Below are 72,089 nucleotides of genomic sequence, written 5' to 3'. Positions count from 1 at the left end.
CCCACAAATGTAGGCTAGGATGTGTTCTTAATATAAACAGGTTAAATCCCTGAAAAAGATTTAAATAGGAATCAGAATTTTATACCGAGTCTTACAATGTTGAGGATACCATATAAAATTATTAATTATAGTTAAAAAATAAATATCTCAAAATAAGAAAAAGAGAATTAAAACATATCTATGCCAAGAAGACACAGATATGGGAATTATATGTCAAGAAGTTTGAAGCAATCTGGGGGTGTAGCTCAGTTGTAGAGTGCTTGCTTAGCATATGCAAGGCCCTGGGTTCAATTCCCAGCACTGCAAAAACAAGTTTGAAACAGCTACTATAAAATGTTTCAATAAGAAATCATAAACTTCAGGATGCAGTGGTGCATGCCTATAATCCCAGCAGCTCAGGAGGCTAAGGCAGGGGGATCACAAGTTCAAAGCCACTTTGAACTTGTTATCACTTTGTCTTATTTTTTCATGAATGTATCCTTAGCAATTTAGTGTAGACCCTAAGCAATTTAGTGAGATCCTATCTCTAAATAAAATACAAAAAAGGGCTGGAGATGTGGTTCAGTGGTTAAGAGCAAAAAGAAGATGACAGAGTTAAAAATCAGGGCATTCAAAGATATATGGATATAAACTATTCAATCTGAACAATAGAAAAAATAGGTTAAAAAATGAACAGAGCACAGAGACCCACAAAACAACAACAAAAGATATAATATTTATATCATCTGAGTCCTAGAAGGAAAGAGCACAGAAGAGTGCAAGACTTTTAAAAATTGTATAAATAATAGCTAAAAGTTTCCAAATTTGTCCAAAGACACAAACCTACATATTCAAGAAACTGAGCAAAGTTCTAACACAATGAACTCAGGGAAACCCAGGTCTAAGCACATCATGCTCAAATTTTTGAAAATTAAATACGAAGAAGAAATCTTGAAGGCAGTAGAGAAAGATGATATATTGCTTATAGTCATCAATTATTGGAATGACAAAGGATTTTGCACCAGACACTATGGAGGTCAGAAGAAAGTGGCACAACATTTATTACATGAGGAAAGAAAAGAACTTTCAGTGCAGAACTCTATACCCATCAAAACTTTCTTCAGAAATGAAGATGAAGGATGTTCTCAGAAGGAATCTAAGAATTTTTCACTGGCATACCTGTTCTGAAAGAATGACTAACAAAAAAATTTTAAATAGAAAGGGAATGACAGAAGGGAAATCCAAAGCCCTTATAAGGGTATGGTCATTTGGCACCTGGTACCTCACCCTCATCTTCTTTTATCTTTTCTCAGTGCACTCAGACATGCCAGTCTCCTTGCCAGTCTTCCAACTCAACAAACATGTTCCTTCTCAGTGCCTTTCACATTTGTTTTTTTCTCCCAGAAAGCTCATACCCATCTTCTGTGAGTCTTTCTGTCTTTATTCCCTGCATAAACTTCACCTCTTTAGGTGGGACTTTTCGGAGTACTACAACTAATAGCACTTTCCATCATTCTCCATTTTCCAATTCAGCTTTATTTTTATTTATAGCACTTATTACTTGACATTATGAACCTATTTATATTTGGTCTCAATTCAATGGAATTACCACTTTGTCTTCTTTTTCCATAAATGTATCTTCAGCAACTGAAATAATACTTGACATATAGGAAGTATCAAATCTTATATCACTGGAGACGTCTGAGAAACATTTTCTTTCTTGATAAAATTTGACAAATAGGAGAATTTCTGTCTGCTACTGGTGGCATTGGGTGATAGTATAGTTTTAAATAAATATTTTTTCTGATGAATGAATTAATAAAAGTAAAATATAAATTTGATTGCCCTGCTTACACAGGGGAAAGGATATAGAGAAAAATGTGAGAAATAAAAATATAGCAGAAAAATAGAGTCCAACCTAAGAAATGTTAAGGATGAAGGAAATTGGGGCATGTTGCTCAAATTTACAAATTTTCAGTTTTAAGATGAATAAGGTTGGAAACCTACTGCACAACATGGATGTACATGAAATGTGTCAAGACTGTATCTTAAGTATTTTCACCACAAAACACACTCATCATCACTATGTCAGGAAATGAAGTTAGTCTGACTGTGGAAATCATTCTATAATGTGTATATATATTATACATGTAATATAAGATCATCTTGTACAACTTGAATGCAAATCTTTTTTTCCAATTATACCTCAATAAAATGGAAAAAAATTAAGACAATAAGAAATAGGAGAAATAAAAGATTGAAATTGAGACTAGAAAATAAGAATCCAAAGTAATAAAACTAAGTGCATCTAGGGAAGGAAATACAATATTTGAAATAGAATAAAGAACCAAAACCTGAAAAAGTTATCTGTAGGAAAACAAAATTTACTAAATTTAAAAAGAGAAGTCTGACCATGCAGATAAAATGGTTTTGTGGTATACAGAAGAAATCAATTAATACACAAGATCAGGAGAGATGTCTGAAGAAATTTGCTTAAATGGAGGCAAGGATGATGACAAATAATGGGGGGTGTGAGGGGGGCAAGAATGGAGGAAGGAAGGACTATATAGAGAAAAAAGAAGGGGTGGGAGGAGTGGGGGGAAGGTAAAAATAACAGAATGAATCAAACAACATTACCCTATGTAAATTTATGATTACACAAATGGTACGCCTTTACTCCACGTACAAACAGAGAAACAACATGTATCCCATTTGTTTACAATAAAAAAAATTCCTACAAACCTTCAGAAAGGAAAAGACTTACTTAAAAAATAATTAATTTTTCTCAGTTTTCATTGTCTATGTGTTGTATTATTCCCCATTAATTTCTAGAAGCCAGTGAAGCAACATCTATATATTTTGAGGAAAACATCTATGATCCATGAATTTTGTATTCAGTTGTATTATCTTTCATGTGTGAAACACAAAGATATTCTTACATGAGAATTTCTGTATTTCTCTAAAAATTTACCTGAAAATACTCTCTAGATGATTAAAAGTTGCATTAATAACTATATAAAACATATACAAGATATTTTTGGTTGCAAACCAACAGCCATTTTTATTTCTTGCCAACAAAAAATGTGATATAAATCAACCTAGACCATTCACCAGTTACAGGGGATTATTTATGTGGATTTGAGTCAATCATGATAATACCATCCCCATCTGCAGACATGAACTCAAATCTAGACGACGAAATACAAGGGAGGATATAGTAGGGATTTCTGAGAAATATTTTACTTTTTGATAAAATTGACCATCACTCTGTCCTTTCTTTGCTTCTATTATACAGTTAGTATATATAATTCCAATACAACCAAAATCACAAACAATGCAATATATTCTAATATCTTTTTTGATAAAAAAGTTAGCTGCTAAGTGAAAGAATCCAATCTGAAGAGGTTAGATACATTGTCATTCCATTCACAAGACATTATGGAAAAGTCAAAACTTAGAAATAATAAATAGATCAATAGTTGTCTGGAATTTGAGCCCAAAAGGGACAGGGAATTTTTTCAGGTGATGATACTATTGCAATGGTGAATTCATAATGTTACACACTTGTCAAAACCTATACAACTTTACAGAACCAAAAGTAGACATTAACATTTGCAAATTTTAAAAAATAATTTGGAAGGAATGCAGAGTGTAGCAAAATAATCTAACTCTATTACAAATGCAGGAAACAACATCACTGAAAGGGATGGGAGAAAAGGTGCTGACCTAAGTTACTTAGGAAATGAATGAAATCTATCAGAACAAAGGCCTTAAGGGATCTGCACATAAATGCTGCACTCTACTTGATGACAGATATTATACATGCATACTGGAACTGAAAAATTAAATATATAGATGGCAAATAGGAGAAGCCAGATTTCTCACTTTGGGGTAGAAGATTACAGATAAGCAAAGGGCAATGGCTAGAATGAGCTTTGTGGCAATGGATCAAAACTGAAGACATCAGTGTGACTTTCTGTTGAGCTTAATACAGATACTGATGGATACAAACAAAAATATTTATAAATATGTGTAAATACAGAGGTTAACATACACACATATACCTTACTACTTTTTTTAGTTGAGAGATCCTTAAAGCAATGAAATTCCAGTAGTGATAAGCACAAGTAGTCCCTAAATTTTGGTTTCTAATACCATCTTCCAATAAAAGGAACCTCAGCTCCTTGGAAGAATGTCTGAATCTAGAACTCAGGCAGAAAATAAGATGACCCTGAACCATCAGGCAGTGCTGAAAATAAAGACTATGTTACACACACACACACAAACACACACACACACACACACACACACACATACACACTAATGAGGTATGTCAAATGGAAACAGAAGACAAGAGTCATCTTGGCCAAAGCTGGAATGATTTGTATAAAGTACAACAAATAAATTCTATTGAATTATAAAATGTTCTATCTATTCATTTACTCAATAATTTTCAATAATTTATATGTACAGAAATATTTATATATTTGCAATATGTATATATTTATATTATGTATAAATTATTGAAATTACAGAAAAAAATGAAAAATGGGAAATATAAACAAATTTCCCATGCAAAAGAATTTCAAATTATTTATGTAGGTACTCTACCTACAAAGAGTTGGAGCACAATTTCTTACCCTCTAAGTGTGGGAGGCACATTGTCACTATCTTGTAAATGGAACAATATGGAAAGGGAGAAAAAGCTTAACTTTACAGTGAAGAAACGTGATGAACACTACTCCTGACAGGTGATCAAGGTTAAAGTCAACAAGGATAGGTCACATTGATAGTATGTATCCTTGATACAATGTGATGAGAAATGGGCACTTTGCCTTTGTGGTCTTCCTTCCCAAAAACCATAACAGCAGTCTAATGATGAGAAAAATCTCAGAACAATCCCAATTGAGCAATATGCTACAAGATACCTAATACATACTTTTCAAAACTGTCAAGGTCCTCAAACAAACAAACAAAAAAAAGAGTCTAAAAAATTGTCACAGCTAAGGAGAGTCTAAGGAAACACAATGTAATGTCATATCCTGTTTGAGATCCTGTATACATAAAGGACTTATGGTAAAAATTTAGAGAAGCTGACCACTATAGACTTTAGTTAATAATAATGTGTCAATATTTGTTTATTAATTTTGACAAATGCATCGTACTTGTAGTACTGTGTATAATATACTATAATATTCTAAAATGTTAATAATATGGGAAACTGTAGAGTATAAATGTATCATACTAATAGTACAATATATTATATACTATAATACTCTAAAATGTTAATAATATGGGAAACTATAAGGTATATGGAAACTCCATACTATTTTCACGATTTTTCTATAAATCTGTAACTATTTTAAAATCAAAGACTTATTTTTTTAAGTGATCAGTGATTTCAGTCAAATGTTATTTCCCTGAGACTGGCAGGATGGTATTGTTAGAAAACTCTGGAACTCAGAGTTAATAACAAGGTTTTCTGTCAAGAACTCTGGCATAGAGGACACTCAACCATAGATTCTGACTGAGCCACAGAGCAACAATATGGCTTTGGGACCTGGTTCAGTATCCTCAGTTTTAAAATGAGGAGTTGAATCAATGATCTATGAAGTCCAGTTCTAGCATTTTTTATTTTTTTCCTCTTATGCCAGTGCTTTATAGAATAATTTTTATTCTTCTCTTTTTTTATTTATTATAGTGTGATAATACATACTAGAGGGATAAATAATGCCATGATCATAGTGCATATAACATGATTTCATCAATTTTGTTCCCCCATATTTTCCCATTCCTTCCCTTTCTCCTCCTCCTGATCATCTGACTCTACTCTTCCTAGATGCTTTTCAACAGATGAATGGATAAAGAAACTGTGGTATGTATACACAATGGAATATCACTCAGCCATAAAGAAGAATAAAATTTTGGCATTTGCAGGTAAATGGATGGAGTTGGAGAATATCATGCCAAGTGAGATAAAGCAATCCCAAAAAATCAAAGGCCAAATGTTTACTCTGATAAGTGGATGCTGATACATAATGGTCAGGGAGGGGGTTAAGGGAAAAATTGAGGAACTTTGGATTGTGTACAAGGAAATGAGGGGAGGGGGAAGGGGGAAGGAAAGATGGTGAAATGAGACAAAAATCATTACCCTATATATGTATGATTACATGAATGGTGTGACTCTATATCATGTATAACCATAGAAATGAAAAGTTGTACTCCATTTGTGTACAATGAATCTCCTGTCATGTATAACTAAGTAGAACAAACAATATATACATGTATATTTATGATTTTGATCTAGCATTTTTCAATAAAGTTGAATTCCATTCTGTTTGAACCACTACCTACCTTCTTTCTCAAAAAGTCTTTTGACCTCCTCTGATCTCAGTTTTGTCAGTTTTAAAATAAAAAGACTAAACTGAAGCATCTTTAAAGGCATTTCCAGATCTAAAAATCCTCACCAACCATGTTTTACAAATGTGCCTTTCAACTTCAAGTTTACTCTACCAACCAGAATAATTTCCTAAAACTGCCATTTATTTCAGTCCATAATTTTGACTGAAAGCTTCAACAGGACAAGGACCAGTTATATTTTGCTTATGGAAGTCCCTAAGGCCTAGGATAGATCTCTAAAGTTAATAAGCTCTGAATAAATACTTGTGCAATGAAAACTGAATGCTTAATTTGCAAATTCATACTTGAACTAAAGAGGAAACAAGACTATAGCTCTTCAAACAGAAACACCCAGAAGGGAAGCACTAAAATTGTTTGTCCACCAAAGAAAAGAGCCCTCATAATATTGTCTGCTGAAAAATCAGTCATTCTGAAAATTAACTCTTTACAAAACAGGGCTACTAATAGAGCTATTAATTCCTTATCACTTTCTTAAATTAAGAGAGAAGACATTCACAAGAAAAACACAATCTGCAGAGCCCTAGCCTATTCACAAACACTATCAGTTATTCCTGCACACACTTTACTAGAGGAACACCAGATAATAAAGTAATATTTTCCATGATAAAAATACGACTGAAGAAAGATATCAGATATATTGCTTAATTGATTTGAGGGCAAATAGACTGGTCACGGAACTGATGCATGACATTTGGAGTAGTGAAGAGAAAGAGTAATGTAACGACAGCAGGGAAAAAGGAAAACTTTCCTATTTTTGCTACAAATATTTCATTGAATCTATTTTAGATTTTGGCCTCTAACAGTGTTCTTGAAGTATAAACCTTGGCCTAACCTCTTGCATCAGAATGTCAAGGAGTGACAGAAAAATAAAGATGCCTGAAGTCCACCCCTGACCTACTGAATCAGAATTAACAAGAAAGAGGCCCAGAATCTGAATTCTTAATAAGCTACCCTGGTTATTCTTACTCACTGTACTGGAAAACAGTTACTGCAGAGAGTTGTAATAACCTCTCTAGGAAAACAAAGTTCTTGTTACACCAGACATATATGTATCTCAGATGATGGGATGGGATTCAATGTCCCAGAAGAAATAAATAGCCAAATACCTTCTGTAATATTGTTAGCATAGAAAATAAAATAATCATAGAGAAAATTAATTTGAGGTTAATTTAAGCTCATAGAGATAAAGGAGGGCATTTTATTTCTAGCTCACAGTGAAACTTACCACCATAGCAAAGAAAAAGTAATTTTCCAAGATCCGGCATAAAAGCCTTAAAATATTTAGTCCCAGTTTCAATGGAATTAACCCACAAGCTTGACTTGAATTCATTCATTCTTTCATTGGGACTGAACAAATATTATATCTTAAGTGGTTTAATTTGAGTGGTTTAATGATTTAATTGGAGAATACAGAGTTAGAATGAGAAAGAAGTGAAATTAGGTTGTGTGTGTGTGTGTACATGTGCGCGTGTGCACCCACAATACCTATGAAGACAGACTTTCTAGAAAAAGATCAAATTGCTCTTTGACTTAGTTTCACCTTAGATATCACTTAGAAAGTAATGATATTATCACTAATGGCACTCAGGACTCATGGAAACATGTAATTCATACAAGCTTATTCACTGTAGGTTTTGTAATATAGGTGTGTAACTGAATTCAACACTTCTAAGTGAGTAGGTAAATTAAATAGAAGCTGGAATTCCTGGAAAAGGAATTCTGATCAAAGAGCAGATTTTTCACATAGTTCTTGAATGTTGAAAGGCAATATTGGCATTAATTCTAATTATAGTACTTCAAGAAGGGAGCCTGGATTGACACCTCTAAGCTTGGGTGGTGATATCATATAAAAATACTTCAGACAATGGAAACACAATAGTGGGTGCAAACAACATGCAAAGATAAGCCATAGAAAGCAAACCTCTGGAATCAAACTTGGAATTAAACTTGCTCTTTGCAGAAATTCTTCTATCATTACAAAAAACAAATTTTGAACATATGATCAAACACCAACTTGAGGTACTGAAAGACAATAATGAAGTTTTAATAAAATGGTTCAGTAGTTCTGAATTTGTTAATACAATTTTAGAGGTTCAATTTGATTTTTCTAGAAGTTGTACTTTCATATTAAGATCCTATTATTTTTCATTCCTGCTTATGCTAGTGTACCATGTTCAAGTAAGAGAACTTACATCATCTGTTATTGATGGAAGTAGAACAACAACCATTTTGGAGGGCAGTTTTGCTGGGCCCCTCAAATTTTCAAAGACACCACAATTCTACATTTAGACATTGATCTTTCATAATTACTTCGCATATATGCAAAATGTTAAATGTGTAAAAATGTGCATTACAACATTTTTAACACTGAAGAATTAGAAATAACGTATATTCCCATCAACAGGAAACTTGCTAAATATATGAGAGAGCTGGGCACTAATGGGTACAGATGTCTATTATTTTCATTAATTTATTCTCTACTTTTGTTTAGATGTCAAATATTTTGTAATGCAAATATTCTGAAAAATAAAAATAAATTATGATATAGAAGTTCTGTGTAATTCCATGCCACTCTAAGAGAATGTATAAATTCATGTGCATTTACCTGAAAATATAATAATGATAGAATGTTAAGCAAATTACAGAACATGTATGATGTGACTTATTCATGTAAACCTTGTGTTTAGGGAAGAAGAGAGGTGGGTATAAAAAATATCCACAAGATATACACCAAACCATTTATGGTGGCTGCTACTGGGTTTGGGATTGGAGAGTGTGAGAGCAGACTAGTAGGATGTCAGCTTTTTATTCTATAGAATTTTTTCCCCTAAAGTGGGTATTACTTTTGTTTGGTATCTCTTTTGACATATATATTTTTAGTTGTTAATGAACCTTTATTTTATTTATTTACTTATATGCAGCACTAAGAATCAAACCCAGTGCCTTACACATGCTAGGCAAATGCTCTACCACTGAGCCACAACTCCAGCCCTGTATCTTTTTAATAAATTAAAAGGAGGAAAAATAGTGGATTCTGATAACTTGTTAATCTACATTTATCCTAAAACAAATCAGTTTTAGAAAATTTAGAATACAATAATTTCAGTCATGTTTGGAAAATAAGATGTATGATATTGTAAACTGATAGCACATGTGAAAAAAATTTGATATGATTAAGTATTCTTAATTTATAACTTATTTTGTTATGATTACAGCATTGATATGGTAAAAATGGTATAAATTATATACATTGAATTTTTTAAGTGCTGTTAACAAAACTAATAAATCAATTATTAAAAGCACCCATTATGTCTAAATTATCATACTTAAATGTAAATTTTATTTCAATCAAACACAGTGGACACTGGACAATAAACTGCAGTCATAAGCAAGAAAATACTTAAGGGCAATTTCAAATAAAAAATATCTTTTGAAATAGGTGAACTTTTCATACATCCTCGAGGTAACAGTTTTAACTGGCATTTTCCTGTTAGAGATCTCTTCTATGACATCATCATGTAGGATAATTCATATTCCTACATCAATCTCTACCCATTGCAGAATATGATACATAGAAATTCTTAATACTTCATTAAATTGATTTCCCTGTGCTAGTGTAAGTTGAATTTTATATCTTCTTTTGATAGGAACCTTTCTTCAAGGATGTTTGATCCAAACTCCTATAATATTTCATTGTAAGTTAAGACTGATCTTGACCTAAAAGTTTTAAATTCTGAACCCCAAAATTACATTTTCATAGTCCAGTTACAAATTTGGTTAACATGGGGTGAAGGACCTCCTGCCATATTGTGCTGCTGCCTTGCTCTCTATTCTCAGTCACACTTGTCTTCCTCCTGTCTCCTGTGCATAACAAGTTCTTTTACCCCCACAGGGCCACTTCAGTTTCCCTCACCTCCACATCTCCACACTTCCTTCACAAAACCATCAATCAATTTAAAGTAGCTCCCATCTCAGCTCTGATCTTTCTCATTCCTTTTTTTGCATCACCCTTTCTTACTATCTTCAAAGCCTTTATTGATTACCTGCAATCATCTTCTTCATTTATTTGGTGCCTTTCATACTGACTATCTCTCTTTTTTCCTTGATTACATGTAAATTCTATAATATTAGGAACCTTTCCAAGTTTTGAATTCTCCATGCCTAGAATAGTGCACTACTCAGAGAAGGCATAAAAATATTTTGGGATGCATATATATCAAAAATATTTTGGGATGCATATATATCAAATAACAAGCACATGTCTGCATTAAATCCCTTCCTTGTTTCCTTCAATTATCCCTATCATAATACATTCCACAGGATACATCTGTACTCTGCTAGAAACACTGAATTAACAATTAGACCACAGCACACATTTAATCAGCTCCTAATTTGGAAAACTGGTATACCATTATGCACTTACTACAGAAGGTTATCATGATAATTAAATAAGGACAACAAATTCTCAATGATATATGGATGCAGGAGGCTCAGTTGGCTTATTCACTGAAAAACCAAATGACAAATATATACACAAAACAGGTACCAACTATGACTTCAAACTATGTGACCTGGTGGGACTTGGGGAAGGTGTCTGGTAAAATTTTTTAAATGTGTTGTGTATCAAGAAATATAAGATAAAATAAGTGATAAACTTCTCTTACTACATAACCACCTGTATATACACATGGCTTAATGAGCAGTGTAGGCTTGGAGGAAAGCTGTAGCTCTCCTCAATGGGGAAAATGAAGTCATTTGTAAATAATGGAATGAGAAGAGATTGCATACCAAAACTGCTTGGATAATTCTATTTTCAACTATGTAAACCACATCATCTACACCATTGACAAAGTATCTACCAACAGAGGAAACAATGAATTTTGAAACAAGTCAATATGATTTGCTTTTTTAAAATAACTAAATTTCCCAAAGCACAAGAAATCAAAGCAAGAACCAATAAATGGGATGGACTCAAACTAAAAAGCTTTTTCTCAGCAAAGGATACAATCAAGAATGTAAAGAGAGAGCCTACAGAGTGGGAGAAAATCTTTTCCACATGCACTTCAGATAGAACACTTATCTCCAAAATTTATAAAGAACTTACAAAACTTTACACCAGGGCTGAGGATATAGCTCAGTTGGTAGAGTGCTTGCCTTTCAAGCACAAGGCCCTGGGTTCAATCCCCAGCACCAAAAAAAAAAAAAAAATTTACACCAAAAATACAAAAAACCCAATCAATAAATGGGCCAAGGAACGGGACACTTTACAGAAGATGACACACAGGCAATTAATAAATATATGAAAAAGTGTTCAACACCTCTAGTAATTAGAGAAATACAAATTAAAACAACTCTAAGATTTCATCTTACTCCAATTAGAATGGCTATTATCAAGAACACAAACAATAATAGATGTTGGTGTGGGTGTGGGGAAAAAGGAACACTTTTACATTGCTGGTGGAGTTGCAAATTGATGCAGCCATTCTGGAAAGCAGTATGGAGATTCCTCAGAAAACTTGGAATAGACCCACCTTTTGACCCAGTTAACCCACTCTTCAGTTTATACCCAAAGGACTTAAAATTAGCATACTACAGTAACACAGCCACATCAATGTTTATAGCAGCTCAATTCACAATAGCTAGATTGTGGAACCATCCTAGATGCCCTTCAACAGATGAATGGATAAGGAAACTCTGGTATATATACACAATGGAATACTATTCAGTCATAAAGAAAAACAGTATTATGGCATTTGCAAATAAATGGATGGAATTGGAGAATATCATGTTAAGTGAAATAAGCCAATCCCAAAAAACCAAAGGCTGAATGTTTTCTCTGGTAAGTGGAGGATGATATATACTGGGGGTGAGGTGGGTGGGGAGTGATAGAAGAATGGAGGAACTTTAGATTATGTAGAAGGAAATGAGAAGGAGTGGGTATAAAAAATGGTGGAATGAGACAGACATCATTACCCTGTGTATATGTATGATTGCATGAGTGGTGTGAGTCTACATTGTGTACAACTAGAAATGAAATGATGTACGCCATTTGTGTACAATGAATCAAAATGCAGTGTGTAAAATATTAAAAACTAAATTTAAAAATTAATGAAAAAATAATAATAACTAAATTTCAAATAATTCATATAATGAATCATTCAAATGAAAGTTTTGACCAAATAAATAAGAGTTTGATATTATTTATTTGTACTACATAGGCAAATGTGTAACTTTGTAGCTTAAAAAAAGTCAGAAAAGCATTCTGATCTTGTATGTCTAATATGCCATCAAATCAAGTGGAAAATATGATGGTATTTAGAGGAAAATGGAAGACCAAGTTAGAGTTGATTTGGCATCATATGCCCTGGACAAGAAGAATGACAAAATAGCATATCCTGGCAGTGTCTAATAGAAAAAAATTAATGCCCATGCTATGAATGCTCCACAGCCAAAATGGAGTAGTCCATTTTAATTTTCAGAGGAATTTGGTGAACAAATGACTAGATATCCACCAAACCTTGGTACTAATGAAAAATACAGTGCATTCTGAGAAAATCAATATATAGTTTGCCTGAAGGTTTCCCAAAGGAAACATTCAGTTATTGAGGTTTAAAATACGTTAGCCCCATAATAATAAAATTCTTGAATTGCAGGCGTTTGCAAGAACAGCAAAGGGGTTAAAGACATTTTATATTTTATCAAAGCTCTAAAACTGCTGTGCAGAGTTTTTATGCATTTCATATTTTTCCTTGCTGCTTCTTCATGCAAAAGCCTTCACCAATTCCTCAGAGCATTGCTTTACTGTTTAGACCATCTTAATATGCTCTTCAAATAAAATATCCTCCGTCCCACTTCTACCTGTCTTTCATAAGTTCACAGGGTCACTGACAATTGGCTTGGGGGAATCAGGACCCTATCCTGAGGAACAGATAATTGTCACAATATACCAATAATGTTTTTGCTTTTACTTTTGGAAATTTAGTTCTTTTTTTGCAAAGCCTTTTTTGGTTTTAATTTTAGTTGTGAATTTCATTTTGTTTAATGATGTGAAGGAAAGTGGGGGATTTTCTATTTTTAAAAAATGCAACAAAAATGTCAAGATATAAAGGATTACGATTGTCTTTGCAGGGGGAAAAACACTGAAATATAGGTTTAAAAATCAGTAGCTCAATTTGGATTATATCATAAAATTCAGGAAATACTCTAATTTGGCCTTAGCAATCTATATTTATGAGATAATTCTTCAGTGTTTGTTAAAAAATCATGACCTGAATTCTTCTAAGGAAGGATATTTTGAAAATAAACCAGAACAGAAAGCTCAGTACATGCAACAAAGTACATGCAACATAGTACATTTTCCTTTTTTAACCAAATTGCAAAACTATCAGTAGTCCAAGGAATGACTGAAGGCAAGTAGTTGTCAAAGTAAAAAAGAAAACCTAATTTTATAGAACCAATTCTAAATTCATTACCAAAGTTTTTAAAAGTAGTGTCAATTTAATAAAAGCTTTTCTCCTAATTAAAAAAAACTCAAGGATCCTAACAAATCTATTTTTGTCTTCTGCAAATACTTGTATGGTGTTGAAATGGTCTTGAGAAATGTGTTTACAAAGTTAGTTTCATAATTATTTTTAGTACTCACTTAGAGTCTTGTAATCCATTGAATTACAAACAAAAACATTAGGATTGTCACATTCAGAACTCATCACCAAGAAACAATTCATTATCATTTTTGGAGCAGCTCTAAGCCACTTATTCTGATTTCTTATTCCTGAACTCCTCAGAATATCCAAAAGTTAGTCGGTATTATGAAAATTTCTTCCCATTCCAAAATGAAATTTTAGTTCACTCTAAGAAAAAAATCTATATATAGCATATGGCCATTTAACCACGGACTGTGACCACAAAGGCCAAGTGTTGTACATAGAAAGAAAGCAAGTAAAATTATTCCAAATGTTATTTGCAGTAGAGCAAGTGGTACAGATGATGAGTTCTGTTAATACTCTGTGCTGTTCACTTAGCTCTGACCCAAAGAATTGAAAATATAGTTGACCCTCTATGTCCATAGATTCAGTATCTGTAGATTCAAGCAATAGCAAATAAAAGATATTCAAGAAAAATATTGCATCTGTACCAAATATGTATAGACTTTCTGTTGTTAATATTCCTTAAATTATATAAAACAATACTGTTTACGTATCATTTACATTGTAGTACATATTATATTAAATCTGGAGATGAGGTAAAGTAAATGGGGAACATGTGTAAGTTATAGGCAAATAAAACACCATTTTATATAGGACATTTAAGCAACTGTGGATTTGGTGTCCATGGAGGGTCCTGGACAATCTCCTAAGGATATCAAGGAATGTTTATACACCTAGCGATCTGTTCATCAAACTTCACTGAAAATGATAATGCCTCTCTACCTTGATCCCTTCATGAAGACACAGTTTAAGTACACTAATCTATTCTCCAAGGTGTTCATTGCATAAATATATTCATTGCAGAGGTTGATTTTAGAGACATGACATTTTTAGTCAAATGTCCTACAGATAGATTAAAATAGTGAATATCAGTAAGTGCTCTAAACCTAAATAGTAAGAAAATATTTGCCATCCTCTGGTAGGTTTAATCAGTAAGTCACCTACAGATGATATGAGGAGTAAAATCCTAAGCCACATAACCCTCAAATATGTGTTGCTGAAATTGTGTTGAAATTTGTCCCTGAAATTTGTGCAGCTCTTTAGAAACTGATAGTAAAAATTAGTACAAAATATTTTCACAATCAATTTGAAAGTCTTATTTGAATTAGAGACCATCTTCCATGACATAGTTTGTTTATTTATTTATTTATTTTTTGCCGTGCTGGGGATTGAACCCAGGGCCTTGCGCATGCAAGGCAAGCACTCTACTGATTGAGCTATCTCCCCAGCCCCTTAGTTTATTATTATTAGTGAAGAAAACAATATATGACAATTTCTTCAGGATTTCAAAGAGAACTTCACTCACTACTAAAGAGATTAAAAGCAAATTAGCAAGAGACTATAATTGCCATTAACATATGTAAGTTTTAACAGACCACTGAGCTTCTGAAAGATTTCTTCATTGCATAAGAACTTCTTATTTCTTTTAGTAAATTATTTGGACTGTATTAATCCATTTTCTCCCAGAAATTAAAAGTCATCAATATTATAAAATACACAGCAAATTATAAAAAAAGAAGCAAAAAATAAACCTTAACACAAAAACATGATTTTTAATGTCTAATACTGATATATTAAGAAACACACTAAAAAATCCACTTGTTGTCATAGAACATATAAAATATAATGCTAAAGATATGTAACTGTCCATAAGTATTTAATATACTTCATGGCATTAGATAAAATACTATTTGGCTATAAAGCTGATGCTTTCCACAAAAATAGTGAATGAATATTACCTGGTATACATTTAAGAGGTAGTTCTGTGTAGTGAAAAGAACTCTAAGAAAAAACACATAGATGCCAGATATCACCACTTTCTAGCTGTGTGATACATAAATTACTTTATTACTATGAGGTTACCATAAGGATTAAATGAGATAGTATCTGTAAGAGTCAGCTTTTGTTAAACAATAGTGCCTTTCCTTTTTACAATTCTGCCTTTCTTTATACTATATAGATATTATTTCCACTTTTTAGATACTGACAACTTGCCAACACAGTTGGTCTCTGTGGCACTACATGGATTTTTAGAGCAAGGTTTTGCAGACCTCAGTAAATATCACATGCACCTGTCAATATCTTTCACACACTTTTTTCCAAAGCATAGTTGTCTGCTATTAGACAAATAAAAATAACCATGAAGACCAACCTTCTACTAGTTTTTAGAGTTAATGCTTTGATATCTGTCAATTTTATCTTTAATAAACTGTAAACTCATTTATTTTCTAAAATCACATGAACAAAATTCAGTGAGAAAAATAACAGAATATTATAATTTTAATAATTTCTAGAAAATACCTTCATATAATTTAACAATATTTTTATGTTGTTATAAAAGGATATATAAATAAAATGTATTGCACAAATCAGTTGCCTAAATTAAAGTCATTAGTACCTGATTTAAAATCAAATTTTTCTACTTTTCCATTAGAAAAAGTAGGTAAAGTTTCAAGTAAACTAATCTAAAAGAATGTCGCACTTAGATCCAAAACGACAGTGAACTCTAGGTCAGTCTTATTTATTTACTACAAAAGTCCTTGGCTAGAACACTGAATTCAGAATAACTTTGTGGATGAAGTTCTCAGTGTCTGCTGATTTAAAAAAATATATGATGATAGATTTCTTCTGATCTTCCAGAGCCCCAATCATTTTTGCTCCAGTGATGTTTTTCTAGTTTTTAAAATACTCCATAGAATATAGAATAAGGTTAAAGGCAACACTCTGTCTTTGAGGCCTTCCTTGGGCAGAAGAAGAATTATAAAAATGTTAGTTTTATATATTACGGTCTGAAGAAGTCTAACAACCCAAACATTACCTTTAACACTGTTCTATTTCTGAGTGGTTTATCAACCAATTCCTCCTTTATTCTTTGGCTTAAAATTTGGTATGGGATTCGCTCTCAGTATTGTAAATTTATTCTGACTTTTTCAGACATCATTAGAAAGTCTCTCAATATTACTAACTTGTTTTTCCTCCTCATTGTACAACAGCAAATGAAGGCTTAGTTGAGTTTCAGAATAAACAGCCCAATTGGTTATTTTATATATGTTTAAAATTTAAGTATCCTTTTTAGTGTTTGTGTGTCTTCAAACCATTAGCTTAGAATAGTCTTTCTCATTAATAAAAGACTTGATTGTAACTAAGTCAATATTCATTAATTCACATGTCCTAAACATGAAATTATTGTAAAGGAGAATGCACAAACTGCAGTTGGTTTAGAAGCAAAAACCTTAAGCTTTACGATCCCCACATTCTGCTTCCTACCAAGATAACAAAGTGAGATCTAGTATGAAGGCCAAGACTCAAAAAACAAGAAACTACAGATTATTAAGGGATTCCAAATATGTGTGCTGTCACTATCTATTCTATCCATATTACAGAATAGTTGAAAGGAATATCAATAAAATGAGCAACTGAACCTCTATAAGGTAACAAAATTTAAACAGGCCATATTTCACAGATTCCACTGTTTGGTTTTGGGGTTTGGACATTAATTTGTTTATTGGTTGTTGGTTGGTTGGTTTCATACAATGCAAATTATCTTCAATTCAGCCCAAAATACCTAAAGCTATGTATAAGAAAAACAAATCAGTAGCCATTTATTTTCAATATTTAAGTATATATTAACCCAACAAAAATTAACAACAATTCAAACCCTTAAATGTACTTAGAATCCAATATTTAACATGTAGGAGTGCTGACTGAGAAAGTCACTTATTTTCCTCTTAAAATATTTTATCATCAGGTATTGGGTAAGCAAAACTTGGTTTTTTTTTTTTGTTTTGTTTTTGTTTTTGTTTTATAACACAGGGAACATTATTACCAACATATTTGTCTTGGACACTATGCAATAGGCTGTGACTAGACAAAAATGTTAGGTAAGGTACTTTAAGAATCCAAATCACAATTCAAAAGGTAGTCAGGTTGTACCAGTTAGAGTCAGGTCAGGAAAGAGAGTCACATAAGTTATTCTGAAAAGAAAAACATAACATGAAGAACTAGCAACTATCAATAAATGACACTGAAACTATTGCATTTCCACAAACAAAAATAAATAAACCTTGGTTCATATCTCAAATCACATGAAAATTCTAAATCAAAATTAATCACAGTTAGACCTAAATGTCGAACCTAAAACTAGAGAAAAAAAAATTGTGATAATGGGTTAGGCCAAGATTTCTTAAATGCAAAAAATAAAAAAATAAAAAAAATCATGATTCGAGTCAGGTGTGTTGACACATGACTGTAATCCCAGGTACTCCAGAAACTGAGGAAGAAGGACTGCAAGTTTGAGGCCAACCTGGGAAACTTAGTGAGACCCTGTCTCAAAATTAAAAAGTAAAAAAGACTGGGTATGTAGTTTAGTGGTACAGCACCACTGGGTTCAATCCCCACTACCACAGTTTTTTTAAAGAAGTGAATGAATAAACAAATTGTGATATATCCATACACTCTAATACTACGAAGAAATAAAAGGACTGGTAAACCTAGTATCATAATTGGCAAGTTATTTCCATTGACAATGCTTCCTGATGCATTCAACGATATGAAAGAATTGCTAAGTGAAAGGAGTTAGGCCAATAAAGAGTACATACCATATGAACAAATTTATACAAAATTCTAGACAATAAAAATAAATTTATGGTAATAAAAAGCAGATCAGAAGTTATCTGGGTATGCGAGAAGGTAGAGAGATAGGGAGGGTCAAGAGATAGGAATTATAAAAGGAAATGAGGAATTTTTGTGGGGTGATGGATTATGTTCATTTTATTTATGATTATGCTGACTTTCCTAAGAAGACAAGGAGAACATGTCTAGAACTTAGAGGATTCTTTGTGCAGTTCTTAGGATTCCATATCCAATAGTATAACTTTAATGAAAAACTACCACAAGCCAGGCACTGTGGTGCATGCCTATAATCCCAGCAGCTCGGCTGAGACAGGAGGATAGTGAGTTCAAAGCCAGCCTCAGCAAAAGCGAGGCACTAAGCAATTCAGTCTGACCCTGTCTCTAAATAAAATACAAAATAGGGCTGGGGAAGTGGCTCAGTGGTCAAGTGCCCCTGAATTCAAAACAAAACAAAACAAAACAAAAAACTATCACAAGTGAAAAAGGCAGACCCTGCCAGGTAAAGGACTTTGACCAGCTAAGGTCCTGGCTTAGGGAAGGCAATGGAAATTTGGAGTGAACAGTGAAAGAAAGAAGTTATAAACATCAACAATGGTCTGTTCACACCATCTCTAATTACTTATACCTCTTAGTAATCAGGGAATTATCACTCCAGTCCATTAGTTGAGTGGATAGAGAAGCCCAAAATAGCCAGGCAGCAATCTCATCTCCTAATTCAATAGAACCATTGTGGGTCCCCAGATGGAAGGAATACTTCTTTGTTCTTTGTTGGAGTTCTGAAGCAAGAACTCCAAACCAATAGAATGTGAAGTTGTAGAAACACAAAGCAAAAATTATGGGAGTGGGCTTTTTATTTAAAAGTTAAAGGAGATACTCTGACTTCTACTTCTAGGTTCCCAGACCATATAATCTTACTATGGGAGACAAGGCATCATATTTTGATCTCTGGGTCAAAGTACATATTTCATCCTATAAGATAAAGCATCATCCTTTCAGGGTGTTGTCTCTCAACTGAGGTCTTAGCTGAGTCTGGAGAAGGTTATTCCATTCTTCTATTAGGCCAGTTGTACCTAGATGATGGGATATATGGCAAGACCACTGAATTCATGGATATAAGTCCATTTCTTCAATTCTTTTGTTATGTGATGAATTCTCAATCAGAAGAAATGTTATACAGAATACCATGACCATGAATATCATGCAGGCATTATCTAAGATCAAGGATACTGGTGTTGGCAGGAAAAGTAATTCACTACTCAGAAAGCATTTCTTATTTCAATGAGGATAATATATTTACCCCCTCCATGACAGAAGTAATCAGACAGTTACCAGTCAGAATCAAGTTGGCTGGTTCTCTTCAGGGACTTGGTGTTGTCTGTAATGTTGGCACAATGTGCAATTGGCAGGAGTGGTAACCAGATCAGTCTAAGAGAGGGGAAGTTATTAAGTCCTTGCTGAGCTAACATTCCTGCAAACATGGCCACTTCTAACTGATTAAGTACCAGGGTAACCAGGGAAAGAGGTTGTCTGACATCCAAGCAATGAATATATAAATTTGCTCACCTAATTATTGAGTGGCCTCTGCAGTGAATGGTTTTTCACGAGCATTCATATGGGACATAAATATCTTTATAACAATTCGGAAAGGCACATACCTCTTCCCCAGACTTTCTTGTCTAATTTTACAATCCTAATTCATTCCAACATTCTTATCATCTGATCAAACCATTAGCAACTTCTCATAAATCAGTGTAGATGTTGTGGTCTTAATTGTATTCCCTCAAAATTCATATGTTGAAGTCCTAGCCCCCAGTCCCTCACAGTGCAACTATATTTGAACATAGACTCTTTCATAAGATAACAAGGGTAAAATGGTGTCATATGGGTAGACTTTAATCTAGCATGACTGTTGTCCCCATAAGAAGACACACATAGAGGAAGGACCATATAAAGGCAAGAGGAGAAGATAACCTTCCACAAGTTAGAGAGACCTTAGAAGAAACCAATGCTAGTGACACCTTGATTTTGGACTTCTAGTCTCTAGAATTGTCAAGAAATAAATTTCTATTCTTTAAACTTTCCAGTCTATAATACTTTGTTGTGGCAGCCTTGATAAACTAATATAATGTACTTCTTACCTATCTCTCAACTTAGGAACAAAATGGACAACCAAATGTACAGCTTGAAATTCTGCTCACCAGAAGGGTTGCCTTTCATCAAATATTCCTATAGGTCAGAATGTTATATTTACCACTGTGTTTCTGCTGCCTATTACAATAAATAAGCCAACCTGCTTTTGGAAATTAATTCTGCCATTTGGCCTAAGAAGGACAGTCACTACAGAGCTGGTCAAGAATGCAGGTGCTCCTCTCTCTAATGTACTTTTCTAAAGCTTTATAAAGTAAGTGTCCTCTGGACTGTCTCAGGAGATGTAGTTAGGCAATGGCTATGAATGACATGCATGACAAATATACGCAATATTCTTGTATCCATAAGTCTTTGGTTTCTAGTGTTCCGAAGAAGTTCTGGTGTATTTCCCTTGTTATATATAAAGCACCACTGAGTCTAACTCTCAGGTAACCAATCAAGAAAATTGTTACAGTCACTTCCAGTTAATGCACTAAGTTAATGCGCTTCATTCAGAATCTTTACTAAGTGTACTCTTATCAATAAATGTGGCCCAAGTAAGTGTTATATTACATCCTTTTTGGCTCAATGTCCTTATAATCCATTCTGTTATATATTCCCTAGATTTCTGCTATATAAGTTAGCAAAATTTTCAGATCTCTTGACATATAAACTGTTTTCTACTGAGTGAAACTTTGTACTCATACCTGTGAAGCACACTGAGCTAGTAATAGGTCTTGTGACCACAAACAATGGTTGGGCTAGGTCTTGAAGAGAATGGACATCGCTTGCAAGGTAATGACCCTGGGTAATGTTATTGTAAGTTTTCAAGCAGGGGAAGGTTAGTCTTCTCAGACATGAAAAGGCAAGCTAGTTCCATTAGCAACACCTTCATTCCAAGTTTCAGAGACCCACATCTTCCAACTAACTCCCTACATTACATGGGACAGGCTGGGCTAGCCTGTGAATCAAACTCATGTTAGAATTTTATAATCAGTATAAGTAAATTGGATTTTTAATTTCTGGCAACAGAAGTGTCATTACTATGAGAAACATAGTAATTATTTTAAGGATACTATAGAAGTTCTCAGGTCCTTTGACCATGTTTTGAACTAAGAGTTAAAAATCTATGTTTTTTTGCTTTCTGCAAATATTCCAGTTCACTGGGAGGAATTCATTCCATAACGATGTCCTTTAAGTCATTAATACAACCATAATAGTCAAGTGTAGCAACTACTTAGGCTGTTAAATTACTTATTTTAGAAGATACTTAATCACCAGCAATTACAGGTGATAATTTGACTAACTTTGATGATACGTACTATAGATTACTAGGATCTCATATCCTGTTGGAACAGAGCTCAGCTTTCATTCAAGTCCAAAGCAGTCATTGAATCCCACCTTTATAAAATACCCTGTTAACTATTTATTTAAATTTTATTCAGTATATATGCAAATTATTTCCTAATTTATAAAATGTGATTGGTAGTGATCATTGTATAGGAAAGGATAACCAATAATAAATTTTAAAATATTTTAAAATGTGATAAACTCTCTTGGGAATCACTGGGAAACATATGTTTCTTACCTCATAATAAATCTATTATAGTGATTGGGAACTAACACATAAGTGAATCTAATACTTATTTCAAACCAACAATTGTATGCTGCCTCTCAAGGAATCCATATGTAGCAAAGAATGATTTATTTCCAATTTTATATGCATTAAAAGCAATTTACAGACACTAAACTAAATTCCCTAGGAAAAAGAGAACATCTTTATTTCAACCTGGATTTTGTATAAATTCTTTTTGAAAGTCCTAACGATAAAACTATTTAGGAGAAAGGAAAAATGCCTCAATCTTTTGTCTAGATATCAAATTACAGTAGCAGGTTTTTATTTTTATTATTCTTCTCCTGGTAGGTGTGGAGAGAAAAGGAGAATTATCTAGAACTTCACTCCATTAAGAAGTAAGAACTCATTCTGGAACTACATCTTTTAGGAACAAAGTAAGGTGTCAGGATAGAGAAATGCTTTTCTGAATTTAAACACAAGGAAAGCTAATTTCTTTTCAATGTGTAGAATTTGTCCTTGAATGTAGACATTGGTTAAGTCCAGTTTCATACAAGTCATTAAAGTCATAGTATCTACAAAATGTTTCATAGAATATGACTCAGGCAATTAAATGAGTAATAATAAACAGTTGGACAAACTTTTTCAAGCTGACTTACTTCAATCATCACCCAAGTAGAAAACAACAATTAATACCTAATTTCTAAACTTTTTTATTATATCAAACTATATGTTGTACCAAGTTTAGTGCAATACATTTAATTAAACATTTTAATTTTAAGGATGTTGAACCCAGTTCAGTACTGACTACAGTAGCAGGACTAAAACATTATAAAATAAAGGACCTGTTTAGAAAACAGAGTTAAGTGGTAGAAATAATTGTATGAAAATTATATAGTTGAGTGGTTGAATTATGTAGTCAGGTAGTTGAACTTTGGCTGCAAGTACAGATTGTTTAGTGCCCAGATCCCATCTTAAATCAGAAATTTCAGGAGGTGAGCTCTAACATTGGTTGTTTCTTAAAAGTTTTTCAACTGATGCTAGCACATACCCAGGGTTGAGAATTACTGTTTTAGGCCTATGTATACAGATCTCAAAAAACTTTACTATTTCCTCAAAGACTTATTTGAGAGATTAACAGTTGAAAAATGACAATTGGAATTATTTTATAATGATAAGCTTCAGAGTGAACATACTTTCTATCAGTCAATTTATCACATAATATTTGAGAAAAAAATATGAGGTATCCCCGAAAAACTCACATATGAGACAATGAAAGAAGGTTCAGAGGAAAAATGATTGGGTTGTAAGAGTCTTAACCCAATCAGTGATTTAATCCCTTGAAAGGGATTAACTGAGTGGTAACTGAAGTGGTAGAGTGTGGCTAGAGGAGACTGGAATTGTAGGCATGGTTTTGGGGTATATATTTTGTATCTGGAGGGTACAGACTCTGTCTCTGCTTCTTGATCACCAATATGTGAGCTGCTTGCCTCTGCCACCCTCTCCTGCCATGATGTTTAGCCTCACCTTGAGCCCCAAGGAATGAAGCCAGCCTTCTATGGACTATGACTAAGAACTCTGAAACTGTGAGCCCTCAAATAAACTGTTCCTCCTTTAAAATTGTTCTGGTCAGATCTTTTAGTCACAGCAGTGAAAAAGCTGACTAAAACAAAACTATTGCAATTAAAATTGAAATTTGATACTTCCTCACTAAAATCAATCTACTCTTGTTAGATTTTTTTTTTCATTTTTGCTTTTACTGATTACATATTTTTTCTTAGTGATTCATATATTCTAAAAAGTTTGGTTAACATTCAATTACAATGAGTACTATGTGAATTATAATTATTTTTATATATATAGAAGAGGTTTTTAGAGAATCCTGAAAGAGTAATATTCAGTAGTTGAAAAGACAATGTATTTCACATTGAAATATTGTCACACATGAAACAGAGTTAAATAAATGTAAAATGAAAATAATTTTTGACATTCTCAAAACATATTTATAACTTCTATATAGTCCCATTACAAAGAATGAATACAACTCTTTTCATTCTTAGAAGAAGAGTTTCTTTAAGAAGTATTTTTAAAAATGGAAACCAGACTAAAGATGTAGCTCAGTGGTAGATCACTTGTCTAGCATACTTAAGGCCCTGGGTTCAGTTCCCAGCACCAAAAAAAAAAAAAAAAAAAAAATCAACTCTTTAAAAAAAGGAAAACAACTATGATTTATGGATAACTCATTTTAAAATTGAAATCATACTTTGATATTCCAAAGTTAAAACGTTAACTTTTTATACATTAAAATATTAACTATAAAATGTTTGTGACATTACTCAATGAAAAATTGTAAGATTTCAGCTATAACATTTGTAAATATCCAAGAATTACTATATCTTCATAAAATTTTTCAAACTTAGATGTGAACATTTCTACTTGAGTTTGATTCAATAAAACTCCTGTCGTGAGGTTATAATTGAATCTTATCATTGGCTCCATCATCGTCCCCATAGTGAATCAGACTGACCATAAGATTGTTTTGTGCTTGATTGGCTTTGACTCCTGATTACTGTCACAGGAGTTACAAACAGGGCTGGCCACAGAAATAGAATTTTGTTTTGTGATATTTTTCCAAGGACAAAAAGATCAACTGCTTCCCAAACTTTCCCCTTCTGATAACCTGAAGTTCTGCAATTAAAAACTACCTTATAAGTTATTATGAGGATTAAATGAGTTAATGTTTATAAAACATACACACACAACTGTGAGTGAAAGATTGTTAAATGAAACAGTTTTCATTCCTTTAACCTATATTGTGTCTTAAGAAATAAGATAGTGCTATGGTTTAAATATGTGTCCCTCCAAAATTCCTATGTTGGAATTTAATCCCCAATAAAGTAATATTAAGAATGGCCTTTGGGGAAATAATTATCATAAGGGCTCTTTGCTCTTGTGAATGGAATCAATGTCTTTATAAAAGGCTACAGAGAGCTGCCTGTTCCTTCCAACCATTTCCCCTTCACCTTTTCCACTATATGGAGACACCTCAAGAAGACATTGACTCTGATGACCTGTGGATCTGTACATCTCAGCCTCCAGAGCTATGAGAAATAAATTACTATTTCATATAAATTACCCAATCTAAGGTATTTCTTGTAGCAGTAGGAATGGACTAAGACAGACATTAAAATAGTGATTTTTGAACCTAGGGAATTAGTTTCTCTCAATACAGTTTGCAGAGCAAGGATTAATAGGGCTGAATTGGGGAAGACAAGAAAAATTGCGTATCTCTAAGGAGGAAGAGTTGTGGGAAGAGAAAACAATTGTGAAGGTAAAAAACGCAGAAGGCAGAGGATCTATTACTAAAAGACAAGATACAAACTTCCCTTCATTCACAATTTTTTCCAGTGTCAATTTACCTTTCATATAATTAGGCAATGTCAAACGGCAGCAATATAGCCCACTTAACTCTTAAATAGAACATGCACAACCACATTCATTTTGGTGCCTAAATTCAGACGCTTAAAGGAAAAAAATGTTAATGTATATTTGATTGAGGTAATGCTTAAGAGATAAATGTAAGTTATGTTAATTTGAGCTTATTTTCATCATCAAGACACTTTTACCCAAACACTTCAACATGAGGTAAAGAAAATTGTCACTTATTTGAGTTAATGTTTGGATAGCCAATAGCTTCACATATAGTAAACATAATTTAAATACCCATTTTGTTTCTGTGAAGTTAACAATAAAATTTCACATACAAATGTGGTCATTTGTGTTAAGAAATTCAAGTACTGAATTAATCTTAAATATAGGTTTAATTTATAAATATGCATGAAAATATGTAAATCTGAACCATCAAATATGTGTATTTACAAATTATAACTGCATATACCACAGCATCAGAATGCAAAATGAAATATTTAATTCAGTTTTAGATATTAGTTTGACCCACACACATTACTGGTCTCCTACTTTTTCCCTTAAATGATCTGCTACTTTGATAATTTGTGAATTCAAAGTGCTAAGATTTTTGCTAGTTTGAAGTCTTTCTTAATTATTGCAAGAGACAAATAAATCATAATATTCTTTAGCTGGAGTTTTTGTTGGTTTTTTTGTTTTGTTTTTGTTTTTGTTTTTGTTTTGTACCAGAGATTGAACCCAGGGTACTTAATCACTGAGCAACATCCTCAACCCCTTTTATATTTAATTTAGAGACAGGGTCTCACTAAGTTGCTGAGGCTAGCTTGAGCTCACAATCCTCCTGCCTCAGCCTCCCTAGACAGCAGCTTTTTGTTTGTTTAAATATAAACTTATCCTGACTCTTGATTTTATTTTATCTAAGCATTTCTTCCTTTGCCCTTTCTCTTCTTGTATTCAGTAACTTCTCTAAGACTTGGTTTCTGCTTCTGAGAACTACAACCTTTTTAGAGAAATTAAATGAAATAATGTTTGTAAAGCACTCAGCAGAGTAGCTTCATGTGTTTTTTCCTTTTCATGTGGTTTAATAATTATTTTCTTCTTACCTCTCTTATCAGTTTAGAACAGTCAGAGTAATTGTAATGTATGAGAAAAAAGTGTTCCTTCAGTCACATCCTTAGTTCATTCCCCAGTTTAGTGATCAATTAACAATATATTTGATGTTCAGAATTTTATTTATAATATGCTTTTTAGAGAACTCAAGACATACATCTAACTATGTAATGCTATACCTACATTCTACCAGGGGGATACCTCATGGTGAGACTACTGTAAACTTTCCCGTTGGCAGCCTCAGTTGTTCCACCATGGATGTTCTAAACCAAAGGCTATTTTTAGAACTAGAAAGAAATTGACAGTTTTGCAGAATGTCTGATTTAACATAAACTTTGTTGGAGAATAAACAGTAAATATTAAGGGTATTTATGCAGAATAGACTAATCTATTAGTCTAATTAATCTATTAATCTAATAGATTAATTACTAATCTTTCTGCCAATAGAGATAAGGACTGACTGAACATTAGGCTACTGGGTTGCTGCTCTTGTTGAGACTGCAGAAGTTCTTTGGTTATAGGGATGGAGTAGCATCTCCTGATTTCATGAGAACACACCATTCTGACATTTTTAACTAATTCATAAGTTAAAACTGGAAGTTGACAAGGTTATTTTTAATACCTTTATTTTATTTATTTTTTTTATGTGGTGCCAAGGATTGAACCCAGTGCCTCACACGTGCTAGGCAAGTGCTCTACCACTGCCCTACACCACTGCACTACAACCCCAACCCACAAAAAGGTTACTGATTATAGTTCAAGTTAAAATTTTGAGATTAGCTAATTTGAAGCAAGTAAGTAAACCACTAATTATTTGGCATTTTTTTGAAAGCTAGTCGAGTACATGGAGGAAAAGTTTATAATCTAACCCCATTAATTTGTGAATTCTGTGTTCACTACATTGTTCATGAAATTCCTTAAGACAAAAATGAATACCTCTTAGGGCGAAACTGCCCACAACTTTCCTTTAAGTCTTTCAAATGTGAATTTCACACACAAAAAAAATTACAATATTAATTCACTGTGCCTAATTTTCACTAATGATAACCCCAACATTCTGAAATATGTGATTTATGTTTAAATTTGATGTTTGCATACTTTTGACATTGTATTTTACATATAAAGTTGTGAAGTAGTAGGAAAATGTTCCTGAGTTCAATATAGTTATAATTTGAAAAACTTGACATAAGCAAAGTAATTTTAATTTTAAAAAAGTTTCCAAACCCCAAGAAATTACTAGTTACCTCTGCAGAGGAGAACACAGAGAACCAGGAAGCTTATTTTTTAATCATATTATCTCTGTCCTACTTTGAACTTTTAAAAAACATATCCATGTATGCCTATTTTTTTAACTGACAAATTAAAATTGATAAACAATAGTTTCAAGCCTGAACGTGAATTTCCAAAACTATATTGAGGACATGGGGTTAGAAAAATACCAATATTTCTCAAAACTATGATGCAGATAATTAAGAAATACCTTTAAAAGGAAATTTTTACTTCATAAATTAAAAAAATTGTTATACATTTAATGAAAACATCATCAGATGTGGAAAAGAACTATCCTTGGGTTGGGGATGTAGCTCAGTGGTAAAATAACATGCACCAGGCCCTGGGTCCAATCCCCAGCACTGCCAAAAATTAGAAAAGAACTATCCTTGTGTCTCAATAAATAAATACAAAGAACAATGAATTTATGTCCCAACCCCTTACTTTCTTGTTTATTACTTTAAAAGCAACCTAAACTTTTTTATCACCAATTTCAATCACTACTCTAGAGTAACTATTCCCCAATGAATACCTGTGATATACTTCAAAAATGTTAATTTCTGTACATGTGCCTAATATTAGTGGTAGTGTTGTTTTATTAAATACTTTATCATGGTACGGTTCAAAACTATTCACCGACTTATACCTATTTTTTAAAAGTCCTTTTTAAAAATGGATGCTTAAGTTATTAGGCCAAATATGCAGGTAAAAGATTACTTCCTATGGTTTTTTCTTTAAACTTGGATACATAATTATAGAAGTGAAACATGCAGTTCAAGAGTCACATTCATGTCAGTGTTTTGTTCTCTATTCTTCTGTATTTTATGATCCTGAATGGAAAACAAAAGCAATCAAGTCAGAATTTCATTTGTATTAAACCCCAATATGTGAATTAATCATACATAAATTAACAGACAAGTCCATCTCCATAAAATGTTGAGTTTTATGTTTTTGTGTATTGTGATGCTCTTTCAACATCATTTTATGAAGTAACTCTTGCCTGACCAATCTAAAGAAACTCCCATGTTATGTTTTATCACAGCACTTATAATTATCTGATATTTTCTTTTATTATTTATTCATTCATCATTCTTTCCTCGTTAAAGCATAGATTCCATAATTAGAATAGTAGAACCAAAACAGGCCTTATTGAATAACTACTTATTGAATACCAAAAAGGTTTTATTTTTTAAGAGAAATGTCTATAAGCATATATTGGATAACTTGATAAATCATTTTTAATTAAATGTTTATGATGCATTAAATTCTAATTATTTCTAGAATTATAAGAACACTCACCTCATCTCTCCTCCCTTTCTGTCAACATAACATTCTTAAATGTGACAAACTACAGGCTTTCTTGAGAGGACTCTATTTGTGTCAGTAATTGAACACATGCTAAAGAGTCAAAATTTATTTCAAAAGGGGATTATTAAGCCAGGCACAGTGGCCCACACCTGTAATTCCAACTTACCAGAAGTCTGAGACAGAAGGATCCTGTCTCAAAAATAAAGACCCTGTCTCAAAATAAAAAATAAAAAGGGCTCAGTGTTCAAATGTTTGCCTCACAAACAGGGTTAGATCCCCAGTATTACAAAATAAATAAATAAGAAATAAGAATTACTGTGATTGATTTACTGGTTTTCCAGATGCAAGCTAATTTATGGGTGACACATATTTATTCTTTCTGCCAGTTTTAGAATTGGTGTGTTGGCTTGCTGTTCTCTACTCTCTACACTTTTTCCTTGACAAACTCCATGTATTTTGTGACTTTAATCACACATCTCTACTTATGCCCTCCCAAATAGAATATCATTCCTCTATCTACATTTCCTAATTAGGTAACACTATAAACTAAGCACTTCTGAAACAAGTTGGTCAGTTTTCCTCCCAACTCCACTTATTTCCTGGAGCCATCCAAGCACTACTAAAGTGACTAAGTGCTAGCACTTGAATCTGGAATATCCTATGTGTTGGATGCTTGATCCTTAGGCTAATGCTATTAGAAGATATTGGAAGCCAAGGCCTAGAGGGAGTTTTTAGATCATTGTGGTCAATCCCTCCAAGGGAATTATGGGTCACTGGTCTCTTTCTCTTGCTCTTTTGATTCCTGGTTACAATAAGGTGGGCAGCTTACTCCACCACAAATTCCCACCATGATGTGTACCTCACCACAGGACTAAAAGGAATGGATCAATCCAGCCATGACTGAATACTCCAAAAGTAAAACCGAAAGAAACCTTTCCTCTTTTAAAGTCAGTTCATCTCCAATATTTGTTATAGTAATAGAAAACGAATATAACACACTAAAACAAAACTTTTGAGTCAAAATCTGTGTTATTCTTTTATTTATATATACTTATTTACATATGTATACACACACACACACACATATTAGTTGTAGGTGGACACCATACCTTTATTTTATTTATTTATTTTTATGTGGTGCTGAGGATTGAACCCCAGTCCCATGTTATTTTTTTTTTAATGTTTTTAGCACGTCTTTTCTTTCTCAAGTTCAGGTTCCATTATGATCTCAGAGTATTGCAACAGTCTCCAACTGGTTTCCTAAGTCCATACTAAGCTCACCTGAATACTGATGACAGTGAATGCTTCTTTAAAAGCTAATCCCTCATTTTGTAAATGTGCCATATTTTGTTTCATAAACACCTCTCAAATCTATCTGCCTCTCTTCATTTTCATACCATCCTAGTCCAAACCGTAATCACCTCTTAACTACTACCACAGCTTCATAACTATTTCCATAACCCACTCTTGCCTTTATCCAAGATAGATAGATAGATAGACAGACAGATAGATAGATAGATCTATATAGATATTGATAGCTATATCTAGCTCTATAGATATCTGTCTATATGTCTTGGTCGATCTAGGTTTTTATATAGGTCTAGATGTATAGATACATACCCTTTAGACAAAATGATATGTTTAAACTATAAATTCAAACATACCAGTCAGTGCCTTGCTTAAAAATCAGTGGCTTTCCACCATACTTAGGTCCAAATTCAAAACCCTTCAAAGTCTGCCCACCACCCTAACCTCATCTTAGGCAATCCTACCTTGATTTTTATGTATTTCTGTATTTTAATCACTCTGATCTTGAAGTTCCCCACCATGGCATATTTCCTTCTGCCTAGGGTAATACATGTTGTCTTCTTACTATAAATTTCTGCCTGCCCCCCTACCTTTTACTCAGACATCTTCTACTTCTTTCTTTCTTTATTTATTTATTGTACTGGGGATTGAACCCAAGGGGGCTTTACCACTGAACTACATCCTTGGTCCATTTTATTTTTTATTTTGAGAGAAGGTCTCACTCTAAGTTACTGAAGGTTTCACTACATTGCTGAGGTTGGTCTCCAATTTTTGATCCTCCTGCCTCAGCCTCCAGAATCATTAGTGTTACAGGTGTGCACCCCTGCAGTGGATTCTACTTCATTAGTTCAAATTGTCAAACTTTACTTCTGAAAGAAACATTTCCAATCTTGCCTTTTGTCCCAGATTTGTCCCTGTACTTCTCTATTGCAGGACTGATTGTTGCCATCATTAGTCAATTGTGTAATTTGTTGTTTAAAGTCTAGGTTTCCCCACTAGAACAAATTTCATGATGTTAAGTATGAATTGATTTGATTCACCACTGTTCTATCAGAGATTAGCACAATACTTTGTACACAGTAGATGCTCATTTAATATTTGTTAAACATATAAAAGAAAAAAATCCAAAGTAATGATCCATAATTTTCATCATCATGTCTATTTCCAATGGCCAAGTTTCAAGAATATAAATAATCTGGTCTGATTCCATCTTCTACAAATATTAATAACCATTACTAAATATAAAGTTCTCTTCTCTCAAAAACATGCTCAACTCATTCATGCATCAGGTCATCATCAATCATTTTGTTTTTCTGGCCCAGAAGGCTCCTATTTCTATCCATCTTAACTCTTTCAGAGCCAAATATCGTTTTCTCTACTTTGATGCACTTTACTATGGATTTCTCTGCCACTAATAAGTGTCCCAAAATTTGGTATTATCTTACATTGTTTACTAAATTTTCCTATTTACTAATCTAGTCTTTCTAACCCAATCTTAGGTTTCTTTAAATTAGCATCATTTCTTATGCTTTTTCTAAGTCCTCTTTCAAAGATTTCTATCTACCAAGCCTATACCCTCAAACATATAAATAGCACCTCATACTACATGTTCTTACAAAGTACATAATACTGGCTGGTTAACAGATTTTCTATTAGCTCAGAAATTATTATGTGATTTCTACATATTTAGCTCTACTTTTAATACAAGAGGGAACAATATAGCCAATTTTATATTGGAGGTTTCTTCTGTAATTAAAGGGCAAAAGTGATCCAGAGAAAATATTTATCTAAATTTCCTGTTTTGTGTTATGATAAATTCTGCTGAGAAAATCAACTGGGATCCAGATTTTACCAGAGTCCAGTCAGTCATGATGTTCAAGACAGTTGATTTGCAAAGCCCATTGTATTTCCTAGGTTATCATTTGGTGACTTTTTGTACCAAAACAGAATCTACTGCTGCTTCAAAATGCATCTATAGACTAAAATAGTTCATTAATAATCTTGAAAGAGTTAATAGGAGCCAATCAAACCTGTAACTCAACTCCCAAATTAACATTATTTCTCAATGGTCCATAAACAGAAGGCGGCTGCACTTTTTTACAACTTGTTTTTCTACTACCTGGTCTTGTGAACATATTTGCTTGTTGCTATTAACTCAACAATTCACTTTTTGATTATTTTCTAAGAATTTTAGAATCTTATGGATAGTATCATAATAGGAGCCTAATAATTTCATTTGTTTGACTTTCCCATCTTACATTTGTTAATTTTAACCCATGTTGTATGAAAATGTAAAAAGACAACTTTTCATTGTTTATATAAGATCTTATATTCTAATTTCTGCATGAGAATATAATCAATGGGCCAGGCACAATGGTACACACCTGTAATCCCAGTGACTCAGGAGGTTGAGACAGGAGGATAGCAAGTTCAAGGCCAGCCTCAGCAACTTAGTGAGACCCTGTCTCAAAATAGAAAATAAAAAGGACTGGGGATGTAGCTCAATGATTAAGCACACCTGGGTTCAATTCCCAGTACCAAATAATGATAATAGTACTATTAATATAATCAATGATGTAAATTCTCATGTAACTCTTCAATTGCAGGTGAGGCATCAGAGAGGTTAATTTTTAAGTCACAGGAGTACTATTTAGCAATATTATCTTTACTAATAATTCCTAGTATTGTAAGGGAACTAATGGAGCTTTGAAAAATGATCAAGGAGGTTGGACCAAAAATATTCTGACCATCATTTCTTTCTCCCATCATCATTTCAAACTATAAGCATTTCAGTGCATTCACCAGCAGCATGCTTCTACGAACTAGCCATTTTAATCAAAGTGAAGTAAAAATATTTAAACTACCTGCAAAATACTTTTGTTTGAAATGTTTATAATTCTATATTTTAGAATTCAGTTCCCAGGTGTGTCCAGTTAACTTGGCCCTGTTCCATAGCCACTGACTATTACCCATATGCAACATAGTCTCTCTAATAGATATTCTACAAACAGATTTAAAAGTTAGTTAGAGGTTGCTTGCAGGCTCTCATTCATGCCAAAATGAAACAACAGTCTTAATCTAGGAAAGGTAACCTCAGCAAAGTTGAACAGCTTCAAGAGGGCCCCCATGTTGGGGGAACCAGTCTATTTAAATGAATCTCTTAGGTCCATAGGGCAATAGCTATCTCAAAAAAGATTAATCCTTTATTTAAGTATATTCATTCTTCCATCATCAACTATTGATTAAGCATCTACTATGTGTCCAGTATTGGTCTTCATGCAGTATAGTATGTTCAACAGTGAGCAAGACAGGTAATTTCCTTCCTCTACAAACCTTACACATATTCTGATTGCCTGTGCATTGGAAGGGGTTCAGGGTAGAAGGATAAGCAAAGAAAGAATAATATTGGTTTCAAGGAGGATATAAAAAGAAATTGAAGTCAAAATTTTTCAAATTAAAGAATACCCTATATAAAAGGCACATCAGGAGCACACATTTTTTTTTTTTACACAGTGGACCCTATATGTACATATAATACATTATTTAGCTGCTAGCAAGATAAGGTAGAGATAGAGATTCATATCCACCTATTTAATCTAAGCAGTCATTCCAAGATCCACATCCCAAGGTATTCACTGGCCCACACTGAACAAAAGAAACACTGTTAGAATTCAAGAGAACAGATTACTCATGAAAGTAAAATTGTATCTGCTTAATAAAGAGGTAGATTTTTATTACACATGCTTATAAGTCAATTACTAAAGATAATTAACAGAATCAGCAAAATGTTCTAAATGAACTTTTTCAGTATTTATTCATCAGTTTTAATTGAGAATATACATATATATCACTCATCCATCTGCCCTGAACTTTAGCTATGCAACTGCTAAGCAAATTCCTCATATAAATAAATAAGACAATATAAATGAATATAAATTCTTATAATAGCAAATTTTACATAAATTGCCTGTTCCTATTTTATATATGGTTTATTTACCCTTCAAAGACTTATTTAGAATCATTTGTTTTCTGGCCAATTGTCTATTTGCACAAATGTGGTAGATAACACAAATAGCTGAAAAAATAATTTACTACTATTATATTAAATATCAATTCACATTCAAAAACAGATTATATACCAACATTTTTGAGTAAAGCCAAGTTTTAGTGTTAATGCACCCTTACACATATGTACATGTGCTTTTATAAATACCCCACTTTATTAGAAAAATACACCCTCTTAAAAGAATTTAAATTGGCAAAAATTATTTTTAAGACACATACAATTAATCTGTGATCATGATAGGTACACGTAGACTAGAGTAGAGAATTAATGAAAAGCAAAGCTTCTTAAACTAACAGGCTTTTAATGTTATGAATTTGATTTTTCAGGAAATACATGCCATTTATTTTCAAAATGGAATGATAGAAATACTTTCTAGAGTCTATCAGTAGTATCTAAAATAAGATACTCATAACTTTCAAATACTGCTTTTACTAGTCATCATTTGTCATTAAATGTAACTGTATATTTGAGAGCTTTCTAATAATAGCCTTTAATTAAACCAAGGACTGTTAGAGGGTTTCCGTTGCCCTTTGAAGTTCTTAATTATTACTTGTATCCAGTCTTTTATGGTACACTTAAAGTTAAATTAAATAATTTAAATATACCTTGAAGAGAAATATGAAGTCTTTTGGCTGTTTTAATTAAATTCTGAATTTCAGAATTTGAAAATAATAACATATGTTTTGATTTTTTTCATGGCCGAATGGTAAAATGCTCGCTATATTAAACAACAACAAAAAAAATGGTAGCTTTTTATGGGACTAATCGCTAAGCAGATGCATGTAAATGAGCTATTTTCTATGCATGGCTTCCAAAAGTGCTAATTAAATAGTTGGTATTCAAGGCTATGCTCGCTCATTGTTTAGTGACACACAAATCCAGCGATGTGTGCCAGCAGACATTTTAAGTTGAATGTTTTCTCCTCTACGGCCTTTGTCATGAAATGGTGGCACCATGATGAGAACACTAGTGTAAGCAAAACATTGAAATATGCTTTAATAATGTTTTAACCATGTAGTGACACTAGTCTAGTTTTCTAATGAATTTTTAATTTCTTTTTTCTTATAAGGGTGGTATGAGTTATCGCTGATGCATATTAAATCATATACATGAGTCATTTTCTCTAAATTTGCATAAAATGGCTAAATGCTAATGCACCAAATGGAGCTTACTATACGAGGTACAGCAAATATTCCCTTGAAGATTTTCTGCAATCAATCTCCTGTATTTCATTAGTAACCAGATAAGGTGTGGTCTGCAGAATAAAGAAGAAAAGTGTGTAGCTCATAAACTCATGAGGCTTCAGATGATTTCTACGTGGTGATTAAAGTGAATTCTGCAATTAGAATCTATGTAGGTAACACACACACACATGCTTCCTTTAAAGGCACAGTACAACAACAGTTCTGAATAGAGCCTTGCAATGGTACACAATGAAAAGGCACCATTCAGTTATTGTAGTTTTCTGTATCCACAACTAAATGGAGGAAAGCCACACCTGACATTTTGGATCATTTGTTTGGTACAACCCTTACTTGAATTTTACAATTTCCTAGGGTGACTATAAAAGAACTTTGAAAAATAACTATGGGCGAAATGTTTTATTTCCTAACGTTTCCCTTTCTCCTTGACATATAATGGTGAGGAAATTTTTGCACTAATGTTTAACGTTCAGAAAAAAATTTTTCTATCACCAAAATACTCTTACTGAACTGGCATTAAGATCACATGCCATAAAAAGTGAATCAAGTTATTAGTATTACTGGGCAAACCAAAAATATTTACATGAAGGATAAACTTCCTACTTACTCCACCCATCAACCTTTTGCTCATCCCCCAATGTTTTCACCATCTGGAATATTTTTAACCTGAAAAAATTGGGGAGGGGGATGGCTATTTAAAAATCAATGTATGCTTTGCCCTACAGTTATTTTGAATTAGTCTTGATAAATAATTAAGGAATGCATAATATATTATTTAGATGCCATGGTCTTAAGAATTTGAGTGGTATTTCAAGTACAATTATAGTCATTTATTTATCAGTAGAAAATTTACATAATCACACTTCAAAATCCAGTGGACTGGAGAGATATCAGAAAGACATCCATGAATGTGGTAATGACTCTGAGCATTAGATTAAGTTAATAATGTAGTGATGCACATGATATTCTAATGTCTAGCACTGCAGTATTTGATCACTTAAATGATAAAATCATAAATATTTTTCTCTTTCAACTGCATTTTATGTGGAAGGGCTCCTTTAGTATAAAATGCAATTCAAAGAATCAAAATTGAATTAGACAATCTCTAATAAAATAAACTATAAAAGTTTAACTTTTAATAAAGAAACCCAAATTTTTATTTCTAAAGGTTAAGAAAATAATTTTGTCCTAATAATCATTACTGGCTAACAAAAATATTGTTCACTTCATGTATTTTGAAGTGACAATATAGACCTTAAGGCTAAAGTCCAGAAAAATGACAGACATTCACGTCCTTTCTCCTGTCAGTGAGCACAGCATGCAAATGGAGGGATTACCTATTGGAGAGGTAACACACTTTCTGTTAGCTCAGTCATGCTATGGATTCTTCTTAGCAGCTAGTCCATTTGAGACAAATTTGGCAGAAATATATGCAGTATTTGTACTTTGCTGTTTGAATCACTAGAATCCTATGTCATATCTGCAAACTGAGATTTCAGACTATAATTGAGCATGAGTCTTCAGTGTAAAAACCTAAGCTACTCAGCAATTTCTAACTTTAGGAACAGCTGCACTTTTTATTACTTATATTAATCTAAGTACCTACAAATTGTGATGAGTCTATTTATAAAGCAATGCAAGTGTAAATTCATTACTTAATTCCTATTTCCTTGTGGTTTAGGTATTTTCACTATTAGAACCACTCAAGAGGCATATACCACAAATCCTAAAGATGAAGACATATAAAATTATTTTTCCTCCATTCTTGTCAAACCCACTTGCCATGATTAATCATGCTGATAACTTCATATACAAAGCTTCTAAACAGTTTTCAAGTTATCCCACAGACAATTCAACATCCCCACTTCAGATTCCTAATGTCAGTCAATACTAATTTAACTTTGCATATACATTATGTATTTCAAGGATAATTTAATAAATTAATATATTTTGAGCAGCTACTGTATAAAAACTGTGCTTTTTAAAAATAAGGCCTAAAATCTATTATTTTAATTCCTGTCAAAGACTGCTACATTCATGCAACAGTTTCAGGTACCTTCATAATACTCACTGAATTAAAAATAAGGACTAAGTACACTTCTATTATTACTATACAAGAGATCTAGCCTTGACAGGAAGCAAGTCCATGGATTTTGAATTTCAATGATATTAAATCTATTATCGTCTTTATGAAGGTATTATCTCCAAATAAATTATAGGAAGTTTTTTCATTAGATCAGGATTGATAAATACAAAAATTAAATGTTTGAGATATTTATTCTGTGAAAATATTTCTTAATCATACATGTTTGAAATTCTTTCATTCCAGTAAATTTCACTCATAATCAATCTGTGCATGTGTGTGTGTGTGTGTGTGTGTGTGAGTGTGTGTGTAGAAAGATTGTTTCCCCTTAAAAGATGACTGAAGAGACACTCAGGGTGATACTCTTTAAATTACTTTTTGTGACCTAATTAGTGAAATGTTTATTGTTGGGATTTTTGTTGGTTGGTTTTTTGGTTTTATACACAACCTTTACCTTGTGGTGTTTTTTACCATCTACTTACAGGTATTTATCAATTATTAAAGTAATCGGCATCTATAGTTATTTCCAATCTCACACTAGCTATTAAAGTATAATACATAAACATTTTAACGTGTCAAGTTTGAATTTACAACTAAAAAATAACTCCAACAGCCAGGTTGCAGTTAAAATTTTTCCTGATAGCTTGTTTTCCCAGGGCAAGTGACTATTAAAATAAGCTTAGAAAACACAAGAAATCCGTCAGCTACTTAGTGAGAGAACCAGATGAATATTGTTAGGTAAGTGTTTTAATAACGCAGCATTTTCAAAGCATTTTCCCAGGATTATTTCCAATTGGCCCTGTCATATAGTAGTCGCAAACTGCCTTAAAACAGCAATCGGTTTGAAAAGAGTTGAGCAAGCCTATGACAGGAAGTTTTTAATAATATGCTGTGAAATTTAACTGAAATACTGAGCTGGACTACTTTTTAAAAAGTAGACTTGGAAGTAACGACCTTTGTAATGCAAATAGACTAGCAGCAAGAAAGTCATCACCTTTGCAATCCCCAAACCTTACCAGAGCTTCCAACAGATCTTGTGTGCCCTTTGGTTTATAAAATCAAATTGTTTTGACATGTGGGCCAGTACCCTTCAGTGTCACTAAAGTACAGCCCGCGGATTACGGTGCGTCGGTGCACCCTAGGATGCCTGGGTCCTAGTCCCGGTGCTCGTGCCCACCCAGCAGCAAGACCGCTGGTGGCCTCCCAGGATGATTGACCGTCACCTGAAGCTAGGATCGGGATGGTTCCTTCTGTTTCCGCCCTCCTTCTCCTCTTCCAAGACCCTCCTCTTTCCTAGCCTCACCCGAGGACTGAAGAGCCCGACCTGCGCCAGGCGAGGTGGATTTAGCCCGGTTAGAGTTAAGATGGTATCATTAGCTGCGCACAGCGTGACTTCCCGCTAATCCTCTCTGCAACTTACAACAAGTTTAAATGTCCATGCATGATGTTATTAACTGGCTTTAGTAAGTGCTTAAGACCCAGCTCTCTTTTTAAAGTAATCTCTGAACAAGTTCTACTGTATCCACCCAACAAGGAGATTAATATTTCCAGCAAATCTGATGGGAGGAAGATGCGCCCTGAGCTCCTTAATGGGTAAAGGGGGAAGAGGTGGAGGTTGTTCCTGGAAAGGCCCAGAGCAGTGAGCGCTCCAGCCCAGCCCCCAAAACCTCCTGCACACCCCCAGTCAGAAGCCTCCCTCCTGGGGGGACCCTTCCGGTTAGCAGCGGTCCACTAGATTTTTTTTAAAAAATGTGTCTGTGGAGTATCTTTATCAACGATACTGATCATACACAGGGGAAACGCGCCTGGGCAGAAGTAGAAAAACTCAGAAGAAAGCCCCTTAACCACAAGTTGCCTGCCAGGCGAGGGCCCTGTGGCAGGGCATGGCCGCCGGGAGATGCCTGCCAGTACCCGACGTCCAGGCGTGACTAAACCGCGACGCCACCCCATTCAGGAACCCGACTCAGGGATTCCCAAGCAACTGCAGACCCAAGGTGGCTCAGAGGCAGGGCCGAGAAGTACGGTGAGGGGCCCAGGGACAGGCAAATGGATGGATGGATGGATGGATGGATGGATGGATGGATGGATGGATGGATGGATGAATGAATGAATGAATGAATACATAAATAATAAATAAATAAATAAATAAATAAATAAATAAATAAATAAATAAATAAATAAATAAATACAGAACAGCCTTCGCGGACGCAACTGAGCGTGCCTGGCAAAGGAGGGGCTGACAATCCGACTCTACCCTGTTCTGCAGCGCCACGCTGGAGTCCAGCAGCCTCCCAGCCGCGGGCCACCGGCGCGGGAACTTAAGCTCGCGCGAACTTGGGAACCCTCCCAGCCCTCCACCGGGGCCGCAGCGCGCCCCCAGGCTCCCAGCCGCGCGCCAGCTCTGGGAGCGCGCGCGCCGGCGCACCAGCTTCGGCAGCTCAGGCAGCTTGTCTCCCGGGAAACACCAATCAGACGCCGGCTTTTATGCGCCAGCCGCGAGCAGCCTCAGCTGCGGGAGGAATTGGGCTGTTGGCGGTCGCCCGGAGGCGTCGTGCTGCCCAGCGGCGCACCGGCAGCCTTCGCTGCTGCCACTGCCTAGCCTAGCCGCTCCTGCTGCCAGTCACAGGGTCGGCTGTCTCCTCTCTACACCGCCCACGCCAAGCACCTTGAGAGGCGACTGCTAAGCTTGGCTATTTTTAGATCTCTAGAATGCGTTGTGCCGGCGTTAAGCTAAAACCGAGTCAAACACCAAGCACAGTGATGTGCTTCTCTTTGAACAAATATGGCTCAGAACTCCATATTTCCATGAATAAAGTCGATTATCTGCACTTTTTAAAGCTCTACCCCCTGTGGTCTGGCAGTTGGCTGCAAAGCAGAAAGCCACATGCTCCTACCTCAAAGATGGTCATCACCTTTCTAAGGAAGTGCACTAACTCCCGGGGCCCTGATAGAGGGAAGGCAGAAATTCCTTAGAAGCAATCATAACTATATACTTTTCATTTCCATTCATCATCTTAGAATTAATTCCACAATAAAATTGAACGATTCCCAGGGGGGGTGAAATGGGTTATCTAATCAAATAGGAATGAAGGTTTCTACTGATTTCTGTACTAGCTTAACTTGTGCTAAGGAATAGAGAAACAGAAAAACAAGATAACAAAGCCATCCATTAAAATCCAGACACTGAAGAACTGCCTTACATGCCCCCACTGCTGTGGAACCTGTTTAACTGTCTCAAATACTAATGTTGAAACAATTGACCCAGTATTACAAATACCTATTCCTCAATAACTTGGGTTCTAAATTAGTCCTTATTCTTAAGGTACACCTTGTCCTGTGTCACCCATCTCACCACCAACAACAACACCCATCCCAATGCAACATATGATGTGTTTTACTTAATCTAGCAAATTAGGGAAAGATAAGTCACAGAAAAGCAAAGTGGGTAAAGGGTATCAATATTCTTAGGCCACAAAGATATTCCCAGAGGTGTATAGATCCATAAAAGGAAAAAGAAACTACAAAAATAGTTAACACACTCCTTCATTCACTTTCTAGACACATTAAAAAATAAAATCTTTGGCTTCATCTCTCCATTTTCAAAAAGTCAAAATTCTTAAAATGCTAAAATATCCTGAAGTGTTTACATGTAGCCTATGAATAGAAGGAATATTTCTGAATTTGGAATGTACTCATCCTATCTCATTATTTAAACGTTTCTTAATTTCACTAAAGGACACAAAATCAAATAGAATTTCATATATTTCCAAATGAGAGAATCATTTTACTTTTTAAAATAAACACAGTACTAGTAGTAGAAAATGTAGTGCTTAAGAATACTTAAAGAAAAGCAACTTTGGGAAAATAATCCATTTTGAATGTAAATAATGCATTTATCTCATTACTATGCACAATAATGGCAACTTCAGTAGGGGACAGGTACAGGTTAAGATGCCCATTCGTAGTCTGAAAAAATTCTGCAAAGATATTGCACAAGTTTTCCTATTTCTTTTTTAAAAAATCTCTATACAATTTCCATTTTGTTGTTCTTTTGAATTTTTTTGTATGACTGTGTTATTTCCAATTCGATTGTTGAGTGACTTTACATTGTTAATTTTCTAGTATCATAAAGTAGGACAAGAAAAATAAGTTGGTTATATCTTCATATTTAGTTTTAAAGGTATTTTATCAGCCTATTTCTAAGTATTTCATGAAAAGATTTTAGATGTCAAAACCTGCAGTTAACATTCTTGTTTAGAAATACACAAAATAATACCTTTGACGTTGGCAACTTAGATGTATTATTCAGCAAAACAGCAATTACTCATTGTTTTGCACTTACATGTTAAGAACTATGCGACATTTGGTGACACAATAACAAAATTGCGAAGTCAATTATATTTAAAATAGACATCCTAATAAAACATACACAATCAACTCATTTTACTCTTTTTGAACTGCTTTGTTTCCTTTTTCTGACTGTTTACAGTCAAATAGACTGTGTGAACGTTAACCCTAAGGATAACTGATTTACACACACACACACAAAAGGTGGAGGGAGGGGTATCACATAAAGGGGAAGCATATTTCTGAGGGCACTAGAATTCACCTTGGGAGGTGCCAGAACGTTCTTGTATATTTTTGGAAATGTATGTCTATGGTGTTCTTTTACAATGTCAATCACAGTGGCAAACTTTGAAAGAGCAGTGTGCCAAAATTTAAAGCAAAATTTAAACTACATTTTCACTAACAATTCTAAACAGAACTAGCAGTAAAACCCAAGTGGGGTCTGTTTATATCTAATAATAATGTTTAAAGGTAGAAATAGATATTTGTTTAGCATTTTTGTAACTTGAACTTCCAAGTAACGAATTCTATTCCTCAACTCAGCCTGCAGCCTGAATTGAAGTTCCCATCAGAAAATTAAAATGTTTGTCTAGATAAAATAACTTCTTAATGAACTCTCTTATTTCTTTTAATTTCTTTTTGTATTTTCTGCAGTGTAGCTCCTCGCAATGATATTAGTTCTAGTGTGGGAAAATATTATAATTGAGATCTGGTAAGTTATTTGCAGACTTCAAGTTTTTCTTTACACTGTGCTGACATTTAGTACAGCCCTGGTGAGGAAAACAATACAACCATTCATAGCTCTAGACGTAGATTTCAATCGACTTAAGCGGGCACAATGAAACTTGGTCATTCACTGGTTACCCATATTGTGTTCTCAAATTTTCTCTCAGCAAAAGTATAATGACTCAGTATTGTATGGTTGCATAGACAAGGGCTCGGAACAAGAGACACTAGTTTTGTCTGACGGTGTGAGAAAGTCGTGAAGGGATCTTTTCTTCCAGATGGTGTTAAATTCAGCTGCCTTTTTAACATTGGCCTTGCACAGCAATCTGCTGCTCCCCTCTCACAAAGACTGTGCTTGGTTCCCACTAGTTAACATGCATACTCACGCAACCTGCAACTTCACTCCAACTGTTTTACAATGCAGTGGTATGCTAAATAAACTTGATCCGGTTTCTGCCAATGTTAAAACTAGCTTTCAAAGAACTACTTAACTGATATTTACACTTCTTTTGACTTAAATGTACATGCCTTTGGAATATTTCAGATTTCAAAGAAATATCACCTTATTATAAGGTCATTGTAGAGATTATCTCAGATACCCTTTAGACCCATGCTCAGATACAGTACCTCTCTTCAACACACACAAATAAAACAAAATGTCAGAAGTTTGATGTGTAATAGAAAAAAGAAAAATTGGGACATGTTGCAGCAAGAGCAGTGGAACAGCAAAAAATAAAATGAAAATAACATTGAAATGTATTTTTATTGATCTATAAATTATGTAACATTAGTATGATACAAAGCAAGTTTGATATGACAATGGCAAACACATAATTATAATATTGTTTATTTTCCTTAGATGTTATATTTAACATATTTACATAAAAGACCAAGATGTAGGCAAAAGCGTCAGTAATTTGACTCCATTGAGTGCTTTCAGTAAACAATAGGTTTCCCCCACAAACATCTTATTGCCTTAATTGAACCTCCTTGAGAAAGAAAACCACACACTTTGTAATGTAAATGTTAATTGTAGTAGACAATGGTTCTAGGTAAATAGCACCCCTGGACATGAAGTAAATGAAAGGAATACAGGCACTTAACAATGAAAGGTTGTTTGCACAAACAGTGCTTCAGATGTAAATAAACAAGGGTCTTCTCAACGGTCACTATGGTAGTAAAACTTTGGCACGTGTTCAGCAGCCAAATTGAGAATTTATGTTATTAAAGTCTCTCAGAGTTTCTAAAGGAAACTAACAGTAGTTTTACAGGGTTTTCCAGTCTGAAGTCTTACAAGGAATTGAAGCTACAAAGGAAAATGTACTGCCTTTGAAGAAAATTTATATATTTGAGAGTGTTAGTAATCTAGGTCACGTGGAAGATAATAGGCTATTTTGGGCATCTTATTGCAATGCTTGTGTTTATGTGTAAATGCCTTCACAAATGTTTGCTTGGTGACATGTGGCCAACTGTAAGAACTTTAATGAAAAGACTACAATGGGACCTCTAAAACCCCAAAGTGTATAAAGCTAAGAATAGTTATTTTTAAATTAAGATTTAAATTGCCTGTTTAGAATGCATCTAGCTGGGACTATTCCAAAACAACCTTTTATCATATTGTTACTGTAATCAACTTTCTATAGGCTGATGACTTCATGGTTTGACTTCCAATATGTATCTAATTAGCACAATCAGGCCAAGTTCCTAGGTGTGTCATCTTAAGAGGAAAACAACCTGATGAATCATAATAATGACTGTTAAACGGAGATTTATAGTTAAAATACAATCCAGTCAAAACAGAAGCCAAAAGGTGGTCACAAGGCCATAAGTAGAGACTGAGGATTTCACAGAAGGGGCAGGCAGTATGGGACTTTTCTTGAATCACTTTCCGCTAGTTTTCCTTAAATACTGAAAATCTCAACCAAAGAAGAAAGCCAAACTTACTCATGGCCAAATTAAACAGCGGTTAAAAATTAACAGAAACAGACAGTATGCAGCAGCCACAGATCAGTTGGCGTTGCCATTTGGGAGGCTGCAGATGGCTGTGGGTGGGAAATGCCTTTACTTTCTTAAGCGATGGAGATGAGTATGGTGTGTGCACTTGATGTTTTTTTCATACCCCTACCCCCCAACAGGGCTGTCTGTCATAGGCTGCCGGCCAGCTTTACCACTTGCCCCCGAGCGTGGGAATCGGAGCGTCCTGCCGTTCACATCTCCTACATTCCGTTTAGCGGAATCAATTAGGCAGGACAGACCCTCAGATTCCCCACCCCCTTTCCATTTTTGTCAGGTCTATATACGTCCTAATTATTTCAGTTTGGGATGCCAGAGCTGTTTCCTGGATAGACCTGATCATCCTTAAACAAAAAGAGAGGAGGCGCACACGTGGGTTGTGGCGTAAATGTCACTTTCATTTCCAATGCTAGGCGCAGAGTAAGACAGAACATTTTTTTAACACTTTGACAAGAGGGGAGGCGATCTCGTCTCCATCATGTCTTTCTGCTTCAGTAGCTTCCTCAAGGAAACCCTCTTGGAACAGAGAAGCATCTGTCCTTGTATTTTGAATAGAAGAATAAAAATCAGACTTTGCTTTTGTTTTCTTCATTTTTCCCTGCTAGTTCTAAGTCTTCAATAGATATAAATTATTAACCTCTCAGTATAAACTTTTTTTAAAGTCTAATTTTACGAAATTTGACATACAGCCCAAATACATTTAGTTTCCAAGCACAATCTTCAATTTTGGGGGGAGGAGCTTCAGAAGGGAACTGCCCAAGTCTACATAATTATGGAATCATTTTTAAACTAGGTATCAGACATCTCTACAATATCTAAAAAAAAAAAGTTGCTCTTATATAAACTTTACCTTAAATAGAACAAAATGTACATGCATCTTTACTCATTAGTACTGTACAATTCTCCTTCGCAGCTCTAACAACCCCTTTCAAAACCTGATACGTTTATATCTCAGCATATATGTGTCAATTTCCTCTCATCCCACCTTTCATCATAAAGAAAAACAAAAACAAAAACAAAGTTAGATTCAATAAGTATTCCTGACCTTTCTGGTTTTTACTGTCTCTTGGTTGTAGTCTTTCTTTCTCACACGCTCCTCGGCGATCTTGAAGGAGTTTTTACTTTCGGTTATCTAGCTTTATGAAGACCAATACACTCATACAGCTAGATAACCAAAGATAACAACTCGCTTCCCTCACATGCCTCTGTCTTCCTCTTGCCAGACTCCAGATCCCGATCCTTTCCGCCAGTACTGAAGAGTAGTCGTCCAGGATACTTGCCGAGCTTAAGATTCCTCCTTTTATGTAAATATGACCTGGTTTCTGATTGTGTATGTGCGGCTAAAACATCCACATAGGATCTGTTGCCTTCAGAGTTTATTCCGAACTTTTTTCCCCTTCCAGCAAGTAATCTCCGGCAGCGTTAGCCAACAATTCATCTATTAATATCAGAAAATAAAACCAGCTATTAAGGTGCAGCAAGCTGTTGGGAGTGAGCAGCGGCATCCATCCCTTCACAGGCCTCTATTTGCATTGTAAATCGCTTCATTCTCACGCAAGACTCTTTAGCCTTCCTCTATAGAGATGTACAAAGCCAACGGCAATTTCCAGCGCAGGTTAAGGAGGAAGGAAAAAAAAATCCCATTCTATAGAAGTGACAGCTGATTCAAGGATCTGCTCCCGTTTCTTTTGGGTTAGGCATCGTGAGTTTTTTACCAAGCGGTGGCAGCTTGATTGCACATATCTTGTATGTGAGTGTTTTGGGGGGAAGATCCTCGATTTCACAGGGCTTCTAGGCAGGGGAGGAGAAGATGCCGTCTTGCTGGTGTGCTGCTGCCCCCGGTCTGAAAGAAGGAGAAAAGGGCCATCATTGGAGGGGCTTTCATTGCCAAATCGTGGACCAGCCCGGCAAGGTCAAAGGTTCGAGACCGCGGGAGACCAAGGTAATGATGATGTCATGAGAAATCTCAAGTACATGGTTATTGATATGCATCAGTGATCAGCCAACTGCCCCACGCCTGCTGCCTGAGTAGCAGCAGCAGCGGCGGCGGCGGCGGCGGCGGCAGCAGCAGCAGCGGCAGCGGCGGCGGCGGCGGCGGCGGCGGCGGCGGCGGCGGCGGTGGCGGCAGCAGCATTGCAACAAGCCCTATTTTCTCAATCAACATTTCTTCCGCTAGCACTACCGACTGCTTCTGGAAAAGCAACCCGCGGCCTTTTACCTCCTCGTTGCTAGTGTAGATCGCTCTAATATCCAAAGACTGGAAGAAATCTCTCTCTAAGGACAGATAAAAGCATTTCAGGTCTGGGGAACGTCTTTGCCTGCATTTCTCTTCTGGCAGATTGCATAGGCAGACAGATGGAAGGCACTTTGCTATGCTTAAAGCAGGGCCTCGCTTTCTGGGGCTGGGAATCAGATCTGTATTACGCAGTGAGTTGATGTGTGATTATATTGACAATTTGCTCTGGTGTGTTTTTAATGGTTTCACAGCTCAGTCATGTTTTGTATCTATGTACCATGGCGATAGGGCAGCGTATTTTGTTCTGTAAGTTCAAACTGAATTGCTTTAAGCAGGTGGACTTCATCCTGGTTTTTAGAAAATGACTGCATATATAGGGTATGTGTGTTACAATGCAGCACAGGTAAACATTGCAGCAATAGTTTCTAATGTTGTACATAGCTCTGCTGTAATAAAAATGCTGAACCTTTGTCTATTGTTTTAAGCATCAATTCTCATACAGAAAGACAAAATGCACTACTCTTGCTTTTGCTTTTGAAACTATGAAAAAAGTATTGTTCCCTCCTGGAAAATACAGCTAAAACACCTGGATGTTAAGAGTATAACTCTACCTTCACCTTTCCTTTCCTCACTCCCTCCTTCTCCTACTTAGGGGGGAGTTAATTAGCCTCATCCCTTTTCTTAGAACTTTTCAAAGTGTGAATATGATCATTTCAAGGAATTCCTATCTTTCTTTCCTAAAGGGCCATCTATGGCTAGCATATCTATAATATGTATATTATTATATGTACTGAACTGTGTGGAACTATAGTTCTAATATTCAAATATTAATCAACAAAACATCCAAAGTAGTCTACATATGTAGTATGTAGACTACATACTACATATGTAACAGGCATATTCACCATGGGTGAACTTTATGAACTGTTCTTCAGAATTCAAGATAAGTTTGGTGGTGTTGCCATTCTTAAAATATATGCTAAAGAATGTAATTAATCTTAATACACATTGCACACATTACTAGTTTATCACAATACCCTCATTTCTATAGGTTGACCATTTTTCCCAAAAATTAAAACATTTTCAGAATTAACACACACTCCTTCATTAATTCAGTAATCTATTCATTTAAGACCAGAGTGTGAATATGCTAATCCAATTACATACAGAGAACACATATGTACACCTGTAGAAAAGACTGACAAGACCAGAATTGTTAGGAAAAGTCCCCAATGAAGAATTTACACACTAATATCACACCAATTAAAGATATGACTTAATAACACAGATGTCAACTTTTCCTTATTTTTTTTTTAATTTATTTGCCTTTGTGGTGAGCATTCTAGTATTGATTATTTAGAAAAGACTAAGCTGCGGACACTGCTCATCTATATTTTTTATCAAATTATGGGTCAAGAGGTACGAGCAGAATTGGCTGCATTAGGTTATACATCAAGTACATGTGCAAACTACAAACTAATTCAGAGAAACACAATCCTGGAATTGCCATTCCTTCTCAAATTATTTGGTCACAACATAAACTACTGAATAAAAAGTTAACACATCACTGACGTTATGTAAAACCCTAATGAGCTTTGAAGTCTTAGAATATTGAAGAGTATTGTGGCCTTGCTTTCCAAGAGCCAGAAGCAGAATCATTAGTGATTTGGCATGTATTACATAACGCAAGCATGTGATCAAGTGTATTCAATTCCTAAGTCAAAGCCCAATAAATTCCAGATATTTTTATACTATCTTTTTGCTTTAAGTAAACCTGGGTGGGGGCTGATGAAAGTAGAAACAATGAAGCATGCATGTCTGTGTATATGTGTGTATGTGTATGTTAACTCCATGTTTGTGTGAATTTGCAAATTATTATAGCTATATTTCCACACTTGACAATTAAATGCATTTTAAGAACCAAAGTACTCATCATTGTGCCAAAATACAACATCTGAGATGCTTCCATGATTAGAAGTTACAGAAGATACTGCCTTTAAATAGCATCTTCTAGGACAACATCACATAGTCAAATCAACTTCCTCCAGGACTGGCCTCCAATCCTGGTACACAGACCATAGATCCATCATGGGAAGTCCAATAAGTGAAATGAGCCAATATCAAGATTATAGGCAGCCTGTTCACTAGTCATATAACCAGTTAAATATTTTACCTCTCCATCATTTCTCAGGGTATGGAGAAATAAAACAAAATACACAGAAGGGCTTAACACTGAGCACCTGATTTTTTCAATTTTGCCAATATTTATGCTGTGGTTTGCCATACATATTTTAAAGGTTGGGTGATTACAGAATGGGAGACAACTTAAACAACATGCAGTTCTAAAGATTCCTGGCAATGTCTGTCACACATTGTTAAGAGCAACTCTTAACACCTTCATGTTTTAAAATCAGGCATTTTTGTTTTCAAAAGCTACTGAATTGAGCTCAATTTGAAATCTACATATTGAAGGATATACTGAATTCAAATGGTTTGCCTGTTCATTCTCTAGTAAATTCCCATTAATAACTAGTAGATTAAGATGTGATTGTCATGCTTGTTTTTTAATCTTTTTATAGGTCTCCAGATGGCTGAAACATGAATTAAAACATGCTGGTTTACTTGGGAATAAACAATCTCTGCTTAAGTTTAAACTAAAAAGTTATGATTTTCCACATATTCGGAACAGAATTATGCTATTCCATAAATTCAGATACATTGGGTTTGTCACCAATATTAGAACATCCCTGAATCCTATTCATACTACTGCAGAGTACAAAAAGGAGTGGCCTACCACCAAAATCCCTTTAAAATATTTGGTTTATATGATTCTTATGCATGTAAACCACAGTCCCCTAACACAGTTAAGATTACCATGTTCTTTATAAAAGTCATTTAATTTACATCCATTTGTGTAGTTCATGTAAGGTTTCTGACTGCCTTACTTTCTAATAAAAGTACTCTGTTATTTCTTCTGTATCCCAAATTTCTTTTTTATAGGTAGTTACAGGTTATGCTAGTGTTATGCTTGTTATATGATATACAAAGGTTCCTTACAGGGGCAAGAACTGAACATATGGAAACTTAGATTTTCTGGAATTCCATCTATTGCATTGGGAGATATGCAATACACTGCAGGCCTGACATCCAGTAAATAATAATTTGCTTTGATTTTGTACATCATTTTCATTTTATGGAATGTAAATTTTAGAATTACCTTTGGTTGGTTAGACAGTCTATTCATTTTATGCTTCTTTGCAGTCTCATCTGAAAAACAGTCAAGAAAACAAATGATCACAGTTTATATATATGTATACACACATACATATATATATATAATCATACCTAGATATGGCTTCATTTAAAGTATTGCAATTACCATGAATCCTTAAAATGCCAAGAGAGTCCATAAAATCCCAGTATAGTGTATCCAGGGCCTCAGCATCCACAGGGTTAAATATGCTAATTTGCATTTAAATGGAGACATGCATGATAATGGGAATGCAAAATATGCAGAATCTGGAGGGGTTTGGGAAATTAATTTTTTCTTTCTCCTTTTATTTTTAGCTTGGAAAAGGGACTTTAGAAACATGAAGGATTTGAACCTTGCAATCTGCCATACAAAAGAGGAGTGAGGGTCTTTCTATGTTAAGATTTTAAGACTAAAATACAATCTTATTTTCTAAATGTTTAAGGGACTGAATTCCAGGCCTTTCAAACAATAGGAATCCCTGGATAAATATCTAATCCATTAGAAAGATGCAAATAGTTTACTGTAAAGCCACAGAACAGTGAGATGTGCATTCATATCTATGGTTTCTGATTGGCTCTTTCCCTCAGTAAATCAATGAATAATGTAAAACCTGATTGCTGTAAAGTGGTGGATTTTTAAAATTCCCTTCCCCCACCTCCACTCCCCCATTCAATATTCAGGAAGTCTTACACTCCTGAATATAGGCTGCTTTTCTTTTATGATTTTTTTATGCTTATTGTATTTTGGATTGGTGGGGTGGGGCTATTGATTTTGCAAAATGAAAGTACTATACTAGTTCAATGTTGACTCTACCAGCTAGTTCCTGAAACGGAGCCCTAATTACTGATGCCAAGGTGGAGGAGAGTGGCAGGTAAATGTGGCACCAGGAGAGGGAGGAAACTGAATCCAAACCCGTAGTTCTGGGCCCAAGGCAGCCAGAGCTCTAAAGGGGCCCCCCGGCCGTGGCCGTGACTTGACAGGGCCTCTGGTCTAACTTCTGATCAATTCCACTGCTGCCCTGACCCCTCGAGATAGTCCCCCATTCAAGCGCCGCCGGTACATTTGCAAGAGAAAACGCTGCCGACCCTAACGCAAACACATTGCTCAGGTTCCCAGCGCCTTGGGTTTCCGCAGATAATTCCAGGCCACAGGAAAGAGGTCTTGCCTTCCCCAGCAGGGTCTGGGCCCTAGGCAAACCGCTAAGACAAGGCTCCGTTTGGATGCCAAAAGCATCAGAAGGAATCGCTCCAAGTCCCAATAACTAACCACGAAGGTTACATCTTGATGAAGCTGAACTTGGGATAACCCTGTAGAGCGGCCTTTCGCCTCCCCAAATCCAAAAGGCAAAAAGAAAAAGGAGAAAAGCCATAAGATCGAGTTAGTTGCTATACTTAAGTTTTCCACCAGGATCGAATCAGACCCTTGTTTTCATTGCCGGGTAACTGCAACTTTGGGGCGTTAAAAGGAGGCGAATTATTCAACATGCGAACCCGGAATCCAGGAAAGCAAAATACAATTGTATTTAGCTACAGTTTAAGAGGGCAAAGTCCCATCAACAACAACACAAAATTACGTACAAATTTCCCCTTTCCAACGTGAAATGTTTCTGGCATCTTTCTGCCATTGGGAGTCAGACCCGTGGATAATTAACCATCCTGGCTCAGACAACTCATAAGATCAACAGGTTTGGCATCAGAGGCACACAATCAATTAGCTGAAGCAAAGGCCCGGACTGGCGCTCGGAGCGGCCCGCGGCGGCCTCTGCGGGCACCGGCGAGCGGGTGAGATGAGGAGTGCGAACGCTGGGCCGCGGCGGGCACTGCTGGCACCACGGGCGGAGCTGCAGCCTGAGGGCCGCCGTGATACTCACTTGATCTCCCTGCGCCAGGCAGTGCTGCCCCTCAAATCCATCCCGACAGAAATCGAGGCGCCAGACAGAAGACAAGATCCAGTCACAGCGCGGCCGCAGCACACCAACAGGCTCCTTTCGGCGTCTCCAAAAAAAAAAAAAAAAAGAAAAAAAGAAAAAGAAAAACAAAGAAAAAGAAAAAAGAAAAAAAGAAGAAGAAGAAGAAGAAGAAAGAAAGAAAGAAAAAAGAAAAAAAAAGGAAAAAAATTTTCATATCATTCCTCTCCTAAGCACATTTAAAACTGCCGCTCAATTCCACACAGTGATCCTTGCTTGATTGCGTCTAAAATAGTTTAAACGGGTCTTCCCTTCTGGGGAGAGAAGGGCGCAAAAGACCAAGGAGGATAAAAAGCCAACTTTTCCCCCCCACGCCAGGCACTTGCTTCCTGAGCCTCGGAGTGGAGAGTGAAGTGGTGTGTGCGAGGCTCGGCAAGTTTTTGGGGGGGCTGTCCAAGGTCTAGTCCAGCCCCCTCTGCCGAGGAGGACGTGCTCTGAAACTCAACCAATTTCCCCACTGCTTTTGTTACTGATGAACTGAAGCCCTATTGTTCATCCATTGCCACGGTCTTTTTCAGTCCCCACACTACGTTCTGCGTTGCCAGAGATAATGAATTTGCACCCAAACCTCTCATAGTCCCCTCATGACAGACGGAACAAATTAGAAATGTCTCGTCTGAAGGAGGGCAATGGCTACATTTCCCTATTGTAGGATGCAAAGCACACATTTCTTTAGAAACTTCTTTTGCCTTTTCTACCTTTTCTTCTTTTTCTTTTTTCCTCCAATTTTTTCCCCTTTTGGTTTCTTAAGACACATTTTTTTTTTTTTTTTTTTTTTTAAAGAATCGCCCAGTCTTGTTTTTCCAATGCAGCATTTTGTGTAACTTGTGGGCTTTTTACCTTCCTTCCTCTTTCCACTTAAGGACTCCCTTTGCAATTTTATTTACAAACTTGGAGAATGACCTTTTGACTTGCAGGCTTTTTTTTTTTTTTTTTTAAAGAAAGGTCTTTTGGTTCAAGTCCCCTTCGTCTCTCTTCCCCCTTTTTGTTGTGGTTGTTAAAAGTGTTTGGCTAAAGACAAGCAATACATTATAAGGATTTTTATTCTCTAAACTCCCGTGCTATTCAAAAGGTACCAAGGACGCGCCATAGGGGTTATCTATTTGAGGAGGAAGAAAAAGCGTGTGTGTGTGTGTGTGTGTGTGTGTGTGTGTGTGTACACGCGCGCGCGCGTTCGTTTTCCAGGGAAAGACTGAGATGTGGGCGGGTGGGGGTGGAAGTGTGCAGAAAGGAAAGGGTGGGGGCTTTCAGAGAGGGCTTCCTGCAACACGAGCAGGAGGACGTCAGGGGTGTGGGCGTGGGGGAGGGTGGAGGGGAAGCGGTGCAGAAATCCATCCCGCTGACTGCTGTGCGCCCCCCTGGGCCCCGTTGCGCGCCCCAGGCCGGCCAAAGCCTACAGCAAGTGTCTGCACGCTGGGGCGGTTGTTCCGAGCCTGCGCGCGTGCGACCGGGGGGCCGAGAGATGAGGAGAAGAGAGGGAGCGCTGTAAAAATTCAGACCAGTAGCCCGTATGTAAATGAAACCCGGGGTTGCGGGAGCGAAAAGGTAGTAATGCGAACCGAGGGCGCAGGGCCCTACCGGTGGCCCCCAGCTTTCCCGCCAAGTGCAGCCGGAGGACATACACCATGCGTGTCCTTGGCGGGATGGCCCCCCCGCCCGCCGCGCGCGCCCGTTCCCCGTGCACACGCACACACTCCCCTTGCAGTCGTGGGGCCCCGTGGCCACGAGCTCGTCAGGAAAACAAAGCTGGGTCTGCAAGGTGGAACTAGAAAACCGCAGCCTTGGCGGCCTAGGGCAGGTCAACATCGCGGCATTTGGCGCCCCTTCCTTGATTGTCTGCGGCTTTAAGCACTGGACCAGAAGAAGCAGAGGGCCGAGTAATAGCTACGTGGAAGAGGGTGGCGAGCACAGGGCTGGGGCGAATTTGCACCAGGAGATAGCAGCAGCCCCCGCCCGGTGCGCGGGCACGCTGACGCTGGCGCGCGTCGCGGAGGGAGGGGAGCTGAAGGCCTCCTTGCCGCATCTCCGAGAGCTGCTACCTCCGCGCGGAGCCTGCTGAGCCCCTAGTGAAAAACACCAGGCCAAATCCTTCAAGGCAGCGGTCACGGAATAGCTCGCACCTCAACTCCCTTCCCCCAAAGCAGAAGGAATGACCTGGCTGTTCAAGGAAAGCCTTTTGGGAGCTTCCCCTTTCAGTGGGTTGAAGTCGAACCCCAGCCTAGGAACTCTGGCCTAGATGGCTCCGCAGATAAGTCCCAGACGTGGCCGTGGAAAGATACTGATCTGTCATCTCACGGCGCCTGTCTTACCAGACCGAGCACCTCCCAACACACGTGCGCGCGCGCGGCGCGTACACATACACACACACGCTTGACACTCCCATCACATTAAAACGCGCGCTCCTGGCACTGCTGTTTATGAAGCCGACGCGCATAATGAGGTGCACAGGTAAATAGGTACCAAAACGAGACGCCCTCACCAATCGGCTGGGCAGTTTACCGCTCCCTATTGAGAACATGTGAAGCTTATCGTGTTTTAAGAATGATTTGCTGTTGTCTGTTGTCTCCCCCTCTTGTGGAGAGAAGCACAAAAAAAAAAAAAAAAAAAAAAAATCATATTCCATTGTCAGAGTCTTCTTTCTGAAACGCTGCCCGAGCATTGGTTTAAAACACTTGGGGATTCGTTTGGTTTGTTATCTGTTGTTTTCGGTTTGTTGTTGGGTGTGTTGTTTTTCTGAGTAGAGCAAAAGAATGTGTATGTGGTGGGGCTCTAGGCGCAGGACCAGAGTCCACCAGTGTGGCGGGAAGGCTGGCGAGGCTGTGAACCGCACGATGCAGAAAGAAGGCAGCTCGTCCTCCCCCAGGGCTGGTACCGGCACCCTTGGCACCTCGAGCCTGGGTTAGGTCGCCTCTGCCGCCGCCTGCACTTGCGGGCTCCGCCGGCTGCCGCTCCGTGTTTTCCCCCATCCCGGCTTCACGTTCAAGGTTTAGCTGCGAGGTCACGTCCATTGACGTCAGCTCCCTGTCTGCCTCTACGTCCGGCTACATTTACATACATCAAGGAAATTAGGGCATTAAAAAAATATGCAAATCCTGCGCGAAGAGGAGCGAGTGCATTCCTGGCGCGATCGCCTTTTATTGAAGCTTTTAATTAAAGGGGCCAGTTGGCGAGCCCCTGAAACAACCGCCAAAACCCCCAAAAGAGAAAAATAAACGCTGTAGCCTTCGGGAACGGTTGTTTCGGCTCCTGTTCTGTGGGCGGCTGAGGACCGCCGGCTGCCCGGCTCCGAGAAGAACAGGTTAGAGGAGGCAGCTCCAGCCCATGCATAATCAGGGCTCCGCGGCGCCTCCATTCTTTCCTCCTCCTCCTCCTCCTCGTCCTCCTCCTCCTCCTCCTCCTCGTCCTCCTCCTCCCCCTCCCCCTCCTCCTCCTCTTTCTACTCCCGCTCCTGTTGGTTCCAGCGTGTATTATTTTTAATACTGATGCATATGTAAAGATATATTTGCATTTTTAATTTGTGAAAATTTCAGGTTGTATCGTTTTATTGATTCCCCTCCCCTTTTTTGTTGCTATTTTTTATGTCTATCTGTCTGTTGTCCCTTTCCGTCTGTCTGGTTTTTTTTTTTTTTTTTTTTTTTTTTGCGAGTGTCTGCTGCTGTCTCTTGCTAGATAATATACAACAGTTGCCTCCCTGCTTCTGTTATTTAAGGCTACAAATATGCACATCTGTCATGTATGCAATGCCAGCTGTAGTTTGGTCATAAAAGAAAAGACACTTTTTTTTTTCTTTCCTGACATACCCCTTCATTGACTATAGTGCCCATCATTCAAGGCTCAAAGTTTGATTGTCTAATTAACTTCATATAGCAGAAATACAGTTCAGGTCAGTGCATTTGAGATAATATATGTATAAATGAAGTGATTTCAAAGATTTCTAAGGAATTTTCGAGCTAATTGGAGATGCGGTATTCACCGCTCTATTGCTTTCTAGCATTTCTTATTTCAAAAATTTTTATTTTAAAATGTGTACACACAGCAATGGACAGCCTTCTGCAAGGAAGACATTTTCAACCATGTTGTATGTTGTACTATGTCTGCTGCATTCAAAATTTACCGAATTTCATTTTTATCTTAATATGGATGGAAACACACTATCTTGATTGAAAAGTATCCTTAATTCCTGACTTTGATATGAAAACAAATACACAAACAAAACAGTTGACTATGTTAAGTCAGTTGATCTGCCCTAAAATATACAGGCCCTGAAATGGATTTCAAGCAATGGTAGTCTTGTTTATAGAATGGAATTTTCCTTCCTGGCAATATAACTATTCAGCACAATGGCTTTTGTATGTATGTGTATGTGTGTGTGTATGTATGTGTGTGTATGTATATATGCATATGTATATCACGTTAAGAATTTTTCCAAAGCTATTATTTTAAAAGACTCAATTCATAATTGCTTAGCCACAAAGAACAGAAAATATGCACACATGCAGCTTATTCAATTAGACAAGTCCAAGTACATGCACAGGTAATTAGTTTTCTTATGAATGACTTACCTGCACAGATACTCAGGGCAAGACTCAGCCTTCCCCAATGGCTTTCATGTGTAAATATTCACATATATTTCCCCCATTTGAAACCTACAGCTGTATGCCATCTTTCATGCTGGACTCTCCAGCATCCATTTTTAGCCACCTTAATTCTTATGGCATTTCCAGCCTTACCTCAAGCTGTAGTTTTTCCAAGCTTACACCAAAGTGCTCATATGATATGTCACCCAATAAAAAGTGGTCAGATGGCTAGGCATAAAACACTAAAAAATGGAAACACACTCATTTTTCACATTCACCCTTACCTTGCCATCTATAGCAAAATTACATTTCCTAAAGTACATTTTCAGCATATTTTGTGAATAATTGCAGGAGTCCTCAACTGCTTACGGAATTACTGGTTTCTGAGGGGGGGGGGGTCACCTGGCTCAGTGAAACAATTTGGCAGACTTAATGTCTCTCTGAGTTGGGCAACAATCAAATTGTGTGTAGCTGTTTGTTCCTGCCTGGACTCTAGCATGTACCTGACCGCCTCTAGCAGGAGCAGGACAAACACACCAGCCACGTTGTAGGGCATAGAGTGTCGGTGCATATATTTAGATGGCAGTAGCAAGGAATATGTGCATGTACGGTGTCTGAACATGCGTGTGTGTACAGACGCGTGTGTGCACGCGCGCGCTGTGTGACAGGGGACACAGGGAGGTACATCTCTTATCTCTGATCTCTCTGTAATCTCCTTTTCTGTTTCTAATCTCCCTTATTGGCGCATGGTAGTAACCCGAAGCGTGTGAATCGTCACCGTCGCTGCCGTGTGCGCGCTGTGGCTTACCCCGAGGGCCCGTGGTTTGGTGGCTCGCTGTCTTGATGGATGTTGTGGCAGAGGGCGGGTAGCGCCACTGCCGCCGCTGCCGCGGGTCCGGGTGCTCTGTCCCAGCCCAGCATCAGAGCTCGCGGTGCCGGAGCCCCCTCCCACCAGCCCTCACCCCCATTCCCTTTTCCCCTCCCCTCTGCGCCTCCCCCACCCCGCCCCGCATTACCATATGGAGGCCGAGTCCCTGCGAATCACAGCAGCAGCGGGCGGTATTTGAATAAGCCCCGCAACCCGGAGCAGACCCCAACTCCTCCGCAAGCAGCGTGTCCTGCACCAAAGGCCAACACTTCGGCCAGTAACTGGCAGCGACCGACACCTCCCTAAAGTGCCCTGCGCGCGCAGGGGAGAGGGCCAGATAAGGGTGCTGGGCCTCCCACTTGCTACTTTTATATTAACTTGACTGATAGAATCAGACAATAAATTTGAGAAGAGAGAGGGAGAGAAAAATAAGAGAAGAAATAAGAGGAAAGGAGAAGTGCACTGTAGAGGGGAGACGGGGACAGGGGAGAAAAAGAAAGAGGAGAAAGGGAACCCAGTTGCCTTTCCCTGAATGAAGGAGAGAGTGAAATGGGGACGAGGTGGGGAAATGATGGGTGGAGGAGAAATACCCAAATATCTAAATTTTGGACTTTTTAAGCTAAAAATACCACCTCACTGAACTTCACAACTCCAATTAGACGTGTCCATCCCCCCACGTCACCCAATGATTAGTTTGCCATCTCAAAAAATAATTATTTAGAATTGTGTAACAGATATAGAACTTAACAGAAAGGAGCCAATTTTATGAAACGCAGCAAAAGGCATGACATTAAAAAATGATGTTGGCCACCCCACGTTAAAAATTAAGGTTTGCTTTTAAAGACTTGGACCACTTGTGCAGGAATGTCCTCAGAAATAGTTAGACACAGGCCCAGAATCCAGAACAAAATGTATTCCGATATAGTCTGGACATTAAGATTTTTTTCCCCTCTTTGGTTTGACATGTTACGCTTTTCCTCTTCGCGAATTTATTACTTTTTCCAAAAATACAGATAAAGTGGGGGTCTTTTTAAAACATTACCGCAAATTTTTGATTGAAGATATTATTTTAAACGTTAACTTAAATATATAGGAAGTTCTATTTTGCATAAGAGCTTATGAATTTAGCGTATTCAATGCCGCCTCCTCCTCCCCCTCTCCGAATCAGAGCAGTCATTTCCCTATACAAAACAACCAAAATCATAATAAAATCTCCAGTCACCTATAGAATGTATCCATTGTAAATATCCCTCTCGGTATTCATAAGCCAAACGCCCTCCTTTTGAAACACACACAAAAAAAGAACGCCTCTGATTAATAATCTCTTATGCGGCATACTGAGGCCAAAGGAAGGGAGCCGCAGGACGCCAAAGAAGGGTGAAGAAGTATCAATACCTAGAATTTTAATACAGATTCCAAAGACTTGCTGACCGCTAGATTTTTTCCAAAGGGGATTAATACTTGGAAGCAATGCTTTGGGGGAAGACTACCACATTCCAATTACTGACTCCTTCCTGGTTCAGAGGAGGGGGCTGCAGTAAGTCACCCGACATCTCCGCCTGCATACGTGTGTGCAAGATGGTATGTAGCTTATGCATGTACCCAGGCCCAGGTTTCTTTTTTCTTCTTCTATTTATTTTTATATTTTTGAGGCAAGAAAATCGAAACCAATCCGCCCTTCCTATGACAAGCTCCCACGAAGCTAGGATTTCAACCTCTTTTTTTATTTTTGAAGCCAATGTGGAACCCAGTTTGAATTCCCCAGCTCGGGATTTTACCAGGATGTGCTCAGTACCCCACCGCCGCGCATGGCACATGAAGAGAAAGCAGGGAGAATGGTTTGCCGCTAAAGAAGCCGGTTTTGAGCCGCTTCCGTCGGGGCCCGGTGTTTGTCCCCAACAGATGGGACTCCCTCTCTCCCCGAAGGCGCTCCCTTAGGCCTACCAATGTCGCTGCGGTCGTGGCCAGGTGAGCAAGGGCACAGTTTCGAGAAGGCGGGTGGAGGGATCTGCCCTATCTCCTGAGCTCTAGTGGGTCATGAACCCACCCGGCGCGGGATGCTGAGTGGTGCTGGGGGCCTTTGCGGGGCTCCTGGCTCCCGCCAGCAGGGAAACAGCGACACCTACTGGCCTCATGTGCACCGCGCCTGGGCCGTCGGGGGCGACCCTGGGCTGCAGATGGCCAGGGTCCATGGACTTAGGAAGCCTCGGGAACCTGTGCCCAAGGCTCTCACGACCTCCCCAGGCCTTGCTCGCCCCAGAAAAGGCAGAGCGACAAATTCTAGGAACCCCCTAAGGGAATTGTACAATGGGGCTGAACATAATGCGCACACACATGCCATCTAGCCGGAGGTCCTTTCTTCAAGAGAATTGGAGGAACATACAGATGCAGTTGGTCACCATTCCTTGGTTTTATGAAACCCTTGCATAAGTTGGAGATCTGATTTCCTTGGGTTCATGACTCAGGCCTCTTCACCACCATCCCATGGCAGCACTGACTAAAGACGCTAGCTTCAAAAATGTCGAGTGCACCAGGCTTTCGAATTGGTTGAATCCTCCCGCGGGCCATTTTAGGGCACTTTCAGCGGTTCTCACTACCTTCAGGGATTGGGTTTTGGCAACTATTGTTTAAGAATTATGATCTCATTAATTACTCCTAAAGTAAAGAAAAATTTGGAGTGTATGTGAGAGAGAGTTATCAAAGTGCATTTCATCTATCTTTCTATCTAGTGTATACACACACACATCCTACTAAAGACCTTGGTGTCGGAGAGGGCGAGAAAGGATGATAGACAAGGCCTGAGGAAAATCTAGCAAGGATGAAGATGGAAAGAAACCAATTCATGTGTTTCAGATTCACTTTGTCTTCTGAGACTTATCTGTAAAAGCAATGGTCATTTCATATGAAAAGATGTCTTGTTGGAGAAAAGAGGGACCCCAGATTCCCTAAGTCTCCTATATACCCTTTTCCTGTACCACTTTCTGAGGCTGCTTGGGCCTCAGAATCACCTACTTGAGTGATTCTGATATTAACCTGCTCAAATATTGAAACATTCCTTCCCCTAAAAAGATTGGAATATTTGGATTAGTTTGAATCCTTGAGATTTCCATTTAAAATATTACTAATTAATAAATCCCAGAATTTAGAAAAAAAGCAACTTTTCATTCAAAGTTCAAGAGTTCATCTTGGAAATTATTTTCCTTAGCTTTAGATACTGGTTGGAACTAGATTCTAAAGTGTTTTGAGTAGGAGTGTGTGGGGGAAAACCTTGCAGGGACTAAATTTTTGTTTTCCTTCTCTACAATTGCATAAGTCTGCTAATTGTATTTCATTTAAATAAAATTGGAAGTTCTCAGTGATCCTGAAAGTCAAGAGTTTAGGTCATCACTATTCCTCTTTTATTATTAAAAAATACCTCTAAAAAGCTCAAGAAGTCTTCTCCTCAACCCAGTTTCATATGTATTTTTTTTTATTTTTAAAAAAATTCCTTCTAGTGGATCCAAATGCGTTCTGATAATACATGAATTCACATTCTAAAACAGCCCCTTAGCAGTTTCTATGTTGGTGAATAAACCTGTAGTACTCATAATGAATAAAATTGGCATTTATTTCAGTGAATTCTGCACCCACTGCATATCAAAGTCAACTTTCTCCCTGAATAATGAAAACCTTCATAGAAATGGAAAATGATTACAGGAAAACTAAATTACACTGGGCATGCAACAAGCACCCATCAACCAAACCCATTTCAAAGGTTTCTTTGGGTATTGAAAGCACCTTGAAAAATGTTGAATTTTTTTCTTTCCTTATTAGTTTTTAGAATGTATTTTTGTGATTCCAAAATCTTAGCTAGGATGATTTCTCATGGTTTGACTCTAAAAATTGTTGATTATGACATTTGGCATTAAAGAATATAGAAAATAGAACTTGTGTATCAAAAATGGTGGAAGGTCTCTGCATACTAATCACTCCCAAAGTATTAGTGTACTAAGCCCTTGTTGAAGCAAGGTTCTTGATTTAGAATATAAAATTAGGTCAGTGGAATGGTTTCTTATTTCATAAAAATATGAATATATATTCTCTATATAAACATATAAATATGAGTACATAAAATATATGTGGTTACTATAGTGATTCTGTGTGTGTATGTGTGTGTGTGTGTGTGTGTGTGTGTGAAGTAAGGGTGGAAACAAGGCTTTTCAGTCTGATTATGTCTCCCTTGACATATAACTCTTTTAATTTCTCTTATTTAGCAAAAGAATTAAAAAATTAAAACAGGTTGAACTGTCATTAGACTGTGTCTGTGTCCTTTGTCACACCTGCCCTCCCTCTGGGCTCTGGGCTTGCTATGGTGGGTGTGTGTACTTCCTTTCCTGCTTGTTGAGTAGCATGAAGGAAGGAAGGGATACAAGAAAGGAAATATTGATCAGAAAGGCACATGATTGTGTGTGAAAATGAGATGGATACATTTGAAAACCGGACTAAATCCCCAGTTAGGTGGTTGTTCAGGGAGAGAGCACTTGTTTATGGAAGCTAGCAGTCTGGTTGAAGGAAGTTTTGGAAGAGGAGAGAGACCCCCTGCCTTTGGAGTGGCCTCCTTTTCAGCTTCAGTGAAATCTGCAGGGGCTCACTGATGTTTGACTTCAGGGAGTAGAGCTCCAAGGACACCTGTGTGCATCTGGAGAGATAGGTGGAGATTGTGTGTGTGTGTGTGTGTCTGTGTGTGTGTGAGCGCGCGCGCGCGTGCACGCGTGTGTGTGCAAGTAGTGGAAGGCATTTTATTAAAATTTTTTTCGAAAAATATTTGTTCTAAAATTCTGCTATGTCATCAGTTGGGACCAGGCACCAAGGTCACTAACATGTCCAGGTTCACTCACAGACAGCGGTAACATTATTGCTTTCGATGATACGAATATGGCCTCTTTCGTTTCTCTGGCTCCTTATAAATACTTTTGAGTGGGGCGAGGCTCTAGCTTCTCCCTCCTCCCTTCTTGATCATGGCAAACAAAACCATTCTACCACTAGAGCCATCTGCCGCAGGTGTAATGGATGGCAGGGGGCCGACCTAACTACACTTCAGTCTCTTCTAGGTCGACACCGCTCTGCACCAAACAAATGAGTCCTGTTTCGCCACTAGGGTGCCGAGGTGGATGGTGGATGCTGGTCCCCGCCTTTGGCAACGCTCATCGCTTAGAAACCAGAGCCAGCTGACAACACACGAAATACACAGGCACAGAGAAAACGCCCAGCCAACTCGTGTTCCTTCTGCCCCCTCCCTCTGTTCTCTGTACACATGGAGGACACGTACACAGCCTTTACACATTTAAAAGCCCTTGTGACTCTCTCTAAATTCTTGGTAACTTACGACGGCCTTACTCATTGCACATAGCCCCCCGCCCCGTGTGTGTGTGCGCACGGGGGGAGGCGTGAATGCGCGTGTGTGTTTAAAACGCTTATTGGTAGGTCAGCAGCAGCTGATCAGACATGGAAATCCAATAATCTTTTCTACTACATACAATTTTTCATTAAAGTCAATGTTTTTAAAGAAAAAGAAGGGAAACTATCAATTTTCTGTGCAAGTCTGGGTTCCTAATTTAGGTTCCAGGTAAGGGCAGAGTGGCGAAACCCCCACCTTGTCAAACTTTCCTTTTTCGAGATTTGAGAGAGGTGCACATTCTCACTTCAAGACCGACCAGGAGCTGTTTGCACGCGGATGTGTAAAGGAGGAGAGCTGTCGAACTCTCGGCATAGGGAGGGAAATCCGATAGCGACAAACCCCCGAAGTCGCTTGTTCTGAACCTTGACTAGAATGCACAAGGTGTCTAGGGCACCAGCCGGAGGTCCAGGCTCTCAGGCATATAGCATCCTTTCCGCCCCACGCCGACCCCACTAACCCTCGGGCTGGAGCCCTCCTTCCATTCGCACCCCATTCAAATTTTCCTCACTATTTGAGTACGCGGGGTAGCGGTCTCTCTGCTGTGGGCGAGGACTGAACCCTGCCAGGTATCGAACTCCGCGGGTCCCCAGTGTACCCAGTGTACTTACCTCCAGCGAGGTACTGGCAAAGGGTGGCCCAGAAGCATCAAGTTTCCTCTCTCAGATGTTGTGCCAGACTTCCCTCCTGCCTTCCGCTCCTCTCGGCGGCCTCTGCCTCTCTCTCTCTCTCTCTCTCTCTCTCTCTCTCTCTCTCTCTCTCTCTCTCTCTCTCTCTCTCTCTCTGATTACTTGTGACTTTTAGAAGCAAAAGCTTGCTCATTCAGAGAAGAGAGGGAGGAGAGAAAGAGAAGAATGGGAGGAGGGAGGAGAGAAAGGGGAGAGAGAGAAGAGAGTGAGAGAGAAGGGGGATGGAGGATGAAGAGGAGGTGGAGAATCTGAAGGTTGTGCGGGCGTTGGTAGAGGAGGAGGAGGAGGAGGGATGGGAGGGGTAGGGTGGAGTAACCGTAGATATGCTGGGATGGGACCGCGAGGAATAAATTGCTCCCCACCCAGCTGCAGTGCGACGCCCCCTGCGTCCCGGGGGAGCCGGTGCGTCAGCTCAAGGCTGGCCAAGGCGGGGCGGTACAAAAGCTAGCGCCACGGGACCCCTTTCGTGGGCTTCTTCCCCGGCAGACCCAGCGTTGGAGCCTGCTCCACGCGGGAGCTCAATCCACACAGGGCACTTCGCCCCGACAAGGTTGGCTGTCTAGGGGCTCTGAGCTCTACGGAACTTTGATTTCATTCCCGGGAGCCTGGCTATCCTCTCCTGCATCAGACAAGCGCGGGAGGCCAGCACAGCTTCCGCGCGTCCTCACCCTAGCCGTGGGCCACCTCAGCCACAGCCCCTGGTGCTGGCGCCTCTCACCAGCGGCTTTCCTACTGCCCAGGTTCAGCCTGAGCCCAGCCTCTCAGTTCACACTGGGACACCCTCACTCAGCTTGTTTTTATGGAATTGTGTGTGTGTGTGTGTGTGTGTGTGTGTGTGTGTATACGCGTGCAGAGCGCACGCTCCAGGCAAGAAAGAAGGTAAAATCCGGCACGAAAAAGTAGCTTCGGTCTCCTGCAGCTTGATCAACGACCAAGTCCTGTCATATCCAGTATTTGAAATTACATTTCGAAGTAAGGACCAAAGCGAGAGCTCTCCGGATCATTTCAACTGAATTTCTGTACAGCAAGGATTGTTTATTTTTGTTAAGCGTTACGAAAAATAGACTAAAAAATAAAAAAAAAAAAGTAGCAGAGAAAGAAGGGGGGCAGTTTAGCAATGGTAGGGAACCCAAAGTGGTTGGAATGATTTCTTGAACAAGAGCATCTACTATGAATAAAGGTGGACGCCTCAGACTCACACAAAACGCTTCTATACGTGACGGGATTAAAAATAGGAGCATGCTTTTCGACGTAGAGAACCCATTAGTTCTCTGTTAAATGCATTAAATCAGCCCCCTGGAATGATTACAAGGCAGCCTTTAATGTACAAACACGGACACTGCAGAGGGTGCACACACACATATTCATGAAAAGAACGAGAAAAACTTTAAACATCAATATCTAAACTCCAAATATATATTTTCTCAAACAACTATCCCTAAATATAGTAATTTTTCCTTTGCATTTCCTTGCTGACCTGCAGGTGCAACATTGTAGTTATATAGTAGACTTCACATAATTCTGCTTACATTCATCCAGAATAGCACGTCAAAAATGCCAAAGGGGGAAAGGAAACCTTGAGGGGCGTGGAAAAGAAGGCTTTTATTAACAATTATGTTCTCCCAAAGCAGTTTAATTTAAATAATAGCAATGATGTCACCGCAACATCTCCCTTCTTCAACTCCAGTGAGACCACAGACAGTTTGTAAACTAGGAATCAGTATAAAGGATTATTATTGCTGTACAGTTATATGCCTATACTGTAGCATAAAAAAGCCTTAACATTGAATTGTTGAACATTTGACATATTTAAGGATCCGTTTACCTGCCAGATTTTATTTCAGAATAAGGATAATAAAACGTCGCAAGCTTGTGCCCATCATAGTTTTGAAGAAAAATGGAACGAACGAAGTTCTTCTTTGAAAATTATGTTAGTCGAAGCAAATAAAAATATTTCCTTTCTACAGAAAGGTTAGTCAAAAAAATCTATTAAATGGGAGTCTTTTTATATCAGTCCAAGGGATGTTAAAAAAAAAAATTGTAGAGTAGTGATAGGAGAGGAAGTAGAAAGCAAGAAGATACCAGCCTAGCCTGCACCCATGGGTCCCTGTGCGAGAACACGCATTGATCTGCACTCCCAACCTCACGCACCTGTCTCACGCTTGGGTGCTGTTCCGGACTGGGTTTCTAAGGATAAGAATTGTCAGTGGATCAGCCTATGTTTAGAATTGGTATTTGTATAAAGGCAACATTCAGGCTGGTGGTGGAGATAGAAACCTTATTTTTTTCATTGTTGAACAACTGCATAATAATTAAACTGCCCTGCTTATTGAATACCATATTAGAGAGCTTGCTTATTTTTCTTTGAAATTATTGGCAGTGTTTGGTTCTAGTAGGCCTCGTGATTGGGTTCTACAGAGGAGGGAGAGGGGGTTCAGAAAAGTGTAACTTTAAGTACAGAACAATCGTGTAAAAGAAAGTAATTGGTTATCTGATAGAGGAGGACAAAAGAAATTTTGGGTTATATTTAAGTAGGTCCTAGCAGTTGCAAAACTTTTATTTATATTTGAAACAGACTATTTCACAAATTGCATTCCTCCCCCCCCCCCCCTTTAAAATCATCTACAACCTGGGGGATTTCCTTTTCTTCACTAGAGAAATGCACCTGAAAGCTTGAATTAAACACCAAGTAGCCACTGATGAAAAATCACTGAAAATCACAAGTAGACAGTGATACCCTCTAGAAGGTGGGGAACATTTTAGGAGGAATCAAGGGAGGCCCCCAACCTGCAACCTGTTCTGTGGAGTGTGCTTTCAGTTTATCAACTTAAAAAGCACCACGTGATGAAAAGGAAAAGGTATCTTAAAAACACAACCTGATCCTGAGCAAAATCACTTTGTTCTATTGGCAAGAAAATGTAGTTAGATCTACAAGTTCTACCCAGAAACACATGGCTGCATATCAGGGTTGGTCCTTACCCACATCACTACAGATCTTCAGCTGGCAGAAGAGATCCAGCAAATGGGATTCATGAAAAAACTCATATGTGTTTCAGAAAAGGGGGGTGGGAGTGAGGGGATGCTGCTTCTTGATTCCTTTCACTGAGGACTCCTGTGATAATCAATGGTTTCGGCAGTAGCAAAGAACAAATAATTCACCACCAGTTTTGACCATGACATACTTGATGGGGGCTAGGTTAAACTTTCTTGAAATTTTCCCTACAGATATTAGTCATCTCCCTGCTTTTCTCCTGCAAAAATTTTTTTTAAAAAAATTAATTTGTAGGTAGCCCTCGCATGGGATTGAACTGTAACTAACACAGAAATATAAAGACACTTCAGGGTCATGTAAATATCAAAATAAAGAACACATCAGCTTTCCAGTCACTACTTCTGCTGGTGAGAGTCATTCCACAAACCATTTTTTTTTTTTTTTTTTTTTTACTGAGTCCATCACTATGAATTAAGGAATTCTGATACATGCCCATACTTCTTGTAAATAATTACTTTGACAGTCAGCTTCTGGCCACTGTCCTCATAGATACTGTCATAACTCTCCTAGCGTTTTGTTTTAACCTTTATCACCTTTAATGAATGCTCCTTTCGGGAATCAAGGGGGAAATTCAAATTTAGACGTAAAAGGCTTGGTCACTCAAAATGAAGCCCATTTTCCAAAATTCCGAGTTTAACTTTTTAAGATTCAAACACTTCCGTGGTTCTCTAAGGCTTGGAACCAGTCCTTAGCTTCGAATTTCATCATGGCAATAATTTGGTGTCCACAAGTAAACTGACACTTGGAGAGGAAGAGGTCACCATTCCCAAGTTTTCTTTTGTTACTATCTAATAAAATAGAGGTTGACCCTGTATGAAATCCCCTTACATGGCTTATCAAAATTGGTAATTTGTTTTTAAAATTCTACTGGGGAGAGCCCGCATTTGACTCCCCTTGGCTTATTTTTAGAGACCTGCCTCAGCAGGGCTTCTACAAGGTGAGGCTAAAAATATGAAGGAGGGGCTCTCTGTCCCCTGCCAGGGTATGCTACCTAAAACCTCTTGATTTTACATCCACACTTACTCGGGCCACATTTATGGGGGGTGGGATGATCGGTATGATAATAAAAGGTAAACTGTCCTCAGGATGTAACCCCACAGTTTCTACCAAAAAGGCTTTGATCATAAAACATAGGGTGCACTGCGCAGCTCGCTTCTGGTTCCTGCACCCCCGAATTCAGAATACCTGCGGATAAGGGCGTCAGGTGAGCGGCTAAGGAAGGGGACAGGGATGCTCTGCCCCAGGGCCTCCAGTCTACCTCCCGCAGCTTTCTGGGAGCGCTTTGACCTCCGTCGCCATTTCGCTTGTTCTTTTTCTGCAAATAACACCTGCTGCCGCAGATCGAGTACACCTGACACCAGATGTAGTCAAAAAGAAAAGGAAATGAAAAGAGAAAACCCCACCCTTTTAATTCCGTTAGGTAATAGCCTAGGCTGCCAAAACCATTACATAATGCCAGCTCAAGCTGACACCTGTGCGGGCACTGGAGCTGGATTGGGTTGCGGCGGCTGCTCTGGCCTGGAACATTGACTCCATAGCGCTCTAGCCAGATGCAAAGGGGAACAGGAACAAAGTTTGGGCTGGAGCTGGTCCCTTGTTTGGAATTAAGGACAGACCGGATCCTGAAGGGCCGCTTCAAGGGCTGTTCCCCAATAACTTAGGGCTGTGAAAAAACAAAGGTCTGTTTCAAAGTCCCAGAGCTTTCTCCCGGGGCAACGGACGCCCCTAGCCGCTCTAGGCTCTGGCAGGCTCCCCAAGGGGCCCCTTCCGGCCTCATCCGGGGCAGACTACTCACCTGCCGCCAGGCTTTCGGAAGCCCGTACTCTGGGCCCCTGCGGATTCCCGGGTACTATTGAAGAGGACCTGGAGGTGTCGGCGGCGTGGTCTAACACGCGGATGCAGTTTATAACATGCTTGGAATGACCCTTTACCCCGAAGGCGGACAATGGCTTCATTAATAGGCCATCATTAAGCCAACCCCGAAATGAGCGGGCATCACGCATCTTTTGCCTGTTCCTGAGCAGTTTCGGTGAACGGTAGTTAACTCGCTGGATCCCATCCTCCAAAGGCCTGAGTGTCCAGATCTTTGGGGGCCGCATCAATGACCGGTGAAGAAAAGTCATCCCCCAAACTCCTCGGCAACCCACATTCCTCCTCAAACTTTCTGCTCCCTATCAACGCAAAAGACCTCGAGCGGTATTATTCTCTGTCAGAACCTGAATTAATGGTCCCAAGATTTTTCTTCAGAAGAATTTGGAGTTACTGAGGTGACCCTTACACCCCCTAGAACACCATGTCAAAAGAACTTTCCATGGTGGTTTACAAATATCATGAATGTGGACAGTGCTGTTGGAATAAACCTGGGCTTCGTTTCATTCAGTTCTTCAGGATTTCACTGAGGTCCTGGAGACATGACTCAGTTTCTCCAGTCCATAGTAGGAAATGCTTTGGAGGCTATGGTTGAAAAAATAATGTAAAATAAAACCAGAACGTAATTTTCCTTTGGATCTAAAAAAAACCCCAAAACCAAAACAGTAACAACGCACACGCACCAAGAGGCAGGGACCCTCCCTGGACATCTCAGACATCCCCTCAGTCCTGCATTGTAACCCCAGGGTGGATTCCTGGTGTTCATCTCTATTAACAACCTCTCTTTCCCCATTCTGCCTCAATAAATATGAGAAACGTCGTCATTTATATTTGTTTCATCTACCAATTTCAAAGACATCAGGAATTTCCTTGTGCAATACTCTAAATATTCTCCCTTTACATTCGTGTGCGCCTAAGGTAGTGAAAACTGCGCCCTCCTCCCCGTAACTACCCAGTTGGAGAAATTCGCCCAGAGGACCAGAATGCTGGAGGGACGAGAACGCGCGCCGCCCAGCCTGCGAGAGATGTAGAACAGAGCAGGGCCCACCGAACAGGAGCTCGCAGAGAAGGCAATCTTCATAGCAACTCAGTAAGCCCCACCCAACAAAAGTTAAAGCGCAATGGCACTATACCTTGCCCCGGGTTACTCAGGCGCCTGTCTCCCATTTTGGACATGCTGGAAGTGTTGGGTTTGGGGAGGTTTGCTTTGTCTGGATTTGGGTTGTCTATATAAGCCCAGCTGGAGTACTGTACTGAGGAACGCGCCTTGATGGACTCGGGTGTTAATTAACGCGCGGCTAATTTGAGCTCTAGGAGCCGGAGGCTGCAGGTCGCTCAGTGAGCCGCGAGGGGCCAGTGACCTCTAGTGGACATGAGGAGATATGCAGTGTGGGTGAGTCTGCCCGCCCGCCTGGGTAGCTGAGAAAACTCCTGCCTGCGCGGCTCCCCAGAGCCTCTGAATCTTCAACAGGATGGGACACAAGTCTCTAATTAAAGGGGGAAAGGGATGTTAGCAAGTGATGTTGGGCAAGGGCCTCAATTCTTCTGGAGTATCTGAAATCTTAGCCGAAAGTGGCTTGTACGTACACACACACACACACACACACACACACACACACACGAGCAAGCACACATTATGTTTATCGTTCTTTAAGGCAAGGGAGGGAAAGAAAATAGAAAGGATTTGAAAAGTAGGCATAAAGAATTCTGTTTTCTGAATCCAAAGAAATGCAGGAATTTCAAAGCTCCAGCCAGTCAGGGAAAGGATTAGAACATGATTCAGTATAGTGTTCATCAGTATTCTAAGATCTATTCTTGCTTTTAAAGATTAAAAAAAGATTCACTGGATCAACAAGTAGAAGAAGGAAGGATGTGTTTGCCTCTAACAAATAAGAAGACCAACAAATAAGAAGACCTTGCAAAAATATGGAAAACTGTAACACAAAAGAATCCTTTCCAAAAAATCTGGGAGGAGATTTCCTTCCTCTTCACCTATCACTTATTTCATCAGTTAGATAAACTATTGCAGAAGTTATTTTGGAATGGTTATCCTAACACTACACACATTAAAAGGAAACCATGAACCATGGTAATTTAGACTGATCCCCTCCCCCCTTTTTAAAAATAAATGAAGTATTCATTTTGTCCTTCCCTATTCTTCAGAGGGCAGCAGAATTGGAAAACTCTTGAGGCCCCAGTAAAATCCCATGACCAGCAGCAGTGAAACTCATAGTTGCAGTCTGTCAGTGGCTGGGTTTACCTCCTTGAAGAAGAGCACTCCTGGGCCCTTCCTCCCTAATTCTTTCCTATGGGCATTTGAGGATTTCGCAGTATCTTTCCTTCCCTGGTACTCTTATCCTGAGGGCAGAAGTCTGAATTATTAGTTATTATTAGCCACTCAGAGCAGGGACTCCAGAGGTAATCCTCTGGAGGTGGGTAGCCTGCGGTCCTAACTCTCCTCCCTCTGTGTTGGGCAGTTCATTGAGTACCCAAATTTATCCTCAAGCGTTAGATGACTGGCATGGGGACATGAAGCATTGCCTCTTTCCAGACCACAGGCACAAGTGCTGGAGACAAGTTTCACACCTCTGGGGTTGGGAATCTGGAACGCAATTGTGCTTTTGGCACCCGGAGGCACCGCATTAAGTGTAACTGGGGTCCTGTATTAGGAGAATGAGCGTTAGTGAGTCCATAGTCAGCGAGACAGTTACCTGTTGCGGACAGTATACAGTGTGACCACAGGGCAAGGAAGAGAGGAACTGGACCCTGGGCGAGGATGTGGTGTTCTTTCTTCTTTTTCCTCCATGCTTTGCGCCTTTGGAAATGGCCTGGGAGTTAGTTGCAGAGGCC

At 37.8% G+C, this 72,089-nt stretch overlaps 1 long non-coding RNA gene across 1 annotated transcript; it reads right to left on the bottom strand.

The window, feature by feature from the left end:
* Positions 1 to 44,032: 44,032 nt before the first annotated feature.
* On the bottom strand, positions 44,033 to 64,377 carry LOC306663842. Its single transcript, XR_013764560.1, has 4 exons — positions 64,241 to 64,377; positions 52,655 to 52,778; positions 50,749 to 50,798; positions 44,033 to 47,138 (listed from the first exon to the last, which is right to left on the bottom strand). It is a non-coding gene; the product is annotated as an uncharacterized lncRNA (long non-coding RNA).
* Positions 64,378 to 72,089: the final 7,712 nt, after the last annotated feature.

Source organism: Sciurus vulgaris (genome assembly GCF_902686455.1).
Source record: "Sciurus vulgaris genome assembly, chromosome: 6".
Classification (NCBI taxonomy): Eukaryota; Metazoa; Chordata; class Mammalia; order Rodentia; family Sciuridae; genus Sciurus; species Sciurus vulgaris.
This window is presented reverse-complemented; position numbering and strand designations above follow the sequence as displayed.